General features: G+C 37.0%; 1 pseudogene; it reads right to left on the reverse strand.

The window, feature by feature from the left end:
• Positions 1–24,159: 24,159 nt before the first annotated feature.
• On the reverse strand, positions 24,160–47,380 carry LOC136176369 (dnaJ homolog subfamily A member 1-like; annotated as a pseudogene).
• Between the last annotated feature and the right edge of the window lie 24,709 nt (positions 47,381–72,089).

Genomic DNA, 72,089 nt, shown 5'->3' on the forward strand with positions numbered 1-72,089 from the left:
ATGGTTTCTATGACATTAGCCACGATGGCCATTAATTTAGGTAATAATAGCCCAGTGTATATTTGGATATTTCTGTTCTTCAGGACTAAAGAAATGGTGTTGGCTAGCTTTCTGCTTTATGAGCCTCTACAAGAACAAATGTGCTCATAAAATGCACATTAAAAGTTCTTCAATTACATTCCTACTTCCTTTAGCACCCCAGCCTCTTAATAAGCTTTTTTTTCAGGTGTTTCTGCTCCATATTCACTTAATTTCTTCAACTTTTCTCATAAGTTTTCATCATGATTTAAATGAAATCCTGTTACAAATTACAGCAGAATTATAACCGAGTTCATTCACTGAGTCCTTTTAGGCGCTTATTTCACTATATAGGAAGAAAAATAATTTGCATTTAATATCTTCACTTTTTTCAGTTTTAAGAAAATAGTTGAAATTTCATACACACATTTATATACAGGTATATTTAACAAATATACACAAATATTTTAATCACAAAGGAAGATTCCCAAGATTCTCCAGTCCAACCCTCTTTTTACATATTGCTCAAGCTAGGTAGTCATGTAGCTGAAATGAGATGAGAGCAGGAACAGCACCAGGATTCTGATCTCTTTACTCTAGGTCAAGTCCATCATCTGGTCAATTATCCTGCCTTCCTGACAACATGTGCAGTGAGCAATATAAAGCCTGACTGCACCTGATACTCCTGGGCTGGGGGCCCCATTGACTCTTTCTGGTACAGAACTTGACACTCCATCAAGTTCCTGCTGCAGCTGTCATCATGACCTGTCACTTGCCTGACACTTTGGTAGCATATGCCTCACACAGTATGAGTTCAGGCAGATTGTGATTTTAATTATATGTGTGTGTGTGTGTATTGTCTTCTTTATCCTTGCTAGATGATGTACCAGTGATGGATACAATAATGAATATGTATCAAATTGATTATGGTCAGAGTCTCTTGTGTTTGTTCATGTCTTCATGCTTGTTTATTTCTTTTTAAATGTCTGATCATTTCATCATTTGGATTTTGGTTATTGAGCCCGTCTTCTCCCAGTGTTGGAATTTTTTCACCAGTGTCTTTTGCCTTCTTGAAGGATTTTGTTCTTTATTATATTTTGGTATTTTTTTCTTGCTTTGTTCCATAATCATCTTTTTTGAGTTTCTCACCTTATGTTACGTATATGAATTTAAAGCTATAGTTTCAATATTTACTTTCTGAGCAAAATCTTTTTATTTTTATTAAGTAATAAGTGCTCATTGATTCATGAGCACTACAATTGGAACTAATAAAATAGCTCAAGTTTGGTGTATTGTAATATTTGAAATCAAGCAGACATGGGGTTTAAATGTCAGGTCTGTCACATGGTTGCAGCTATATGGTGTTGAAAAAATGACTTAGATTCTTGTAATTTAAATTTTGTTCTCTATACAGTGGAAATAATAGCAAGTAACTTAAAAAGAATACTGTGGAAATTACTGAGACATTCATTGATAAGATTCTGGAATGCATAACATCCTTACTGCAGAGTGGCTAAATTTCATTCACTAATTTGAAAATATAATTTATCAAACAAAACAGGGGATGGTCTGAGAAATCAGATACTGGTTAATAAGTTTAAAGGCCCAGGCCAATGGGAAAATTCTTTAAAAAATAATGTAAGCCCCTCTTCCCAAAATTTCCAAAATAATTTTCTTTCCCAGAATGTTTCAATCTTTTCTCAAAGGGAAGAATAGCCTCTGGACTTGGCCTCATCCATTTAATTAGCATATATCTTAGTAGGTTTCAGGTTCTTCTCCATAGATTGTGAAGAGATGCTAACTGTTTATTTGTGAAATTTGTGAGATCTTCAAAAAAAATAGCAACCGTTATTCTAGGGCTTTCTGGTTCTCATATCCTGATTGTAAAATATTGAAAACATCACTTGTGTATGTTATTTATTTACTTGTGAATTTGTTTAGGATTCACCTTGCCCCTTATATAAGTTGCATGAGGAAAGAGATATTGCAGATTTTATCAACCACACTGTCTCCATGGCTAAGAAGACGCATAGCATATGATAGACGCTTCATTAGTATATACTGGATGAGTGGGTAGATGGATGCACTTCAAATATTAGATATTCAGCTACAGAGATTTTAAAGACTAGTTTTCAGGCATTAATCTTTTTTCAATTATTTAAGTGAAACAAGATTTCCCAAACCCAAAACAATTCTTGAGATTTTGTTTTCAACACATTGTTAGTCATGAGTTTATATAACTTCAATAAAATATGAAGTTTGTTAAATATAAACAGAGAACTTAGCCCAGTTACTAACTACTGAATAAGTATTAAATATTAGTCATCAGTTAGTTTACTAAGAAACTTAAAATTATTAGGTCTTGAAATAAAAAATTTCAGTTTTTTGGTAGTCTACAAAAAAGAGGAGAATTTTTTTTTTAATCATAACAAGGTAAATAGGTAAGAACTGTCTCAAATTTCATGTGTGTCTAATATTGGACTCCATGGACAACTTTGCTTTTAAGATGCAGCAGAAGATATTTCAGCTTCGTTATTAAGGATGATTAGGGTTCCTTCTTATTTTGCAAAATACAGCATTATTAGAGAATTTTTATAACAACAGTGGTCAATAATGATGAGTTTAGATGGATCCAGAGTGAGTTCATTAAAATGACAGTAGAATTGCACTTATCATCTTGCTATAAATGAGCTACAAATATTCATTCTGAGCTTGAACATGTTACCTTTTAAACAGCCCATTGTACAACACAACAGAAATTAAACTGAAATAATTAATACTTTAAAAAATGTTAAAACGAGTTACTGCCATCTGTTTTCATCAGGGTAGTTAATGTACATGAAATGCATCTTATTATAAAGTAGGAACAGCTGGCAAAAGATTAGTGATTTCTTTGACTGTACTTTTTAAATAAAGATTACCTGGACACAATGATTTATTTTAATAGTAGATAGAGTGGTAATTACACAACTGATAAATGTGTTGGAAATAATGGCCTGTGAACAAATTTAAATTTTATTTGTAGTTATTTTACAGTTTTTATGTATATAATTCAGTTGATGACTTTAAATAAAATTTAAATGGATTAACCTGAAATATATATTTAAAAGAAAAATTCTTCACTCACTCTGAAATCTTTAGAGGAATGATAGTAACTTAAAGCTATAAATAATACTGTGCATGTTTCAAATAGTTTCAGTGATGTTTGAAGTAAAAACTCAATTTTTAAATTCACCAAAGGTATCTTTTTGGAGCTTACATTTTTGCAATGCATAGCAAATGGATCATTATGGAAAAATTTGAGAGTGCCATTAAAAATGTGTTCTCTACATTAAAATGAAATAAAATTTCTTACCAACACATTAGATGATGTTATTTTGCAGTTTAATATTAACTACGTTAGAGTATCAGATTCTTCAGTGACCTTGTTAAAAATAACTAAAATGTGAACATTATTTTTAAATGAAAATACTATTTAATCATTTTAAAAGCTACATCTTTTGACATAGTTATAATCATTTTCATTGAGAAAGAGATTTATTGTTCCTTTTAAGTCATTCTCATTAACTTGTATAAGGCATGCTTATATAACTTAACTAAAATGTAACAAGATTCTTCGCCTTTCACAAATGTAATTTACAGAAGAACAGAAGATAAGCCAGAACTCAGTATTACACTGAAATGAATCATCATTGATAACTGCACTTCTTCCCCTCTGCTTAGCTTTTTATCTTTTCCCTTCATAATGTACTTGTGGATGATGAGTAATTTGAAATGGATTCCATTCTAACAATTATACAAACTGCCCCACTCCTATTTCCTGACAAGCTAGATTTAGACTGAAAGGCGTGCAAGAATAGCACAGAATTAGAACTCCTTCTCAAGCAGAGTGTGAATATTAGGAAAGAACCTGCGCTGATGTTGGCTGGATAGTAATTTGGGGAGACAGGGAAAAGAATAAAGGCCTTGAAATATGTGGTATTGCACATTGTACATGCACGGTGGAGCCCCCATTCACATGCAAACGCTGGGAAGGAAAGTAAAATGTCTGTGGAGCCCAGCAGAGTGGCACACACACAGTAACTTATCATTTCATTAATGCTGTTGTTAATATTTTAATTGCTCTTGCTAATGTTTATCTTAACCTGAAACTACCTTTCTTTTACACCGATGAAATTTGCCAGTTGACTTTGGTGATGAAGACACTCAGCTGGAGTGGCACTTGTGTGTACAGATAGGGCTGCGTCAGATTCATCTCTCTAGCTGCTTTGCTTGCTGAGTTTCATCTATGTGTTCACTAAGAATTTATTGACAGGCACTGTTGTAGGTGACTTGGATGCAAATAGAGTGAAAGAATCTTGTCTGTTCAAGTCCAACATGTACAACATTCATTACAGCCATACAGTAAGGGCTTTGGTAATCAACATGTACGTGACTGTATGGAAACAGCAGGAAGTGCTTTATTGCCCGGAGAGATCAGTCAAGTCCATTTGGACTCCTTTGGGCTTGCAGTAGATATTTAGCCTTTGCGTGAAGGGAGAAGATGTTCTTAGCTGAGTAAGCATTTATGCGTAAAGACAGGATGAGAGAGCGTATGACTTGTTCAGGCATTAGAGTGACTGGAGAGTAAGTGACAAAGGAAATGTATTTACTTTTCTATTTCCCTGCTTTTAAATATTTATTTTTTTATCTCTTTAATTATTTACCTCTTATGTAGTTGATCTGTAACTAGCCCTGTTAGTAATTTGGGTATCGTTCATGCATTGTGTGCTGAGAAAGCTGGATCCTCTGACTCTGAATGGTCATAATACCTCAAGGATTTTAAGTTGTCTATGATAGTATTCTACCACTGAAAAAATAGGATGGTTGCTTCCTGTCAGAGTTATAAAATATATTATAAAAAAAGATGGAAATGTTGGGAAAGTGTTTATGATTAAAATTTGAAAGAGTGGTCTTTGCATTCTGCTTTTATAAGTAATCTTCAGCAATTTATTTATAGATTTCCTTGTTGCAGAGTTCATTGGGGTAAGCACTAATTTCTAAAGGTGCAGTTTATTTGGTCATGGCAAGGAAACAAATGATACTCCTGTCAGCAGTTCAGACGGGAAAAATGGATACCTTGAGACAAGGCAATTGTGTAATCCTCAGGCTTCCCCAGAAAAATATTGCCATGATGCCGTGGAAGCAGAGAACTTAATTTCTAACAGCTTTGATCTTGAATTTGTTACTGCATGTACAGTAGCAGTGTGATTGTAGGAGTCATTATGGGCCTGATTCTCTATTGATTTTCCACCCATATTGGGTATATGTTGAAAAATCTAAGGCTGCTTTGAACTTGCTGGAGAGTCATGTGCAAATGGCTTGTTTCTTGCATTGATCACAATGCAGAATTGACTCTTACCATCTTAAAAAAATACTCAAAATATTCAATCAGAGAAATAAGATGCATTGTTTATGAAGAAGCTTGTACAGAGAGCTTCAGTGTTTCTAGCATGAAGGTATGCTTCCAAAAGAGAGATCACATACATAAATAGTGATATTTAATACTCAAAAGGTTGCCTGTGCTCTCTAGTAGAAACAGAGTGTAGTGATGCTTCGTGTTTTTGTCTTGTTCTTAAATGGAAAGTGTAGATGGGAAAGTTTCTGATGGAAGAAGTGAGAGATCTGGAGGTTTAAATACTGGACTTAAGGGCAGAAGTTTAGAAACTACAACCTATAGGCCAAGTGTGGTCACTGCTTGTTTCTCTATGGCTTGCAATTTTTTTTTCTTAATTTTGAAAGGTTAAAAAATAGTTTGTTATCAGTGCAAATGAGTTAAAATTGCCAATTGACATTTCAGTGACTATAGCTAAAATTTTATTGAAACAGACTCACTTCATTTTTTCACATGTGTTCTGTGGCTGCCTTTGTTTGAAAAGCAGAGATAAGTAGTTGTGAAAGACTGTCAAGACTGAAATTCTAAAATATTTATTATATGGTTTTTGACAGAAAGTTTGCCAACCTCTGGGCTTCCTTGATGGCTTGGACAGCAAAGAGTTTGCTTACAAAGACCCGGGTTCAATGCCTGGGTTTGGAAGATTCCCTGGAGAAGGGAATGACTACTCACTCCAGTATTCTTGCTTGGAGAATTCCATGAACAGAGGAGCCTGGTGGGCTACAATCCAAGGGATCTCAAGGTTAGAAAAGACTGAGTGACTAACCCTTTCACACTTGCCAACCTCTGACTTAAGAATCAAGGGACTAAAAAAAAAAAGAATCAAGGGACTGAAATTCCCTACCAATCCAAGGGTTAAGACTGTGCTCTCACTGCTGAGGGTATGTGTTCAATCCCTAAACATGAGAATTTAAGATCTGACAAGCCAGGTGGTCAAAATACACACACACACACACACACACACACACACACACACATATGTATATATATATAAATATATATATAATGTGATATATATATCATGTAGAATATCTTGTAGTTAAAAAAAAAGAACTACACACAGTGATACTCAAGAGTATCAAGAGAGTTCAGAGCATCCAGTTATTTGTATAAATTCCTTTAAGTGAAAGTGAAGTCGCTCCGTCGTGTCCGACTCTTTGCGACCCTGTGGACTGTAGCCTACTAGGCTCCTCCGTCCATGGGATTCTCCAAGCAAGAATACTGGAGTGGATTGCCATTTCCTTCTCCAGGGGATCTTCCCGACCCAGGGATCAAACCCAAGGATTGAACCGGGTCTCCCACATTGGAGGCAAACGCTTTAACCTCTGAGCCACCAGGGAAGCCATAAATTCCTTTAGCTTTCAGTTAAATTGCAGAGAACAGTATCTGAAAGCGAAGATAGAAGATTTTCCTTCACTTCTCTTTTGTTAAAAACTGAATATATATATTTTTTGAGCCTGAAAGTCCATAGTTGATAGAAAGAGGTAGGTTCATGCCAATGGATTTTTCAGTGACTGGGTGGTTGGGATTCAGCACAAGGAGAAGTCATCTCCAGTGAGCAGATGGCCAGCATTAGCAGCAGTAAGAAGAGATGACTAGAGCTGCATGCATCACCTCTCCCCCACTGCTACTATCCAGAAAGTCAAGTAGCATGTACTTCAGAAATCGGGGTTGCAATTCACAACTCTGTAGTAGGTGTTCTATCCTTTATAAACAGATAAAAAAATAAAATAGGTTAAGCTCTAAATAACAGAACTAAATCTTAGGATAATAGATCCACTTTAACTCCAACTGAATGGCAATATACTTGTCATACTGGGAGAAAAAAAAAATGTAGTTCTCAACACTGAATACAAAACTGAGAGAAAAAGTCCTAAAGAAAACCACTGGACAGTGTATAATTTCAGGGTCTGCTAGCTAAACTCAAATAGCTGAATAAGTGAGTGAAAGTTGCTCAGTCGTGTCTGATTCTATACAGTCCATGGAATTCTCCAGGCCACAATACAGGAGTGGGTAACCTTTCCCTTCTCCAGGGGATCTTCCCAACCTAGGATTGAACCCAGATCTCCCGGCAGGCAAATTCTTTATCAGCTGAGCCACAAGGGAAGCCCCAAATAGCTGAGAGTAATGTAAGTCTCTAACTTACATTACATAACTTACATAAGTAACCAAGAATGTTAGTCTCATGGAATCTACTTAACTGTATTCAGAATATTCAGTTATATTTAGGTGAGCCGATTGGGGAAAAAAATACATCATAATAGATAGAGCCTTTGTTTTCTCAGAAAAGCAAATTATATTTTTCCTAAGGTTTTATTCTATGCAAAATATAAATAGAAAATTTACTCTTTCATAGGAAATTTATAGATTCTCAGTCTCTGAAAAATTTTCTAGGGAAGGTATTTATTGGTTCCATTTTACTTTTTCCATAAGCCCCATCCTTCCCTCAGTGGGCATAGGGGATTGATACAAAAGATCCTCCCAATTTACTGTCAACAGTTTTCCCTAGAAAATGGCACCCCATAAAAAAAACACTGTTTTTTCCCTCACTTTTCGCATTCAGGAACTGCTGAAATACCATTTTCTGATGCCTGGGTATCCAGTGTAGTTTGCGTTTTTTGTAATGCACGTTCCCTCCTTTCTCATCCCTGCTCTTCTACGTTCAAGTACATCCTATACTGATGCCTCTCTTCGCTGTCTCTGCTGCGGAAGATCTCTCAGCGGGACTCTTTCTTCTGCAGACCTGAGACTCTGGCACCTTCCTGTTGGTAACCTGGGCTTCGAGACAGCTGCATTAGCATTGCTTAGGGCCGCCTGCATTTCCCAGAATGGTCAGCAATTCAAAGAAAGCCAATGTGAAAATGTTAAGGAGGTTCCACTTTGGCTAAGTGTTCTTTAAGTAAGTGATGCCCTATCATTATCAAATTAAATACCAAGTGAGGGTTTTAAATGGCATGTTTTGAGCATTTCTCTGTGGGTTCGTCTTGTCCTTCAGCAAAGTTTTGCTCAGCCTGAAACAGATGCAAAGGTATCAGGAGGCAGGGCTGTTTCCAGCGTTTCTGACAGGAGGCTTCCTGGAGGTTCTCTGAAAGCAGTGTAAGAGCAGCTCATGAGCACGCATGACGCTTCTTTCTCTTTTCACTTGTATGTTTGTAACAGCTTTTTTCTATTTTTACTGAAGGACCTTAGTGCTGGCTTCAGGATAGGAGGTACATGCAATGGATTCTGCTGTTTTTGACATTACACATGTAGAACAAGGTCATGTTATATAAGCTTGTTCCTTGGAATGTATAAAACTGGATTTCTAACTGTCCAACTTTATGCTTTGGCGAATTAATTTCATTTTATTAGTAGTGCTCGTATTTCTATTTGAATTTAATTTATCCTCTTTAAGTTTCTGTTCACAAATTTTCTTTGATCATCAATAGTTTTTATACCTCAGACATGTCTATAAATGTTCTTTTAGTAGGGTTAAATTATTCTGTTAAACCCTCTCAAATTTTTTTTTTACCTGAATTTTTTTCACTGTCGATTTTATTAATACCAAATACATTCATATGTATACATTCTAGGTTAATACCACTTTTCCCCAGTGTTTTAAATGTGTATATATATACACACACATATGTGTATATATATTTAAATATATATTAATTTATATTATAAATTATATAAATTTATATATTTTATAAATATAATTATATATATAATTATATAAATATAATTATTTTATATAATTTATTATATATAATATATATAATTATATAAATATATGTAAAATATAATATATCAATACATATAATTAAATGTATATATATACACATATATATGTCTATATATTTAAATATATATATATTTAAATGTAAACACTCTAAATTCAGTTAAACTGTAGATATTTTCAGATATTTCCAATGTTTTCTTGCCTTTGAGATTATTGCTGAAAAGCCTAGCCAGTGCAATGTTTTCAAAGTTCTACCACTTATGTAATTAACCATCACAGAGGTGGCTTAGAGAACATTCTTTACATTGAATGTTTTCATTTGCAGTGTGAATTTAGGTCTCAAATCTATGTTGGGGTCAGCTTAGGTTTATCACTTCTCATAGAAGCTTTCTTTATTTTTAAAAAATAAATTATGGACAAGGTCAACACCAGGTTTCTCGACGTTGGTACTGTTGACAGCTGGACGATTTGTTGTGGGTCAGAACTGTCCTGAGCTTGAAAATATTGAGCAGGGTCCCTGACTCCTACCCACTCGATGCCAATTGCATGGCAGTAGCATCTCCCCTTAGTTTTCACAACCAAAAACGTCTGGAGGCACTGCCATCTGGCTGTTGGGCTGAGGGAAATGCAATCTCAGTGGAAAACCATTGATTAAGACCAAAACCAACATATTTCCCAGGTGCTCTTTGCAGGCAATGTGTATGTCTGTACTTTTTCTAATTAATATTTTTCTTTTTGCTCTTTTTTTTAATCATATTGCAAAAAGGAAACCAACGTATTTTGTGTATATCATGAAAATCTGTATAAATGTAACAACATTAAGAAATTCCAATAATTTGCTCTATAGAATCCCAAATAATTAAAAGAGAAAAATCACTGTTTAAGAGATGAAATACTTCAGTAAATTATGCCATGGTTTGAAGAAGTATTTATAGAGTATCTATTATGTAGCTGGCATTAATATTCTTAGACAAGTTTGTAAATTATTAAGTACATTGGTATTAATACTCCAAATAGTCAATCATATTGTCACTGTTGTAACAGTAAAACGCTTATTAGAACTATGTAAACAGATATATGTACAGGATGATTGTAAATAAATGAAGAATCAACTCAGCTACACATCCGAAGACCCTAACCGTCTATTACATACCTGCCTAGTAACACCAGATACACAGAAGTAAAACCAAAGTTCCTGAAAAGATGACAGTAATTACACAAAACCAACATATGCTTGCAATAAAAAATACTTACCCCTTTATAATTTAGGTCAGATACAGAAGAATATGTGAATATATACAGCAGTCAAGCCATGGAGTTAATGAATCCGATTTTGAAAACCTTTATTTCAGAATTCCTTTGGACCATAAGATTTCTATAGAGAATAGTTGAGACACAGTCTAGATTTTTTACTAAAAACATCTTATGCAATAAAGAGAACTAAATTTGGAGTTCCTCATGTTTGTCTCTAGTGTAGCAAACATATTGTAAATTCTGCCTCCCAGATACCATTTGCTGTCACCCTAGGTCACAAAGTCACCATCTCGCTTACATAGCTATCCCCTGCTGCCTGGGTCCCTCACTGACATCACACAAGTGCCTAAGAGAAGCTGACTGCTTCCAGCTGCAGGGACAGGACCTGGAGATGAAACCTGGTCAATTTGCTCAAGAGTGGGCATATCACCTGAAATGGTCCAGTCAGAGTGAAGCTTAGGAATTGTCTACTGTTTGTGGAAGGGACCCTTACACTGATTGTGTGATTATGAGAAGAGGGTGTCCCAACAAGGCAGGCAGCACTAAGTGTGCTAATTAGGGCAGTGCCTGATGATTCAAGCAGCCCGTTAGCAGAAGGAAGTGTTTCCCAGCCTTTATTTTGGGCTGTGTGGGTGAGCATTGCCTTCCTACCAGCAAAACCACATTAGGCTGGAACGACCCTGTTACTAATATTGCTGTCATTGAAAATCTGTGTAGGAGGGAAATAAAGGATTGTTGTTGTTTATTTGCTAAGTCATATCTAACTCTTTGAAACTCTATGGACTGTAGCCCACCAGGCTCCTCTAAGGACTTAATTTCTTCAAATGTTTCTTTAGGGATACAGTAACTTAGGACCCTGTGTGCCTGACAACTTGCAGAGGTAAATATGGTTGTGGGGTCCTGATAACTTAGGTCGAATCTTTTAATCTATGGTAAACCTTTTCTGACTTATATTGGTGATAGTTACTATGCTGCCCAAGTGCTCAGAAACAAAACCCAATCAGCTCTTGGCTTCTTATCTACACACTGTAATGACTGATGAAGACTTTTTAGTTCAGTTGAATTCAAATGCAGAAACATTTTCCACATTTAGTCATGAGGAGCAAAGATCTATAATGTTAAGTGGTCTGTTACTCAGGGTAAAGTGAAAGTCACTCAGTTGTGTCCAACTCTTTGCAACCCCATGAACTATACACTCCATGGACTTCTTCAGGCCAGAATACTGGAGTGGGTAGCCTTTCCCTTCTCCATGGGATCTTCCCAACCCAGGTATCAAACCAGGGTCTCCTGCATTGCAGGCAGATTCTTTACCAGCTGAGCTATGAGGGAAGCCATACTCAATATAGGAAACTCTTAAATCCTAATCATGCACCAGTCATAAAAGTATACTAACTTAAAAGGGTTCATACCATAGAGAAGAGTGTGCTTGTAGTCTTAGCTCGAACCTTGCTCCCTCCACTTACTTCAGTGACTTATATGATCTCAAGCCATCTACCAAATCTCATGGAGCCTTAGTCTATGTGGAATGAGTTAATCTCACCTCACTTATAATCCTTAAACATCATATAATATATATATGAAAAAACATCAAGTAATATATATATGAAATACCCAGTAGAGTTTTTTGCACACAGTGGGTGCTTAATACATTTTAGTTGCTCCCAGAGGGAAGCTCAGATGTCCCATTTTTTTGTTGGGGACAAAGCATGGAGACCCTTCAAGGATTAAAATGCTAAAACAATTGCACCAAATTCTGCATGCAATTCATTTAAGAGAGAGTCAACACCCCAGTGCTATTGAGTGACCCCTAATGTCTTTTGAGACTAAAAGAGGATATCTCTCATATACTTGTAGTATATGTAGCAGTCTCATATACTTTGCTCTTTGAACTTCCTAAATTAAAGTTAAAAATACAGTTACCTATTCAACTTTTTCCTCTTCTCAACAGAAGAAAATTGCATAACAGGGCTTTGTCAAGGAGTCAGCAAAACTACTTTTTTTTTTTTTCAAAACTACTTTTGAAATTTGTACCTTGTCATGTATGATCCCTTTTCAAGGTACTAGCAAAAAAAAAACAACAACAACCCTTCTTTTCTCCCACGGTGAAGGCCTGTTGATTACTCTTCTATATTCACCCACTTTCAATTGTACTTCATTGATAAGTTACCTTTTTTTTTTCTTTTTATTGAAAAGGTATTCTTAACATTTAAGTCTACAATATAAGAAAAAACATAGAAGGTAATTTTGAGAATTAGAAATAAGTATTTCCTTTATCCTTTTTAAAAGGATAAAGGTTCTACATAATGAATAATGGGATTTCACTTAAGCTAATCTTGGGAATAAAATAATTAGGAAAATAACTACAGAGATAAGTGAAATGACAGTCCTTTCTGCCTTCCATTCTTCTCTCATATTTCAAACATCCATCTTTTCACACTGAGTATTTCAAAAGCCTGTCAAGTTATGACCAGAATTATAACTTTCTTGGTATATATTCTATACCTAAGATAATTTTGTGCTTAGCCCTCAAATTATCATTTCAATTACAATGCAAATGGACACATGCATGCGATTTTATTTAAATGCATTACCTTTCTTTGACTGTTGCCAAGCATTGCCAAGGTGCTGTTCTCTTTGGTTCATTTTCTGTTGCTTTCAGGAACTAATATTTGCAATTACAGTGAATGAAAAATTGTGATTTGACCTATAGAAACTGGCTTCTTTGAATATTCTTTTTCCATTGTTAAACCCTAAATGATGTCATCAGTTTTGTTTCTATCATTTACATTTTTTTCATTACCTGTAAGCCATTCCAAGTATGATATGTTTTTTGAATTAAAGAGACTCATGGTTCTTTCATAGTTAGACATGTCAAAAATTTCACAGTTATGATTTTTACATTTTCTGTCACTGAAAGGAGGTGAATATATTTCCTGCAAAATTTATATTTTATCGTCTACCTAATTTTTTCCAGCTGTCTAGTTCAATTCTTCCTTTCCCCCTCTCAAAAACACCATGTACCAGCTAAACAATCACAATTTAGGGTTGAATGGTGAGGAAATTTCCATAGCTCCATTTCCCCAAGAAATTTTGACATTTAGAAGAATGTATAAATTCTCTTACTTGTGTGATTGTGTTTTTCTTTTCTCCTTTAAGTGACTTCTGCCTTTTAACCCAAAATTGGGAAAACAAGAGGAGTTGAGATGTATAATGGCTAAAATCTGTAAAGTGGCTCTTCTAGATGTTACAGTTAATCAGTAGTCAAGCTGGAAGCTGAACTAAAATCGAACTTTGAGCAAATATCTCCTCTCAGTCTACTATACAGATTATGGTTTGTACATCTGAATTTTTTGAAGCTATGAAAGAATGATTTGTTACCAGAGATAATAAACTTAATCTGTTAATTATATAGAAGAGGCAGTACTATGGATGACATTGTTTTTTCTTGTTATTTAAGGTTATTCATTGAAAATTTTCAACATGGAGAAGTCTCTGTGAGGCCTTTACAGAGAAATTAAAGGACTCCTGTCACTGAAATATTTAAATTTAATTACTTTTAGTTTCTGTGTATTTTCTATTAGATTTAACCCTAGATGCTAAATGCTTAAAGACCAATCACTGACTTCTAGAAAGGAGCTTATTATTGAAAGTTGTCTGTTCCAACATAAACCCTACTTTTTGATTTTGCTTCAATGATCGAGTCATTTAATATCTTCTTGTACCTCTCTATTGACTATGTGAAAGTAACAGCAGTTCTCACCTCTCTAATGTAAGCAATTTAATAAATTATTAATACTTATTGAGTATTTTAAACTACTGCCTTAAACTGTGTACACTAACAGATAATGGTATGTGAGAAAAATGCCTCAAGGGTGACCTCACCTGTGTTGTGATGTTGACCTCGGCACAAACCCAGATAACGGCCAATGGCTTTTCCCATGAAATAATTATTGATATGTTTTTTCAACCCACTACTTCTAACAGCCTCCTTCCTTTTCAAGGAAACCCACTGATATGCTTTAGAGGTACTTCATCATTATCTCTTTTACTTTTGTGAATAGTCATTAGGAATATTTGAGGGCTTCTGGAGCTATATTCATTTCCCACTTTCCTCTTAAATTGTCACTTGCAGTTCAGTAGAAGTAAATAAGTCAGCTAATTGTTTAGTTTGCATGCATTCAATCAAAAAATGGAATTTTGCACCACTCAAGATTATCCAGTTTGAGTAGGGGGAAATTCAGAGACATGATAGTCAGAGTCAGATAAGTGACAAAATGTAACTATATAGTATGTATACAATGGGACTTTTTATGTGTGTGAGGCATAGTTTATGTTAGTGAAAATGTCTCAATGTTTTCTATATAGTTAACCCTTATATAAAATAATGAAAGGACTGAATCAGAAAAAGTATATATGTGTATAGTATATAAAGATATTTTCAAATATGCAAAGAATACTGTGTAAGTATTTAGAGTGAGGTGCTCTTATATGATTCCAGAATTTACAGCTGTTCTCTTAAAAACCAAACACTATACTTTAGCTCTGCTGAGGTTGGTAAGTGTGAACACCTGAAACAATCAATCAATCAATCAAGCAATCGACTCGAATTCATTAAGTATTTATCGAACTCCCACCATAGTCTGATCACTGTGCTCAGAATTGGGTGTACAGAGATCAATGGAAAGCAATTCTTGCTCTCAAGAAGTCGCCCACATATCAATAATAAAGAACAAAGTACTAAGGGCTGTAAGAGAGCTGTTGAAGCCCATGAGAATTAGGAGAAAAATCATGAAAATGATGACAAGAGAGATGAATCTTGGAAAACGGGTAGGTTCTTTGTACGACAGAACACATGGTGTGTTCTGGAAATATCAAGATATTCTTCTTGACTTGAGGGAGAAGATAGGAAAGAAATAGAGCTGATAAAAATAATGAAGCAGGGGAAAGTAGAAAGATGTTGGATTTCAAGAAACTTGAATGTCATGATAAGTTTGGACTTTGGTCTCCTGGAAATGAAGAAACCTACAAGAACCGCAGGCATTAATGTGTGGATCAGTGATCCTCAGGGGGGCATGTGGAGGACAATATGGCCTCACGGGTATCAATTGATAATATTTCCAGACATTTCTGGGCTTCCCTGGTGACTCAGCTTGATCCCTGGGTCAGGAAGATCCCCTGGAGATGGGAATGGCTGCCCAGTCCAGTATTCTTGCCTGGAAAATTCCATGGACAGAGGAGCCTGTTGGGCTACAGTCCACAGGATCGCAAAGACTAGAACACAACTTAGCAAGTAACCAATAACAACCGACATTTCTCGTTGTCATGGTTGGTGATGTTCTAACTAGCATCTAGTGAATAGAGAGGCCTGGGGTGCTGCTAAGCACCCTGCAATATGAAGGATAACCTTACAACAAAGAGTACCTAGCCCCCCATAGCCGTAGTGCTGAGAAAACCCCGTGTAGCCTATGGGATGGTTAGAAAGAGTTGTCCATGGTGGACTGCTTTCTTAGGGGGCTAATGCTATAGTTCAGACAGAAAACAAAACCAGAACTAAGAGACTAAAGGAACTTCAGAAGGAGACTCAGTGGATATATGAAGAAGAATAATCTGTAAATTGGTAGCTTATTGAATGCAGATTGAGATAGAGACACTAACAATGACTGAAGTTTTTGAACGTGGGTAACTCGGGATGACTGTGGATCTAATAAAGTTGGGGAAGTTTCATGAGTTTAACTTCTAATATATTGAGCTTTGGGTTTCTGCAGCTCATCAGAGGGAACTGTATCATAGGTAGTTACAGACTTAAGCGTCAGGAAATTTTTATTTATTCAAACATTAGATCTTTATGTAATGCTTTAATCTAGGTGTATGGAATCATACAACTGTCAGTCAGACATAACAGATGCCCACATTGATCTCCACACTCCAGTCATAAAGATAGATCAGTGGTGTATGTAGATGGTGTTGGCTCTTTTTTCATGAGAAATTAGTTGTTTTTTGAAAATGTTAACATGAGGTGACAGTGGTGTAGGAAATAGATAATCTTATTTAGTTCTGATGGGTATATTACCCAGTAAAAGGTATTGAAGTGGTAATTTGTCAATGTGTTTAAGATCTTCCTATCTCTCAGCCAAGTTACTTAAGTTCTAGGAAATAATCAGAGATGAATTAAAACTTTTCAGGGAAAGAAGTTATCACAGCATTGTTGATAGAAGTGCATAGTTAAAAGTGATGCATGTGCCCCTAAAGTAGTATAGTGTAAGATAAATCATCACATTTTCATAGGAGTTAACTCTAAGTAGACATGAAACTCAGTGTATGGGAATGGCTAGTGGCATGTGGAAATATCCATGACTTAAGGCTAAATGAAAAAAGAAATGCAGTCATTTATGAACATCTTAGATGAGTAGATACACATTTAAATAAAAATATTTAACGTGATTCTTAAGATGATATAATTAAAAGTGATGTGCATATTCTTATTTTCTATGTTGCGTGAAGGGTGATCAGGGTGAAAGAGTCTCTAACTGGGGAACATAAAAGCCTTAAATTAAAAACTGTGGTGTTTGAACTCCATCCTGGAGATGCCAGAATTCAGTGAGAGATTTTAAAGGGAGGTATAATCACCGTATTACACAATTGTTAATTTTAGAGTGAAGTCTAACACATAGGGTTCTATGAATACACATATCCTAATAACGAGTAAATAGCTTTATAGATCCATATATACTGATTTTTTCCTTTTTCTACTGAGATCCTGACAAGTTAAAATGAGACAAGTGAAAGTGAAAAGTGAAAGTGTCAGTCACTCAGTCATGTCCCACTCTTTGCGACCCCATGAACTGGGCTCCTCGGTCCATAGAATTCTCCAGGCAAGAATCCCAGAGTGGGTGGGCCATCCCCTTCTCCAGGGGATCTTCCTGACCCAGGGACTGAACCTGGATCTACTGCATTGCAGGCAGATTCCTTACCATCTGAATCACCAGGGAAGCCCTAAGGAAACAAAGTACACGTGTTTTAAAAAAGCACAGAAGGAATTAGAAAATAGCAAATCTGTAAAGGGCAGCTGGCAGGCATGTAAGAGCTGACAGGTATTTGGCAAGGCACAGAGAAATGCCAGGATTGCAACTAGAGTTCTAAAACATTAGCAACTTTAAGTTCTGGAGAAATTATTATTATTATTTTTTAGAATTCATAGAACACTAAACTTAAATGAATAATCAAAACTTCCTTGTAGTCATGCTATTTTCTCTCATATTTACCTGTCCCACACTTTGAGATAACCAGTTTCATCCTTTCTCTAAAATCCTTGACAAAGTCTCCCATCCTTTTTACTCCAGGGTATCCTTTCCTCACACATGATGGAGAAATGGAAGTTACTGGCCAGCACTTTCCCGGTTGTTGATTGTTAAATGCAAGCATACATCTATACCAATCTTTTCACCTTCTTCCGATTAAGAATTCTTGAATATTGTGAATCTCATTTCCCCAGCCTTATTCAAGGAATTCTTCCCTTTGTTCTCCATCTCCTAACTTGTCTTCAAAAGTATATTCTAGATTTTCTGTATCCCTTTTTCCTCTTTGTATTAACCTCTCCATCCACCCTAAACGGAATTCTTTCCCTAACAATTCACTGAAGCTTTTCTCATCAGGAACAACAATGAATTTTGCTTTACCCTGAGATTTCTGATTATATTTGCATAGATTTTCCAGCAGGTTTCAACAGTCAGTAACTTCCTCTTCCTTGAAACACTTTCATGGAGCCAGGGCATCCTTTAGATTTTGCTGGCTGCTTACATTATTATTTTCTGTCTTTCCTCTACCCTTTCATTGCAGGCTGAAATTCTGGATTCACCATTTTGCTTACCACCTTTCTACCTTTATCTCAAAATGTACTATGTTGGGGGCCATCTACTTTCCTGGGGTTTTAAATACCACCTAATTGTTAATAATTCCTAATGTTTTTAGAGCCAGCCTAGACCGCTATTCTGATTTTCAGATGTGTATATACAACTCAGTTTCCTTGTTTGTTTTATGGACATCTCATATAAAGTGTGTCCAAGCCAAAATGTAAGCTATTTTCTCCCTCATCATGCTAAATGGAATCATGCATTAAAACACTAGTGCAAATCAGTTACTGAGAAGTTATTGCCGTTCCGCCACTGTTTACTGTCTTTACCAGCATCTTAATCTAATGCAGTTAGACTAATGCAATGTATCTACTTATTGTCTTTCTTGCTTCTCTTGTCTTTCTTGATCTCTAGAATATTATTGTCTTATGGCAGGAACATTATTTTGTGCAAAATTGTACATGGGTCACCTACAAAAATCCTGGATACCAGTGAGTTGTAATGTTGTATATTTTAATGTTCTTAAGGAGACATTGTGACTTAAAATATTTGAATAGGACATATTTGAACATGAAGAGTTACATACTGAATTTGATAGTGTTATCTTTAGTAGACCATATGGTACAGGTATTTTAAACATCTGCCAAATCAGGACATGAAACCTGGGTATCAAAAACTTACAAATATATCAGATTTGAAGTGATTCAGAATACTAGAATAACCTGGGAAGGTTTCTTATATGCTAACTATATACCCCTATGTATTAACTTAAATATTAAATCATATTGCAAATAATTGTATTTTGATAAAAATACAATAAATGGCCTTGAACATGGTACTGATTTTAAAGAATTGTTTTCAAAGCATAAGGAGAGTTTGCTTCCTATTCTTTTGATTTAAATTCAGGTAGCATTAAGAACTTACTTCTCACTTGCAGGATGTCTTCTGGGGAGCAGCTGGGACTGTGGTTTGCAGGGTCAACTGATGTTCATATTTCTGTCCCTTCACTTTGGAATCTATACTCTATGTTTTTTGCCTTTGAGTCATGTTCACTTCGATTCCTGCATGCCACATGATGCTGCCATCGCCTAGCAGTAAAGAGCATGTGCTGCCTTGTTTAAAATTGTATTTAAACCTTGTTTCTCCTCTACACTTTGGATGACCTTTGTTTTGCTCCTAACACTACAGTCTTTGAGTTATGAGAGTTTTAGAGGTATGATAATATAGATGATGATCATAGTGGTGGTAAAAAATTTGTGGTAAAACAAATCATTGTTGATGATAACGATAAAGCAATGTCTTCGAGTCTCTACACAGGATAGGACTTGGGTATAATGCTATGGGCTGACTTACATTAGCACCTACTTAATTAAACAAAGGAAGAGCTAGATGCTTCTTTAATTCAATAAGGATGTATTATAAAGGGGAATCAGAGCACATCTGGCTCTCAAATTGTGACTTTTCCTCAATCAGTAACCTCATCCCTAATGTACCTATATATTAAAATGCTTCACCCTCTAGTGGGTTATACAAAAATGAACTGATATTTTATTTCAAGAGGACATTTACTTTCCAATCACAAATTGTGAGTTAAATATTGGACACTATGACTAAAGTTGTCAATAGTGTACTAAATTTGTGTTCAATGGTTATATAGTATCATTAACTTTTAATTTATGTACATTGAGTTTACAATATAGAAAGTATATATTTTAATGTCTATTTATCTACCATAGTTACACATATGTGCTTATTCTATTTTTGCTAAATAAAATTCCATTATCACCAACTGCTATTTAAAAAGATTATCTTTTTCATTTAACTTTTACCTAGCTCAAAATTGTAAACAAAAATAATGAAACATAAACTTCAAGATGGTTAGTATTTAAGAATTAATTCTTCCTTGATGTATCACACATTTTCATCACTGAAATAAATCTATCCATTTATATTCCTGTTTTTTTAAATTAACTTATTTATTTTAATTGGAGGCTAATTACTTTACAATACTGTGGTGGTTTCTGCCATCCATCGACACAAATCAGCCACGGGTGTACATGTGTCCCCCATCCTGAACCCACTCCCACCTCCTTCTCCATCGCTTCCCTCTGGGTCGTCCCAGGGCACAGGCTTTGAGTGCCCTGTTTTATGCTTTGAACTTGGACTGGTGATCTATTTCACATATGGTAATATACATGTTTCAATGCTATTCTTTCAAATCATCCCACCCTCCCCTTCTCCCACAGAGTCCAAAAGTTTGTTCTTTATATTTGTGTCTCTTTTGCTGTCCCACATATAGGGTCATTGTTACCAACTTTCTAAATTCCATATATATGCATTAATATACTGTAGTGATGTTTCTCTTTCTGACTTACTTCACTCTGTATAATAGGCTCCAGTTTTATCTACCTCATTAGAACTGATTCAAGTGTGTTCTTTTTAATGGCAGAGTCATATTCCATGGTGTATATGTACCACAGCTTCCTTATCCATTCGTCTGCTGATGGGCATCTAGGTTGCTTCCATATCCTGGCTATTATAAACAGTGCTGCGATGAACACTGGGGTGCACGTGTCTCTTTCAGATCTGGTTTCCTTGTTGTGTATGCCCAGGAGTGGGATTGCTGGGTCATATGGCAGTTCTATTGTCACTTTTTTAAGGAATCTCCACACTGTTCTCCACAGCGGCTATACTAGTTTGCATTCCCACCAACAGTGTAAGAGTGTTCCCTTTTCTTCACACCCTCTCCAGCATTTATTGCTTGTAGACTTTTTGATAGCAGCCATTCTGACCAGCATGAGATGGTACCTCATTGTAGTTTTGATTTGCATTTCTCTAATAATGAGTGATGTTGAATATCTTTTCATGTGTTTGTAAGCCATCTGTATGTCTTCTTTGGAGAAATGTCTGTTTAGTTCTTTGGCTCATTTTTTGATTGGGTAGTTTATATTATTTTTCTGGTATTGAACTCCATGTACTGATTGTATATTTTCGAGATTAATTATTTGTCAGTTGCTTCATTTGCTATTATTTTCTCCCACTCTGAAGGCTGTCTTTTCACCTTGCTTATAGTTTCCTTCATTTTGCAACAGCTTTTAAGTTTAATTAGGTCCCATTTGTTCATTTTTGCTTTTATTTCCATTACTCTGGGAGATGGGTCATAGATGATCTTGCTGTGTTTTATGTCAGAGAGTGTTTTGCCTATGTTTTCCTCTAAGAGTTTTATAGTTTCTGGTCTTACATTTAGATCTTTAATCCATTTTGAGTTTATTTTTGTGTATGGTGTTAGAAAGTGTTTTAGTTTCATTCTTTTACAGGTGGTAGACCAGTTTTCCCAGCACCACTTGTTAAAGAGATTATCTTTTCTCCATTGTATATCCTTGCCTCCTTTGTCAAAGATAAGGTGTCCATAGGTGCGTGGATTTATCTCTGGGCTTTCTATTTTGTTCCATTGATCTATATTTCTGTCTTTGTGCCAGTACCATACTGTCTTGATGACTGTGGCTTTGTAGTAGAGTCTGAAATCAGGCAGGTTGATTCTTCCAGTTCCATTCTTCTTTCTCAAGATTCCTTGACTATTCGAAGTTTTTTGTTATTTTCATACAAATTGTGAAATTATTTGTTCTAGTTCTGTGAAAGATATTTCCATTTTTAATAATATACCGAGAAGTAGAATAATTGAATATAGTAATATGCTGACTAGTTGTGAGCCCTCCACCCAGCTAAATAACTTCCATTTACCTGTATGTTCTTTCTGTTTGCTGTCTGTTTGATTTACTGAATTGTTACAACAAGTAACTACATCAGGAGAAGTCATCTAAGTGTTTATGAAATTTTACTTCAGAGACTTCCATATAATCCGAAAATTTAAATTCAAAGATCAAATGATAATGACACGGAGAAGTTAGTAACGGAAAACATTGGAATTTACTTTTTTTTTCCTTGGTAAATGTCAACTGTTATTGTGTCCTCATTGTACTAGCCATGGCCAGTATCGTTTTCTGTTTGCTTCTAATAGAGAGGTATGGGTAATGACAATTACTATATTAGTTTTACTTGCATGATGAGTAATATGATTTAATTTGTGGGCTTAGCACATATCGATTTTATAAATTAGCTATTCATTGTTTAGGTTGGGCACATTACATGAAGATTGTTGCTTTATAAAATTATGTGAATTACACTCTGGCAGTTACTTGAGACTGAGTTTCATGAGTCTTGATCTTCACCATTTGTGGATGTGTGACTCTCTTAATATTAAATATATATAGTCAATTTGACATTTATTTGAGTAACTTAAAACTTTATATTATTTTGAATCAAATAACAGGACACTCAATAAATGGCAACAATTATAACCCTTTGTACTCAAAGGTAGAAAAATATGAAAAGTAATGCAATTAACATTTTCACTAAAATTCTACTTTGGAATTAGAATAAGGATAAAAGAATATATCACAGATGTAATGATAGTCTCATGTTTGAAGAGTTTTCTTTAAATTTTATGTATGTGTAACTAAATTTGAAAAGGATGAAATAAATTATTCAAGGTCACATTAGTTATTAGCAAAAGGCCAAGGGTGGGAACCATGGTAATCTGTAGTTCAATAGGGTCATGAAGCATTCACATTGGGTAAGAATTTCAAATATCTTCCATCTCAGTCTAAATGATTAAGAAACTTTTGTCATCTCAGTTTGCTACTTGGATTTCCTAGAATGAAGATTAGTGAGATACAATGAAAATAATAAAAACTTTTGAAATCCTGATAGATCACAGTTTGCATATCAACCCTGACACTGTGTCTTTGAACAAGTTCCAAAATATCTCTCATCTCAGAGTTCTTGTTCTCTCATCAGTAAAACAGATTTTGTACCTCAGAAATAGTCAAAGATATATAACTGAGGCCACTGTCTACAAATTTTTCAATAAATATTAATGCTTTGTTCTCCCAGTATGGTGTTTCCCAGCAGATTATGTTGCTGATCTAACCTGGGGTTTAAATAACAATTTGATCCAGCTATAAAACAATGTATAAAGAAGCTGGATTCAAGTGAAGGCATGACTTGCTTCCAAAATATGTGCAATCAAAACAAGGAGGGAGCTTCCTAATATCAGAAGAACTCATAATAAATAGTGATTTCTATAAATGAACAACAGTGGAATTAGTACGAGATGGAGCTGGCATGGTACCAGTGGAAGTGGGGCAAATAACTAATTCATAATCTCCTTCATTTACCTAGTTCTAAAATGTAAAGTTCTTGTGTAAAAAGCATTTTGATGCAACTCAATGTTTTTTGGAAGAAAGTTACTCTGTCTTCATAACAAGAAGTTATTTATAATACAATTAAATTGATAAATAATATCTTGAAGTTTTGTGTATTTTAAAATGTTGTTATTGTTCAGTCGCTAAGTCATGTCTGTCTCTTTGTGACCCTGTGGATTGACTGCAGCATGCCAGGCTCCTCTGTCCTCCATTATATCCTGGAGTTTGTTCAAATTCATGTCCACTGGGTCAGTGATGCTATCTAACCATCTCACCCTCTGCCCCCTCTTCTCCTTCTACCTTCAGTTTTTCTCAGCATCAGGGTGTTTTCCAATGAGTTGGCTTTTTGCATCAGGTGGCCAAAGTATTGGAGCTTCAGCAGTAGTCCTTCCAATGAATATTTAAGATAGTCTCCCCTATTTTGAGGTGGAACCACATCTTGTGCTGAGAAGTATGAGAACATAATAATGTTGGAAGAATAGAATATTCTACATTTCTTTTTTTTTTTTTTTTTGCATTTAAAGCCAATCAATTGAGTATTTTGAAATATCCAATATTTTGAGGTATTTTTAAACTTTTATATGCAAGTAAAATCTTCATCTAACTTTTCAAACACTGCTATGCTTGAATATTAAAATAATAGCAAGTAGTGAAAGTATGATGATTATAGTCCTTCACTCCGTTACTATTAAAAATAAAATGCCAGCAGTGAGTTTCACTCCTGGCCTTTGTAAGAAGTCTGACCCTGAGGACCACCTCAAGAATGATCATCATCCTCATATGCTTCTCCATTGAGTGGCACCATCTTTCCTGAGCTGAATCAAAGTCCACTAGTTTTACTTGGTCCATTTCATCAATCTCTTCTACTTCCTTCTTCTCAGGAGTTTTTCTAGCAAAGAGAGTTTATCAGGGGAGAGAAAGCCATTCCTGGCAAAGTGTAACCTCAATTCAGTGATTAGGCAGCCCTTTTCATTTAGTCTATGATAAATTGGCATGCCTTCATTTAGCACACAGTTGATGTCTTTATGCTTGACAATCTGACCTGGATGAGAAGCGATGACTATGGTTTGGTCATCAAGAGTAGACTGCCTTTTGGAAGCCACACAAAACTTCAGCCAGCTCCAAGTTCATACACACGAGATGGTATTCTCCGTCTTAGGTAAAAATATGGTCCTTCTGATCTAAAGCGGTGATAATATCCTCTGTCTCCAATCCTGGTTCTTGGTCTCCTTCACCATGGAGTATTATCTTCTGGCCATCTTTCATGCTTTTGTTAATATGAGATTCTACAGTTCTCTTCTGAAAATACTGATTGCTAACATTCTCATTTAACACTAGTGTCACAGTGAAGTCCAGTTCGGAAATATTAATGTCAAAATTAGGGATGGATATGATGGAGTGACAGTAAACAGTACTGTTTCACATCTATGCTCAACAATCAGGAAATTGTCATTGAATAGTTAAGAAAATTATAATCCATAATCTTAATCTTATGACTCTTTATTTCAAAAACAAATCATGCCAAAATCTGCTCAAATCTATAGATAGATAGCCAGGGAAAACTGTTCTGTATCAGCCTCTTAATCCTTTCTTTCAGTTAAACAACATAAAAGAGAATGTCACTTTTCTGAAGATTCCCAAGAAGTTGGAAGCAAGAAGATGGAAGCATTGCTTTTTGAGAAAAATCTATTCCAAAGAAGTTCTTTCATTTTCAAGATTGTCATTAGACAAACTGTTGAAAATCAGTCTTCCCACATAGCGCTGTCATCTGAAAGAGATGAATAAATTTAATCAATTCAAGCAATCAGTAGGATGTTTTGTCTACATGGTGAATCCAAATATCTGTGCATTTGAATGTTACTAAAATATCTGGAGAAAAAGTTGAGCTTTTACAATTTTGACAAGAACGTCTTTCCATTTGACAGAGTTAAGCTGTTCCACTTATCCCCCATTTAATTAAAAATCTGTCCTTACTTCATACTTCTTAGTAGTTTAAAGTTTGTGCATTTTCCCATATTTATAATTAATTTGCATATACTTTTACATAGAGCTATTTTAACTAACTTGATATATTCAGTCAATAGAGTCACATCAGATGTTTTAATACATAAACTAAGAAATTTAATTGATCCAGAAATAGTCAAATCAAATTATATTGATGTCACACAACATAAGTCTACAGTATCTCCCTTCTTAGAACTCCAAGTGAGGAGGAGATTTTGTCCCTGTATAGTTTAGTATGCCAAGAAATATTTTATAGTTTTTTAAAGATCCTGGAAATACTGATAAAGTACCAGAATACTTAATCAGGAACAGCCATGAACTCTATTGTGTTTTATGTGCCAGTTAGCTCTTAATGCATTTACATGTCTCAATACATTATTGAATAAATATATTGAAAAAAAATAAGACCATAGAGATATTCTTGAACAGTATGCCAGGTCCAGAATTATTTGGGTTGAGAGAGTTGGATTCTGAATAAATCCCATAAGAGATGGAATGCTCTAGCTCAAGTTTTTGTTTTTTTTCCCTCATTTTAGAGGGAGATGTGTATTGAATGGCTTCTTTCCATCAGAAACCTGGTGAACATTTTGGTTAAATGAGACACTCATTAATCAAGAACCTCGCCTGCCTTGGTATTAGGAATAGAGAATTTCCATTTACCCTTCGAGAAGCCCTTCATTATATAGTATTTGGTAAATGGTAAAGCTTGGTAAAGCTGATCTACAATATTTTGGCCACATGACACAAAGAGGGGGCTTACTGGAAAAGACCTGGATGCTGGGGATGATTGATGGAAGGATGAGCTGGTTGGATGGCATCATCGACTCGACATAGTTTGAGCAAACTCCCGGAAAGAGTGAAGGACAGGGAGCCTGGTCCCCCTGCTGTCCATGGGGTTGCAGAGTGGGACATGGCTAAAGTAACTAAGAAACAATAGCCTCTCCTGTCTAAAGGTAGGTTATTATTTTCTAAATGGCAAATAAATCTATATTAAGATTCAAGTCTTAAGGTAACCAACTGTCGTGGTGTGCCTGGAATAGAGTGACTTCTGAGAGGCAGGGATTTCAGTGGGAAGTCCGGGAAATCGCCAGACCAGCAAAGACGTGGGTCACCATATCTGTAGAAATGGTTCATTTTCTAAGGTTCTTTTTTTTTTTTTTTTTTTAATGATTTGCTAGTTGGTTAATAGCTTTGATAATTTTGTTGTTTTCCTTATAATATCAAGTTTAATCATGTTATCTCTGAATTTTTAAAATTCACTTTGCTTAGTAAAATCTTAGAGGGAGACCAATACAGGACAAAGAAGCTACCATTAAAGGATTTCCCTTAAAAAAAGCCCTTTGTGGTTCAGAAGTAAGCCTGGTTTTCATGCCATTGTTAGGTTCATCAGTTATAGTCTGTACTTAAGGATAAAAGATTTCCTAATGTCTTCTGTGGAAAAATAGGATTCTCTTTCTTTATACACAAGTAACCTTCCAAACCTTCATCCTTGGCTCTTTGAACAAAATAGGAGAGGAAGTTAGAAGCTTTTGCAGGAGCTGCAAGTTGGGTGAACATATCTAAGCTAAGGAAACCTTGATTTTAGGACCTCTAGTTTGGAATGAATAGATCATTTTGCTCTTTCTTCCTTTGGTACTTACTGAGTTGGAAATTTTCACCACGCATGATCTCTTGCAGCAGAAAGCAATATTAGTACCAATAAAAGGGGTATGAACGGAAATCAGTGACATGTGTCTGCCATTTTCTAGTCTAGATGGCCTACACTCAATCTTTGTGATTTTGGTATTAAATCTGTCTACAATTCCCATTTACAGGTAACAGCTTTTACAAAGATATTTTTTTTCACTTTCAAAACATTCATAGTAATATATAGATATCTATGTCTCTGTATACTTACTTCAGACTTATAGGCAATTCAAAAAAATAATAATAAAACTTTGTGAAAAAAAAAGTCATTTTGGTAATAATGGTAACTTGCTTGTTCACTTTTTAATTTATTGGAGGCCGAATGAAGTCTAACTTTTAGCCTTTTATCTCTTTGCTTCTTGTCTACTCTTGTTCTTTGTCCAGTTTTGTTTTGGTGTTAACATTTTTATCTCTCAGAATTTGTATACAGAAGATATTATTAACCCAGTTAGCATACTTGTTGCAAATAATTTTCCAAAAATGTCATTTGACTTTCATTTCATAATTATTTCTTATAAAATATTTAATTATATTTTCAAAGTTATTGATTTTTTTCCCCTTAGTTATTTGTTTTTACTGTCACTTTTCTGCTTAGGGAGGGATGTAGGCATATTTCTTAATCATATCTTCAGTTCACTGGCAAAGAAATAAAATGAAGCAATTTTTTTTCAATGTTTTCTTATTTCTCTTATATTTTCACTTATATGACTCTAGTCAAAGGATAAAACTTTTGAAGGACAGTCAAAATAGGCAAGAAATCAAAATTATTTACTAAATACAAAGTTGACTGTACCCTTCCTGACATCAATACCAAGCTATTAGATTTCTCTGGGAAATATGCCCTAAGGAGTATTTTGTTAATCTTTTTTTTAAAGAGATAAACTGAAGCTTTACATCATAAAATACTATTAACCTGACAGATTTAAGTAGATCATTTTAGTCCTTTTCCCCCCCTCTCCTTGGAAAGTGGCAATCACATCATCCTTATGCTTCTTTCTTGTCAAGCATATTTAACAACATACTCAGAAGCAGATGGACACAAACACTTGATGTGAAATCAAAAACTGTAAGTCTTCTCAACTGAGAAATTCAGGTTAGTCATCGCAGAGTATGAATACTTGAATCCAGTCTCTTCCCATCTTTTTGCATTAGACCTGGGCCACTTAGCCTTCTCCCTATAGATTTAGTTTCATTTCACAATTTAATTTCAGGCTTGGGGAGAAGGAAAAAAACACAAATTATAGAATTGATAAGAATGAGCATAAGATAAAAAAGATTGTAAACCATTTATAATGGTTTTCCTGCATCCAAAGTTAGTTACTGGATGTTTTACATATTCTCATGACAATCCTCAATGATAGATTAATTTGCATTGTACCCCTTTACAAGTGAAGAATTAGAGGTAAAAATGTGCCAAGGAGCATGGTAGCTTGTTTTCCAATTGGGGTATAACTGACATATAATATATTTGTTTTGAGTATACAACATGATTAGATATTGGTATACATTGTAAAGTGATCACCATAATATGTCTAGGTAACTTAACAGTCTGTTACTGTACTTAGTTGCAAAAATTCTCTGCCTTTTATTTTCTTGAGGAACTGCTATACCGATTTCCACTGTGGCTACACTAGTTTACATTCCCACTAACAGTTCACAGGCGTTTCCTTTTCTGAACATTCTCCCGGGCACTCATCTATTTAGTGTTAACTGTTCTAAGAGGTTTGAGATGATTGTTATAGTCTTGATTTACATTTCTTTGGTAGTGATGCTGAGCATCTTTTCTTGTGCCTGTTGACCATCTGTATGTTGTCTTCGGAAAAATGTCTTTCAGGTCTTCTGCCTATTTTTTAATTGGATTTTTTTCCCCCTACACTGAGATGTGTGAGTTCTTTGTCTATTTTGGATGTTAACTCCTTCTCAGATATGTGATTTGAAAATAATCTCTTATTCAGTAGATTGACTTCTCACTTTGTTCCTTTGCTGGGCAGAAGTGTTTTAGTTTGAACTTGTACTTGTTTTGCTTTTTATACTAGATTTAAAAAAAGTCACGAAGACCAATGTCAAAAAGTTTACTTCCTATGTCGTCTTCTCGGAGTTCTTTGGTTTCAGGGATGGTACTTGAATGTAAATTCAAGTCTCAGGACGGTTTTGAGTTAACTTTTGTGTATGTATGGTGGTCCATATTAATTCTTCTGCAGGTGGCTATCCAGTTATCTCAGTACCAGTTATTGAAGTCTGTCCTTTCCTCATTACATATTCTTGGCTCCTTTGTTATAAATTAATTGACCATGTATGTGTGCGTTTATTTCTGGTCTCTTGTTCTGTTCTATGGACCTATGTGTCTGTTTTCCTGCCAATACTTTACTGTTTTATCGACAAATCTTCTCACCTCCAGGCCAACCTTTGAAACCAGTTGCAGACATTAACCATTCTTACTGACATTGTTGTTGACACCATATTTCCTTAGCAATAAGACTAATGTCACATTTCTGACTCCTTGAGTCCCTGCTTTATGCTAGATTAATCTAGAACGATACTGTGCATGTGTGTTAAATCACTTTAGTCGTGTACGACTCTTTGCGACCCCATGGACTGTAGCCCATCAGGCTTCTCTGTCCGTGGGATTCTGCAGGCAAGAATACTGGAGTGGGTTGCTATGCCCTCCTCCAGGAGAATCTTCCTGACCCAGGGATTGAACCCGCGTCTCTTACATCTCCTGCATTGACAGTAGGGTTCCTTACCCCTCACATCACCTATTAAGCCCCAGAATGATACTCTCCTCCCTATATTTCTGTTCTGGAAAGTGTCTAGATTTCCTAAGAACTATCAAAATGTTCTTTGCAACTGAGTCCTCAGTATTCATCACTCAGCATCTTTTGAGGTTAATACTCTATTTGCAGACATAACCTCCATTGATAAACAGACAGCTCTTTGGACGATAAACACTCTGTACCTCAGATTCTCTACCCATTAGTTGAGACCTCATGAAGAACTGGCAGAAGGATTAAGAGAAACAGGATCCACAGAGCACAACTATGTGCTTGTCACATAGCAAACACTACATAAATGCTTACCAGATTTTTTTAAAGCTCTTTTAAATTCCTGTTTCATTTATAATCAAGATTTCTCTGTTGCACAGTGCCTGAAGGTTGCATTTGGAATCAGCCTTTAATTCATCTTCGGAATCTTAAATGTGGCTTTTCCAGAGTTTTCCATTTACAAAGAGAACACATAGCCTTTATAAATGGACCTTAGACCCCACTGAGTTCACATATCTTTAATGGAGTTGTAAAGATTTTTTTCATTTTTTAAGAACACTTTTGTAAAAATGAATAGCTTTGACTGGACTAAAATAGAAAATGTAGAATTAAAAATATTATATTTTGCACTTGGCAAGGGTATATATTGTTTCATAAAACTTTTATGGGATGTGTATGTGTTAGGTTGCAATGTACATTATATATTTCATTCTCACAGTCATTACAGTTTGAAATAAATGAGTCCATATTATTAAGTATTTAAATAGTATGTCTAGAGTGGCTTGAGAATCATTGGATTCTGTAATCTCACTGTCAAAAGAGACATAACAATCTATATATGTTCACAAAATTCAAAGCAATATTCAGTGCATAGTATTTTTCAGTTTTTGCTTTAAGAGTGCATAAGCTTCTTTCTGTATATTTACCCCTTTTTAAATGTCATATTTGAGATTTGTATGGGAAGGAAGAACTGTAAACTGTGCTCTTAAATATTAAGGGTAGAAAACCAACATCCCAAGTACTACGTTGTATAAAACTTTAGCTGATATATACATGGGCTTCCCTGGTGGCTCAGCTGGTAAAGAATCTGCCTGCAATGCAGGAGACCTGGGTTCCATCTCTGGGTTGGGGAGAGTCCCTGGAGAAGGGAACAGCTATCCACTCCAGTATTCTTGCCTGGAGAATCGCATGGTAGACCACAGTTCATGGGTGGCAAAGAGCCAGACATGACTGATTTAGTTCAATAAAATAAGCATTAGAGATCTTTGTTTTAAAAGCAAATTTAAAAAAATCTTAAAATTTACCTAGATTTTCTATGAATTACCTGTTCTTCAGCTAATTTAATTCTATTTGCCAGTTTCTCCTATAGAAGACATATTAATTACAATTCTGCTTTAAAATATTAACTTTCATAGTTTTCTTATTTTTCTTTCTTTTAAATTCCTTCTGTTTATATCTATCCCTCCCTTCCTTGCTTCCTTCCTTCTTTATTTTTAGGAGATGGAGTCTTTTCTAGAAAATTGATACAAATCTTGAATAGCTACGTGAAATGCAATTGGATATAGAGGATCAATGTTTTTAAGAGAGTCACATGTGACTGAACATATTCTTTAGGTTTTTCTAAGTATGGGAGATACCTCTGTTTTTAGAGATTATGATTTATAGAGAATAAGGAATCAAGTGAAACAATTTTGTACCTTTGAAATGGATGCAATTCCCATGAATTCCTTTCACAAAGCATAAAAAAGATGATTAACCAAGCAAAATAATTGGCCAGTTCCTTTAGCTATCTTGAATTGAAAAAAAAATTACTTGCAATTTAGCTCTATATTTTTATATGGATAAGTGTCTATTAGGAACTCAAGTACATTCATAAAAATAGTGTCCGTGAAGTCTCAAGATGCTAAAACACTGTTGTCAGATTTTATTCTCTCTGAGAGTCTTGCCATGAAAGGTAAATTAATTTTAGTTACATGTAACTTAGGTATAATATTGTTTTCCCCCTCTTAAGTTGTGGAAACTGTGCAGTTGTTATAATTGATCTTGCCTAATTGAAACCTCCATTGAGTGTAGACCTTGTTAATCTAATTTAGATTATAAACCCAGTTAGTCTGGAGGGATTTTACAGACCTTGTTACATTCTTTTCAGAGATTTTACTCCTCTCATTTCTTCTCTAGAGACATTTAGTCAATCGATGCTACCAAAAAAAAGGAAACAGTGACACTGGGTTTTTGATGCACCTGGTTTTTTGTATACATGCTCCTCAGCTGCAAGTAAGTTACCTGCAAGTGAATTTCTATCTTGCCTTTGTTATTGCATACTTAGTCTGATCCTATCCCTTTGAATATCTTGATGGCAGCTTGGAGAGGCAGTCACTTGCACATCCATTCAAGAGATTATTTTCCCTACTCTGATTAAATACTACAGACAAGTGGTTACTCCAGACATTACTTTTAACTCTTATTCTTCTTATTTAAATATGAAATATAAATTATGGCAATCTTCTATTATTGAAATAGCTTTACCTATTGTGGCCTTCCAATTGGCGAGATTATGTACCTTGCTCGATGGCTAATATCTAAGCCATATCTGAATTTTGCATTGCATTTTAAGTTGGCTTTGACTGTAGACATCTTGTTAGTAATTGATTGACTCATCTTCCTTGGGCAAATTCTCTCAGTCCTCACATAGCAGCATGGGGCATGAAACCTGGCTTTATGTAATTCGCAATTAAGTGTCGATAAGATTGTTACACAAATAGTCTAATAGAAGGAGGACTGTGATTGGACAAAGAGGTAGGTACCAAGAGTAACAGAACAACAAAAGACCTTCCATCTTTCTGGTTTTCTTTCCGGTCCTTCTCTGGCTCTGATACCTGTTACTGGGAATCAGGGGTCATGTGTGGCCATAATTGCAGTGTACCCGGGTTGCCGTCCTCATTGTTAGCCTATTTTGGCCTTTATCCAGTCTATTTGCATATCCTCATCCCCCAAAGAAATCAACTCATTCTTTGTGAAGACAGTGCTAGCCATGTGCTCCTACACTGGTGTTAAGTACAGATCTCATCTCAAGAAGTCTTGATAGAGTAATTGAGGCAAAAGCCATTCTTGTCAAATCCAAAGTTTACCTTGTTGAGGAAGACAGTGGCTTGTGAGCCTGTGGAATCATAAAGTACAGTTTATTCAATGTCAACTCTGTCTTCTCCATGAATCCCCTGTGAGTTTCATATTGACTTTGGAAATTTGGACACCAAGAGGTAAGGCTTATGAGATAGCCCAGCTGGGTTTGAAGAGCCAGATGCCCTAGATACTTCCATGCCTCTGAAGACATAGCTGATCATGCTGCAGCCCTGGAGTACTGCCAGCCACTTGTGGGCTATGAAACAAGTGAAACTCGGTAGAATGTGTTCTCAAAGTGTTAATTTTAAATATATAATAAGCTTATAATAAAAATGATAACAAACAAATGGAATTACTTATGGAGCCTTACTATGACTAGCAGTGCATCTCATTCTACTCATGCTTTATCTTATACCAATATCAGAGCAACCTATGAGGTAGAGATTACAGTTGACTCTACATTAGCACTGAGAAAAAAAAAAAGGCTCTGAACAAGGTTAAGTGATCTTCCCCCAAACTGCGCAGTAAGGAAGTCACGGAGCTAAAATTTAAACCCAGAAAAGGCTAACTGTAGAACCAGTGATCAAAACACTGCACTGGTTTTGAGGATTTGGGGGAAATTTCAACTCCTTTAACAATAACAGTCACGTTTTAAAACATTTATAAATGCTGAATCAAATATTTTAAAACTATGACAACCTTATACTCTGGTTTCTCTTCAGATCATATAAAACTATGACAACCTTTTTTCTATTGTGATGAATTGATGGATAAATTCTTTCAGAATGTTGTTAAGGGAGCAGAGGGTATGACATTAAAAAAAATCTCCAACAATATCATTTGAATTTAGAAATGAGACTCTACTTTATTCTTTTCAGCTCATTACAGTTGAGCTATTGTTTAAAAGTAACTTGTTCACTTTATTCAATATTAAACTTATGACCTGAATTTTTAAAAATAGTTATTATTGACACCTCTTTGAGAATTCAAAATTAGAGTCACTTCAGTTTCAGTCGCTCAGTCATGTCTGACTCTTTGCGACCCCATGGACTGCAGCACGCCAGGCTTCCCTGTCCATCACCAACTCCCAGAGCTTACTCAAACTCATGTGCATCGAGTCAGTGATGCCATCCCACCATCTCATCCTCTGTTGTCCCCTTCACCTCCCTCCTTCAATGTTTCCCAGCATCAGGGACTTTTCCAATGAGTCGGTTCTTTGCGTGAGGTGGCCAAAGTATTGGAGTTTCAGCTTCAGCATCAGTCCTTCCAAGGAATATTTAGGACTGATTTCCTTTAGGATGGACTGGTTGAATCTCCTTGCAGTCCAAAGGACTCTCAAGAGTCTTCTCCAACACCACAGTTCAAAAGCATCAATTCTTTGGTGCTCAGCTTTCTTTGTAGTCCAACTCTCACATCCATACATGACCACTGAAAAAACCATAGCTTTGACTAGAAGGACCTTCATTGCTAAAGTAATGTCTCTGCTTTTTAATATGCTGTCTAGGTTGGTCATAGCTTTTCTTCTAAGGAGCAAGCATCTTTTAATTTCATGGCTACAGTCACCATCTGCAGTGATTTTGGAGCCCCAAAATAAAGTCTCCCACTGTTTCCATTGTTTCCCCATCTATTTGCCATGAAGTAATAACCTGAGTTACTTAGGTAATAAACATATGGTTGGCTCCTCAGTGTGCGGGTTTTTCTTCTCTTTTGTAAAGTGTACTAAAGGCAAATTAAAGCAGTATTCATTTAATATTTATAATGTTAGTTTTGTTTTGTATTTTTTTAAGCAAAAGTGATTACTGAACACATACTACATGTCAGGCACTGTAGCAAACCCTGGGGAATACACTGATGATTGGTCACATCCCTTCCAGTAAGTGGAGAGAAGATACAGGTAAACGGAGCAATAAGCCCTGTCCTGCCTGTCCTGGGGATATATGGCTCCTAATACCAGTCTACGAGAGGCACAAAGGGCGTGGGATAGAAACAGCAGAGGAAGCTTCTGCCCAGAGATGTGCTGTGGAAAGTGAGTGGGAGCTAGATAGAAGAGCTGGGTGGCAAAAATCCCGGGCATATAAAAAAGATGATTCATGGTGTATACATTTTCCTTTTCCAAACTATCAAGGAGAAGAGAGGAAGCTGATAAAAACTGAAAAGGCGTGAGCTGGAGCAGATGGCACTTGGCATTGTGTATCGTGATATATAGTTTTGGTCTTGTCCTGTGAAAATGGAATGTATCAAGATTCCATTTGAGAGTCAGGGTGGGCCATAGTCAGATTTGTAACTTGGGATGATCATCCCTAGTGATGGAAATGTCAGGGGAGTGGGGGAGCCAGAATAGGCAGGAGAATACCCGCTAAGAGTCCGTGTGGGTAATAAGAAGCGTGATGCCGGGGGCCGGAGTTGAAATCCAGGCAGGGATGATGTGTTGACAGCTGTTTACCAGGCAGAACTGAAGACTTGGCAGGTAAGTGGATTGGGACTGGGAGGCGAAGTGGTAGGAGCATGTCTCAAATGTCTCCCAAGAATCTACTGAGACTATTTTGAAGTTGTTGCTCTTCTTAGAGACTGGGATAGAGGAGGGAGAACAAGCCAGTGGCTCTTTGGTGGGGCTAGGAATGTAGCATGGTTTCCTGGTTTTTTATTCCTGTGGTTAGTCAATGGTTAGGATGCCTTTAGAATTTCCATTGTTGACTTATTGGCCCATTTTAATTATTCTGCTAATGAATCAACTGTTTGCTTGTATACAGTATACAGAGAAAGCAAGTTTACATTAACATTTCAAAAAAAAATGACAGGAGCTTAATCTTTCCTTTACATATTCACTCTTTGCTGTGTATGGAGATATGGTGTGGTGATAGACAATAGGTCTCAAGTCAAATGCTGCCTGGGTTCAAACCCTGATTCCAGACTTAAAATTTCTGTGACTTTGCACAAATCAGTTAGTGTATCTGGGCATTGAAGGCTTCCCAGGCGGCACAGTGGCAAAGAATCCGCCTGCCAATGCAGGACACGTGGGTTCAGTCCCCGGGTCTGAATGATCCCCTGGAGGAGGAAATGGCAACCCATTCCAGTATTCTTGCCTGGGAAATCCATAAACAGAGGAGCCAGGTGGGCTCAGTCCATGGGTTGCCAAGAGTCAGATACGACTGAGCATACACACACATAATGAGGTCAGTAACTCCCACCAGGACTTGTTTTGAGGAACAAATTGGCCAGTGTCTGTAAGGTGTCTGGCACATGGTAATCACTAAAGGTCATTAATTAGCATCTTTTCTACTTCTGTGCTAAATCTTGTTTTTGGAGCTTTAAACACAAAGACAAATGGGACATAATTATATTAGGCTGTGGTAGTTTGTCTTTCATTAACTCACGGATCAGATGTGTTTAACACTGGAGAGTTCATGTCCTTTTCTTTTAGTTTAGTGACATTCTCTATTTTTAGAGTTTAAAAAGTAAAAAATGATTTCATTGTTTCCTGGAAAACCATGGTACTCTAATTTAATGGAAAAGGATGTTGAATTGTGAGCAACTTATCCTGAGTTTGACAGACAAGTTATCAAAAAAGAGAAACTCTGCTTTTTTCATGTAATTTGGAAACAATTCTCTGGAACGACTTATTTTCTGATTAAAATATTTTTAGTCTATTTTGCTTTGTATCATCAATTGAAGTGTAAAGTAGTTACAACACTGTTAGCCAAATATCTAAACAACATACTTTATGACAAGATTTTTTTTTTTCTCTTCTTCCTTCACATTTATTGTGAACTTATATACCCTGAGAGTGTTTCCTAGAAAACTAGGTGAATACAAACCTGAGTTTCCTCCATTTAATTTTAAACTTTGTGCTTTTAGATCTGGTTCCATGATCAACAATGAGTGAAGCAAGGCAAAGTTGACTTTCCAGAATGGCACAGCAGTTGTTAGGAAGAGAATGTTTCTTGTTCTAATGGGTAGAAAACTATCTTTTTTTTCCAAGGTAAACAATATCACATCCCCAGACCATGGAGAGTACAAAATTGGATATGTATTGAAATAATAAATTGGCAGTAGCCTTTAATGTTCAAGGCCCTGAGACTTATGCAGCCTCTTCCATTGTATTCCAGAGAATCACTGACTTGTATGCACCCCCATAAAGCATCACTTCTCTGTGTGTGCCCAGGGGCACCCACAGGCTTCTTCAGTCTCTTTTTAGGGTGTTTTTAAGCTCAAAACCACAAACCAAAACAATGCTAAAACATGATTTACCTTCTGCATCCACTGTTGAACAGTGAGTTTTCCAGAGACTACATGATGTGTGATATCACAAAGCAAAAGTCCCTTGAAAAAATTCAAAATAATAACATTTTCTTTACTTTTTTTGATGTGAATTGTAATGCTGTATTAGTTTGAGGTTGCTTTCAGTGTTAGTTGAAAATAATTCATTGAGATTACAAGCAAATCAATATTTAGATCCCATGTTAAAACTAATCCAGCTCAAGAGAGAGAAAATGGACAAGAATTTTTCTACCATTCACCCAAATATTTGTCCCTCCATGAAAATAAAAGTGGAAGATTTTCCATCTCTGATGATCATTTTCAAGTGGCATTATGTATTAGGTGGATCTAAGTGGAAGTTATTTTAACTGGGAACATACTTTTAACTGGAACAATCAACAGACTGATTAGAGAATACCCACTAATATTATTTGTCTCTTTTGACTCCATAGTTTGCAGTACATTTAGCCCCATAGAGCCACACAGGTCCCTTCTCTCAGGTAGGACCCTTTATGGACATCTGTGACAATTAAGCAGAGACAAAAGCAGTTATGTTATGTTCCTGAGCAGGGGATTCTTGAAAGATTGTCGTCTCTGAGGATTAATGTTGTGGTAGCAAAGGGTGAATTGGCGAGTCCAAGAAAATAGCTGGAAGCCTCTTATAGAAATTTGGGGTAAAGAATTCCACTGTTAAAATGGGGGCGGGGGGGGGGAAGAGAGAGAGAGAAGATGCAAAAGAGAAACAGGAGAAGGAGGACTCAAAAATGATGCTCTCGAATTAGGTCATGTTAGAAGCAGCAGAGTCACAAGCAAGTCGAAGGTTTTAGAGATTACTAGTGAGTCCAGTGGCTGGTAGATTGTGGTAAGGAAGACTTGGTCCATAGGGGGAAAAGAAGGAATTCAGTAGTGAGCAGAAGTTTGACTTCAAAGCAAGACCAACAAGTTAAATGTTTTGTACCAAGTGTGAATAAAAAAAACTTAGATAAAAATGAAGCAGTGGGTATGAAATCTCCTGTAGCAGAGGGGCAGTGATGAAGTCAGTCAAAAGGAGGGCTGCCCTGAGCTTGAATGAGTTGGAGGAGAGAGATGAACCTGGATCACTGTTGCAAATTGGGTTGTCTCATCTTTTCAGGCAACCTCTGTGCACCCTGAGTTTGCAGAGTACTGCGCCAGAGTTTAGCTGGAGCTTTATGAACTGTCATGTCTGGGGAGAAAAGAGTGTACAGGTCTATTAAACCTTGAGGCTATAATCACAAGAAATCAACACATATTTCAAATGAAGTGTGAGTTGCTCAGTTGTGTCTGGATCCTTAGAACCCCATGGACTGTACCCCGCCAGGTTCCTCTGTCCCTGGATTTCTTCAGGCAAAAATACTGGAGTGGGTTATCATGCCCCTCTCCAGGGAATCTTCCCGACCCAAGGACTGAACCCAGGACTCCGTCACTGCAGGCAGATTCTTTACCACCTAACCTTAATCATTTATGTCATTATCTTCATTAACTACTTGTGGAACTAACGTCACTGTAATGACAGCATGTTTTGGCGTATAAAAAGTTGCCCATCTCTTACAGAAATAACTAGCATGTCTCCTGTTTGGATAGGGGTAAGAATGGCAGCTTCTGACAGTGGGAACTGTACATAATGAGATTCACTGTTTATTTATTGAAATTGTCTGAGAAGAAAGACTGACAAGTAGGCTAATAACACACTAGTGTCAACAACGGGACGCTAGCGCTCTCCTCACATGGCCGACGTTTAACGATGCTATATATTTATGAGACATTTTAACCTTGGTTGTTTTTAACTGTGAAATACCTAGATCATATTATGTATAAAAAAGTATTGACTGGGAATCAAATTTATGGAGAAAAATATCACGCTTTGGGTTGAAAAATTGACCACTACTAGAATATAATTTCTGAAAATGCAGCCTGAAGGCAATTCACTAGAGGGTAATTTTTCAGTGCAGTAGGCAAGTTTTCACAGGCTTGTGACAGCCTCTCTCTCCCTTTCTCTCTTTCTCATAACCTTTAAGGCATATTTTTGTCCTAAATATGCTTCAACATTATTACTCCTTAAGACATCTTGTTTAATTCATATAGTCATATGACATATGAGGCATAATTAATGCCTAATATCAGAATCTGGGTTGTTAGTCAAGATTTTTGAATGACTAATTTGCAAAACAATATAAACATCCTAAGTCTAATTTTGATCAGTAATGATAGACACATGTACTATTTTGTGCATAACCTCCTATATAATTTCCCAGCTCCTAGGCTTTTTATTGTTTGTTTTATTTTCTCCCCTTTCCTGAAGAATCCAAACACAGTCTGACTTTTCTTTTCAAGCACATAACACTGACCATGTCACCCTGCTCCAGAACCTTTGGTGATTTCCTACAGTTTGATAAAAGTAGAAAATTCTTAAACGGGAAAGTAAGGATCCGCTAATCCAATTCCAGTATGTTGTTGTTCGGTCATGTCCTACTTCTTGTGACCCTGTGGGCTGCAGCACGCCAGGTTTCCCTGCCCTTCACCATCTCCCAGAGTTTGCTCAAACTCATGTCCATTGACTCGGTGATGCCGTCCAACCATCTCTCTTAATCTCCTCCTGCCATCAGTCTACCCCAGAATCAGGTTCTTTCCTCAGGAGTCAGCTGTTTGCATCACGTGGCCAAAATAATGGAGTTTCAGCTTCAGCAACAGTCCTTCAAATGAATATTCAGGGATGATCTCCTTTAGGATGGACTGGTTTGATCTTCTTCTAGTCCAAGGGACTCTCAAGAGTCTTCTCCAACACCTCAGTTAGAAAGCATCAGTTCTTTGGTGCTCAGCCTTCTTTATGGTACAACTCTCACATTCATACATGACTACTAGAAAAACCATAGATTTGACTATATGGACCTTTGTCAAAAAAGTAATGTCTTTGCTTTGTAATATGCTGTCTAAATTTGCCATAGCTTTTCTTACAAGGAGCAAGTTTCTTTTAATTTCATGACTGCAGTCACCATCCACAGTGATTTTGGAGCCCAAGATAATAAGGTCTGTCACTGTTTCCGTTGTTTCCCCACCTATTTGCCATGAAGTGATGGGACTGGATGACATGATCTTTGTTTTTTAATGCTGAGTTTTAAACCAGCTTTTTCACTCTTCTCTTTCACCTTAATCTAGAGGCTCTTTAGTTTCTCTTCACTTTCTGTTATAAGGGTAGTGTCTTCTGCATATCTGAGGTTATTGATCTTCTCCCAGTAATCTTGATTCCAGCTTGTTCTTCATCCAGTCTGGCATTTTGCATGATGTACTCTACATATGAGTTAAATAATCAGAGTGACAATATGCAACCTTGATGGACTCCTTTCCCAATTTGGATCCAAGCCCTTATAACATGTCTGTTTCTAATTTTTGCTTCCTGACCTGCATACAGGTTTCTCAGGAGGCAGGTAAGGTGGTCTGGTATTTGCATCTCTTGAAGAATTTTCCACACTTTGTTATGATCCACACAGTCAAAGGCTTTGGTATAGTCAATGAAGCAGAAGTAGATGTTTTTCTGGAATCTCTTGGTTTTTTGATGGTCCAATGGATGTTGGCAATTTGATCTCTGGTTCCTCTGTCTTTTCTAAATCCAGTTTGAACATCTGGAAGTTCTTGATTCACATACTGTTAAAGCCTAGCTTGAAAAATTTTGAGCATTACCTTGCTAGCATGTGAAATGAGTGTAATTTTGTGGTAGCTTGAACATTCTTTGTTGTTGCCCTTCTTTGGGATTGGAATGAAAACTGACCTTTTTTGGTCCTCTGGCCACTGCTGAGTTTTCGAAATTTGTTGGCATACCAAGGGTCGCACATTAACCCCATCTTTTAGGATTTGAAATACCTCAGGTGGAATTCCATCACCTCCACTAGCTTTTTCGCAGTAATGCTTCCTAACACCCACTTGACTTCACACTCCAGGATATCTGTCTCTAGATGAGTGATCACACCATTGTGGTTATCCGGGTCATTAAGATCTATCTTATGTAGTTCCAGTATGTGTACCTGATTATTTCCCTTACATGGCACACTCGTCACCCGCTCTATGCATTTGCTCATGGTGAGGACTTTAATACTAGCTTTTATAACATAGTAGTAGCCAAAGGTGGCATTTAATGTTTCCCTCAGGAGCAGTTTTAATATTAAGTAGTGCACAAAGTTTTAAATATTTCAGGCATTCTTTGTAGATTCCTTTAAGGTTTGCTTTCACGAGTAAAAGCAGTAATAGGACTGAAGGAAGAGAGAGACGGATGCAGGGAAAGAGAAAAATAAACACAGAAAGAAGAGAGAGAAATCTATCTATTTAGTTGCAAAGTAGTTATGTTACAAATCCAGTCAAATGAGACACTCTCCTTAAGAGTTATTTTGGACACAGATTTCATTCCACACTTGGATTTTCCTTTTTTCCTCTGGGCCATTTTGGCATAATAACTTACATTGGGATGTTAAATATTGATGGTTTTATATATTAATGATTGGCCTTTGCTATATTAAATTATAAAATCTATTCTATTAATGGTAAAAGTCCATATCTTATGAGGTGGTGTAGATCATCAGAACAACCAATACTTCAAATTAAGAAAAAAGAAGAAAAACCTCTTAAAGCTTAGTACTGACTTGGTTCCATGTTATATTCAAATGTTACCTTGAAAGTCTTGGTCTTTTCACTATGATCTATGTAGATAAGTGTTAGTTGCTCAGTCATGTCTGATTCTTTCCAACCCCATGAATTGTACCCCGCCAGGCTCCTCTGTCCATGGAATTGTCAAGGTAAGAATGCTGGAATTAAAAAAAAAAATACTAGAATGGGTTGCCATTCCCTTCCCCAGGGGATATTCCTGACCCAGGGACTGAACCTGAGTCTCCCCTATATAGGTTAATATAGTAGTTTTTACAAATTTGTTTTGTTTCAGATTAAATCTATTGAATGCTCCCATTTTTTATATTTTTGGACATATTATTTTAGTCTGTCTAAATTTCTTCTCCTGACTTGGAATATCCTTTATAGTGATTCTTCTGTCTAGCTGAGAAATTAGGTATTTTTTCTGCCTGTTTGTTTTATGCCCTATGCACAACTTCCTCAGTAGATGACCTTGGATAAGTTTCTCACCTGTCTGAGCCTACATTTTCTTGTCTGTATAATGGGATAATACTAATGCTGACTTCGGTGAGGTTATGCATGTAGAGAAGTTGAAGTGTGCTTAGGTTATAGTTAGCACCCAATAATAAGCATAATGTCAGAAACATGTGAAGCCTGTGTGGGTGAATGTTTAACTGAACATCTTACTGTAGCCCTTGTGTCAATCCTGAATGTCAGATTGGCTGAGAAGAAGAGGTATATTCTAGTGCCCAACAAGCCTTTTTTCATAGACTTGCTGTGAGTAAGCAGCACAATATTTTAGAATTAAGTACTTTTGAAACTCCTTTTGAAAGTATGGTTTCTAGGCATTAAATGGTGCTTTATTGCACTACACGCCACCAGTAAAAAGAGAAAAAAATGATGAAGAAATATTGAGTAATTCCTTGCTAAAAAATCCAGTTTTTAATTTATAGAGTTAGGCATGAAATAGTTTTATTTTAAATTAATTGCTAAGTTTGGCTATTTTGTGAAATATTTTGATCAGGCCTCATTTATTTAATTGACTTCACTCCTCTATGTATTCATTAAATCATTCCACAAATACTTATTAAACATATACTGTGTGTTTGGCACTATGCTAAGTGCTTAGAATACTATGGTAAACAAATAAGGCTCCTTGTCTCAGAGAGCTCGCCATCTCTAAATAACTTCTCAATGTATTTTGATCTTGACATTAAAATTGACATTGAACATTTCTTGGAAACCAATTAGGAAAACATCTACACTAAAATTATATTTTTTCCTGTGCTATGTAATTTTCAAAAACACTACCACTGTGTAACATATACAGATATATCCAAATAATGTCAATGTGATGAATTAAAAGAAACATTGCCTTTCCTTATTTACAAATTAGATTTTGAGCTGTTTACTTAGGTGCAGTTTAGCATAAAATATCTTTAATTTTCTCATCATTCTGGTAAAACTACTTCAATATTCATCTGCATTGTATGTAATGAAAGCATAGCTTGGATGTGACAGGAAGAAACATCGATTTTACATATAAATTCTGACCATTTGTGAGCTTACATGGGTTACTTTGCAATCAGACTTGGTAAGAATCAGAATATATGACGAGAATTGTACATAAATGTATAGGTACAAAACGTAAAAAAGTGCTTCTAGTTTTGTTGAATACTGTAGTAAACAACTGAGAAGTGGTTTTATGAACATATATCTGGCCTTTCAAAGATGCAACTTGCTGGCTTTTGTTTGTTTTTCTTTTCCAGTGATGTAGCAACAGCCCCTAATATATGGAGCAGATGCACACTTAAAATAAGCTTCTAAATATTTTGGTAAAAACCAGAAGCAAACTTTGCTTAATATCACATTGTTTAGAAGGTTGGTGGATTGAAGAAGGGATTTTTTTTTTCTAAGCCACTCATAATTTTGATGTATTTTTCTCAGTTCTAACCGAAAATGTGTTGAATACACAAAAAGCATTTTCCAGGGCTGAAGCTTAGGCTTCCCAAACATACATCTCTCAAATCTGCTTAAGATGTTACTATGCAACCTAGTTTTATTTTTTCATTCATTTGCATTTTTAGATGCGTTTCTCTCCCTCTCCGGTTATTAAAGTTGGCGGCTGCATGGGGTAGATAGCGAGCCCCACTGTATGTCGGTGTCTTCCTGGAAATCACCTGGGGCCGAGAGTTCCGTCTTTCTTACCTTATCGTATCTGGAACACAGATTTGCTCTGCTCGTCACATTTTGGCATCTGTGAATCACTGTCATGTTGTCATATTCGTAGTTACAAAGTAGCCGATGGGAAAGGAGCCAACTACTTGAGGCATTTTCAATGGAAAAAAAAAGTCTGATTTCAGCATTATTCATTGGAAATGCTACTTGTGAAAGCATTTACTTCAGTTTCTGAGATGCTGGCAATGACTTTAATAGGCAACGCATAATCTTGCTTTTTAGAAGTGCTCCTATGTGCTAGAGAGTTGAAGCAACCAGTAATTATTGAGAGCTACAGGTAAAATGGCAAGTTTAGGAACCCAGAATGAATACTTATCCATGATTTATTTACATGTTATCAATAGTTCCTGCTACTTAAATGGACAATGAGCAAGTCATGTCAATAGAGGTTATTTATGAGAATTAATTCTCTTAACCATGTACTAGTCCCTTATCATTTTACCTTTCTTCATGAATTAAAATGGGCAAAATTAAAACTAAATTTTAAAATTAAATGGATTCAGGGTAAATCTGGAAAAATAGTAGCAAACAAATTTGTAAAAAGAAAGGATTTAATGTTTTTAAGTGAAGTTAAAATCCATCATAAGGCAAAAATGCTAAAAATATTTTAAACATCATGTTTTGTTTTAGCTCTATATATTTAGTAAAGGTTTCTCAGTAAATTAAGTTCTCATCTCTGTATACCTATCCCTTTGTATATTATTTAAGTTAAGAGGATCCCTTTTGGTAACCTTTATGGAGATATAGGGTGTAAACACACACGCGCGTGCAAGTGCACACACACACACACACACACAGAATGACTCTACAACATCTAACTACATTAAGATTCTTCCAACTCAACTTAAACTTTGAATTTATGAATCTTCTCACACGGTCCCCTGGTAATTTTATATACATTTTGCTGTTGTTTGAATGACTGTGGTGACAAGATGGCAGTGCTAAGACAAATATCCAAGGAAAGCTATTCATTTACAATGGAGTGTATAGATATTTCCTTAAGCAAGCATTTATAAAACTTTTATTCTATGAATACTATCTGTGGTGGTATACTTTGAAAAATAAATCTCAAAGGACTGTAGTTCAATAATTTTGGAAACTCTACACATTCCAGTTTTACTTAGAGCTTCATAATGAGCATTAGCATTTAAAAGTGTCTGCAGAATCCTTCAATAAAAACACTTTACAAAAAACACTTCGAAATATATTTGGCCACCGATTATTTTTTTCTCCCTTAAAACACAGTTGTACCCCAGGGAACATATTTTGTTTGGAAAATCTATCTTAAGCAGAGAGACTCATGGCTGCTTAAAAAGATCGAAGCGTCCTTCAAAGCAGAATGGTGAGCTACATCTGTATTCTAGAAGAATCAGCTTATTTAGTTTTTTGGCAATTCTCTTCTAAACCCACATCTTAATCATTCCGACCACCACATCATTCAGACCACCACTCCTAACCCAGGAATGTTAGTCTTTCCTAGGGCCTGCATCCCCAAATCTTCACAGCAGAGTCATCTAAGTTTTCAGTCTTTCTGCAGATGGTATCAGGAGAAGGAAATGGCAACCCACTCCAGTCTTCTTGCCTAGAGAATCCCATGGACAGAGGAGCTGGGGGTGCTGCTGTCTGTAGGGTCGCACAGAGTTGGACACAACTGAAGTGACTTAGCAAGCGTGCATGCATCGGGGAAGGAAATGGCAACCCACTCCAGTATTCATACCTGGAGAATCCCAGGGACAGAGGAGCCTGATGGGCTGCCGTCTGTGGGGTTGCAGAGTCAGACACGACTGCAGCGACTTAGCAGCAACAGCAGCTGATGGTATGAGGCCCAGGCCCACATTGATGACATGTGAGAACATGTTGAAGTTGGGTGGCCTCAGCCTGCAGCGGCTTGGGGAGCAAGGTTGCCATTCCTGGGCAGAGATTAAATGGGGTCAGGGCAATGAGAGCACCAAACCCTAGCCACTAGACCAGTGGTCAGTGACCAGGGCCTGGCCCTTTGGCTTTGCAAAAAAGATTTCCCACAAAGATGGAAAGTGGTGAAACAAGTAAAGTGTTTATTAGGAGGAAAAGAGTGCAATGCCTGTGGATAGACACTCCTGCGGACTCAGAGTCGCAGTCTTGAGAATTGTTTTTATGGGGCATTTCTTCCAGGTTTCCTTTGGTCAGTCATTTTGACATGCCTCATTCTGAGCCCATATTTGGTTTATCTCTGTAACTTCTCATGTGTGCATACACATCTCTTAGCCAAGATTAGTTTTGCCAAAGAGGACTTTGGGTAGTTGGCATCACTTACTATGTATGGGGTGGTACTCCCTCCATTACTGACCTCCAAGGAGGCTTTCTGTGAATGTGTAGTCAGGAAGTTATCCTGACTTTGAGAATGAAAAATACGTGGTCTTTCATCTCTTATCTGGGCAGGGTTCAGCCTCCTCGCTCAATTGTCCTGCTATTCTTGTCTAGGAGTATCAGTCCACAAGGAATGAATCTCCAATTGCTTTACCCTCTGGGGGGTGGGGACATCTACTTCCTGCCTCAGTGTGAACCACTTTGCAGAAATACATGCATGTTAAATGAGATGATCTTCTGAAATATGACAAATGATTAATGCCTTTAATATAAAAAGAACTTCTACTAGTGAATATGAAATAGATCAAGAGTCTATCAGAAAAATAAGCGAAGTGTGTGAACAGGCAATTTCCAGGAAGGAGAATAAAAGTAAGCTTTAACTCTATATAAAAAGAAGTTTGCCTTCAATAGTGGACGTGAAATCCAAATTAGAGCAAAATGAGATTGTATTTTCTTTCACCCATCAGATTACCATACTGATTCACATCTACAGCTGGTGAAAATGTAAGGAAATTGGCACTATTAATTCATCAGTGGATTATGAATTATAACTTTATTTAAAATATAGTCTGTCAGTAGCTATTAAGATTATAAGTGTATCTCTTGATCCAGTATATTTAACTCTGGAGGGAAAAAAAAAAAGACATTATAAATTTCTTACTGGCTGAGTTCTTCAACCTCCCCTCCCTCTTACCTCCCAGCCTGCTGCATCCAGATATACAGATCCACCTCCTTATCCCATCCACTGTTAGCTCAAATACTACTGCTGGGTTAGTCAAGGTGGAGCTGGACATCTAGGTAGCACTGCCTATGTGAAATTTCTGCCACTGCTCTTGGCCACGTTCCCGGTTCACTAACCCCCAGCCACTGTCTCTAGAAGCTCCTTCTCCCACTGTCCTTGTGCTGTTGTTCAGTTGAGATGACTTCTTTTCGCGATGGATGAAGTCAGGCTTCTCAAATCTCGAGATTTCAGCTGTTTGGAAATATAGCTCATTCAGTTCATACACACATCGCTGGTCCTCCCCCAGTGCACCCAGGATTGACATGGCGAACGTGAAAGGTTTCAGTATCCGAAAGATGCTGGTCCAGGGTTAGTTGGTGGTTTTAGTCGCTAAGTCGTGTCTGACTCTTGCCACCCTGTGGACTGTAGCCTGCCAGGCTTCTCTGTCCATGGGATTCTCCTGGCAAGGATACTGGAATGGGGTGCCATTCCCTTCTCCAGAGAATCTTCCTGACTCAGGAATCGAACCCAGATCTCCTGCATTGCAGGAAGATGATTTACTGACTGAGCTATGTGGGATGCCCCCCCCAGGGTAGCAACCCCCTCTGACTCTTGGTCCTTAAAGACCAGTTGGCTGTCCTAGACTCCTTTCAACCTCAGCATAACTTCCCTCCCAGGAACACTTGGCCTTCTCGATCGGGCCTTGGTCACTAGAGGTTTAGACACTGGATGTTTTTTGTATAACGTTCTAATTCAGACAACAGTTAGGAGCTCAAAGTTCTCTGGAGGTGCCTCCATCTTTTATGCAGATACCTACGAGGAGCTTCGGCACCCAGCCTTAAACACAGCGAAATGCATTGAGGAAGTGCTGACGACCATCTCTCATCAGACCCTCACCCAAGCAGAATATCTTGCTAAAATAACTGAAGATGATGGAAATTCTCACACCGAGGCTGTCTCATGGCGTTTAGATGCCAGTTCTCTTAAGACAACAGTCTGGAAGCGATTATTTTTCTGCCCTTGTTTACCTAATCAAGCTCATTGTTATGAACCACACATGTTCACTCTCTCCTGCTGGCAAGAGCAGCCTCTCCAGGAGTCCAACCCACCACACTCCTCAGGTTTAATTTCTGCCTAATTGACTGCCTTGCCAGATCCTTCTCCTCTGTTCAGATTCTGATTTCAGAGTTCCTGGGGTGAGCCTTCTTCTCCCTCCCCAACCTCTTCTCATGAGATTATCCATATTCCCAGTGTCAAACTCAGCCTTTATTTTTATACCTAAATGTGTATCTCTAGCCCAGTGATTGTCAATCCAGAGAAATTTTGCCTTCCCACTATTTGGCAGTGTCTGGAAACATTTTCATCACAACCGTGTGATCGATATGCTGTCATCCAATAGAGAGGGACAAGAGACGCGTGTGGGCATTGTAGGGTAGTTCACAGCATAAGACAGAAGCATCTAGACTAAGAGTGAATAGTGTGGAGGTTGAAACTCCCTGTTGCTGAAACAAGCTGTGTTTTAGAATTATGTATGGAACATTACCACTTACATGTCAGTGTGGTTCACACACTTGATACTGATAAAATAGAAATATTTTCTTCCCTAATTCTGTGTTATTTTTCCTCTTTCAATCCCATCTTGGTAAATGGCAACATATCCTATTTTGCCTCCCTGAGACCTGGGAGTTAATGGTTCTTTCTCTCTGTCTCACATCCAGTCTCTCTCACATCAGCAAATCCTGGGAGCTCTATATCCCAACCTCCTTCTGCCACCATCCCTGTGTCTCTATCTCACTGGTAACTGCTGTGTCCAACCGCCATCATCTCTTGCTTGGTCATTGCAATAGCCTCTTAACTGCTTTCCTGGCTTCCACCCTTGACCCTTGCTAGCAATTGATACAACAACAGAATTTTAAAAATATAAATTCCATCAGTGCCACCCCTCCTTCCAAACCTCAGTGTTGTCGCTTGCCTTGAAGTCCAAGCCTGGTCCTATGCCCATCTTCTTGGCCGTGCTCAGAAGCCTTCCTACTCACAGGATTTCTGCTCAGAGATTGCAGCAGTTTTATCCCCATCCATGCCTTCCCTGTTGCACTTCTTTCTACCTGGAAGATCCTACTGCTGGATTCCTCCTAGACTGATGACTGCTTGCCATCCATTCCTATCTTCGATCAAGTATTACATCTTCTGAATGTACTTTCAATGTTCTGCAAAATGCAGAGGCCTCTCCCATCCACTGGCATGGTGTCACCTGTTCTCTTGTAGTATTTAAGCTGCTTTGTTCATTTTAATACCACTTTTAAATTTAGATATAATTGAAAAATAACATAGTTCTAGGTGTACAACCTAATGATTTGTATGTATCACAAAATGATTACCACAATAAGTCTGGTTGACATCCATCCCCATACATCCATCACCATATATTGTTACAATGTTTTCTTAGTAATGAAAAATTTTAAGATCGATCTCTTAGCCAAATTTCCAATACACGATTCACTGTCATTAACTATCGTCGCCATGCTATTCCATCCTCATGGTTTATTTCATTTATAGTTGGAAATTTGTGTTTGTTAACTCCTTCACCTACCCCCCCCCCACCCCTGCCAGTAATTAGCAGTGTTTTCTGTATCCACGAGCTTGGTTATTTATTGTAGTGATGGTGGTGGTGGATTTTTGGATTTCAATTGCAATTTGTCTTGCTCTGTCTGATTTATTTCACTTAGCATAAGGCCCTTAAGCCTATCCATGTTGTTGCAAATGGTAGATTTTCTTTCTTTCTCAAGACAGAATTGTATTCCACTGTATATACATTTCACATTTTTTTGATTTGTTCATCCATCAGCAGACCCATAGGTTGTTTCCATATCTTGACTGTTAAAAATAATGTTGCAGTGAACATCGGTATATAAATATCTCTTTGACATAGTGTTTTGTTTCCTTCACATATATTCCCAGGAGTGGAATTGCTGGATCATATGCTTATTCTACTTTTTAATTTTTGGAGGAACCTCCATATTGTTTTCCATAGTGGCTGCATCAATTTACATTCCCACCAACAAGCTACAAGGGTTTCCTTTTCTCTACATTCTCACCAACACTTGTTATTTTTTATCTTTTTATTATTGGCCATTTTGACAGGTGTGAATTGACATTTCATTTTGGTTTTGATTTGCATTTCTCTGGTCGTTGGTAATGCTGAACACCCTTGCATGTAACTGGCCATCTGTATGTCTTCTTTGGAAAAAATATTTATTCAGATCTTATTTTTTAATCAGATGCACTTTTTGCTGTTGTGGTGTGTGAGTTCTTTTTGTATTTTGGATATTAACACATTAACAGATACTATTTGCAAATATTTTATCTCGATCAATGGCTTGACTTTTAATTTTGTTGATGGTTTCCTTTGCCGTGCGCTGCTTTTTAATCTGGTTCAGTCCCACTTGTGTATTTTTGCTTTTGTTGCCTTTTGTCATCAGATTCAAAGAATCATTTCCAAGACCCGTGTCAAAGACAGTTTATGTTTTCTTCTCAGAGTTTTATGGCTTTAGGTTTGTATTCAAGTCTTGGATCCATTTTGAAGTGATTTTTATGTGTGGTTAGGGGTCTGTAAGTTAGGGATCCAGTTTTATTCTTTTGTATGTAGCTGTCCAGTTTCCTCTGCATCATTTATTCACAAGACTATTCTTTTCCCCACTGTGTATTCTTGGGTCCTTTGTTATAAATTAATTGACAGTGTTTGTATATGTCTAGTTCTGGGTTCTGTTTTGTTTCATCGATCCATGTCTGTTTGTACGCCAATGCTATACTGTTTAGATTACTATAACTTTTTAATATAATTTGAAATCAGGGAATGTGTTGCCTCCAGCTTTATTCTTTCTTACGATTGATTTTGCTATCCTGAGTCTTCTATGTTTTGTTCATTCTGTTCTCCTCAGCACACCCACATAAATACTCCTGTCTTCTGTGTTGGTTAGATTAATTATGGTTTTCATCAATGCAAATAATCAGATATAAAGCATTCACTGTTAGTCTGACACTAAAAACTTTGTAGAGAGGCTAGAGATCATAGTTCTAAGATTGAGTAAACTATTTCCAGACAGCAGTGTGGATCCACATAAGATGATATAGCTTGGACATCTTTCCCAAACTTTGCCTGCCTGCCAAAATTAACAATTTCCCTCAATTCTCTTCTGTTGTCATTTTCTCATAAAAAGAATCCTCTGTTACCTAACATTGTATTTATTCCTATTTCATTTTCAACTAGATTACGGATTTGCTTAAAGGCAAAGATTCTTTGTATATTTGTATCACTAGCAGCATGGTGCCCCACCTAAAAAAACAAACAAACACATAAAAACTCTTGAGACTCCTCTTTATAGCCAACATGTTTCAGATGTTGTGCAAAAAATTTGTGATATGTGTTTGTTACTCATATTTTTATTACTACTTGATTTTCTGCTGAGTTCAAGGTAATTGGGGCATTATAGTATTTCATATTCAGCAAAGCCTAACTTTATAATAAATATCACTTGGTAACTACTATACCAAGAAGTAGAGCAACAGAGTCACTGACACTCATATAAAAGCTAACATATTGAGGGTGAATTATGTGCCCAGCCATATTCTAAATACTTTTAATATGCTAACTCATTTAATCTTCACAATAGCCCTGTGAGATAGTGATTATTTTCCTCTTTTGACATTTGAAGAAACAGTGGCAGAGAGAAGTAATTTGCTGAAGGTCACACCATAATAAAGAAGTACTAAGTGCCCTTTCAACCTAGGCAGTATGATTCCCAAGTCAATATCCTTAACCTCTAACCAGTCACTTTTGATAAAAAATATAATTGACTTTGTACATGACTGTGTAGCTTTAAAGTAAAAGAGTTCTTTCCATCTAGATGTGACTTCTTAAAATTCCAGAATGGATTTATTGCTGTATACACTATACAATTACAGATGTCTCAGCCTTCCACTAATTTTGGTGATAAATAGTATTTCTGCTTTCTGATACACATGACAAATTCTTTTTTTATCCTCTATGAAAATGCAAGACTTTAGTTGAATACAGTAACATATCTCTGCATAGTTGGGTGGGGGAGGGTGGAATGCAGGAAAATAAATCACTCTACCAATGCATCTTGGCAGCATAATCATCTATTTCTAGCAAAGAACAAAATAGACATTACATGGCACACTCTTATTTGAGATAATCTTTTAGGTTTCACGATTAACAATCCAAATAAATCAATGTGAGCCAAGTTTAAGAATAAAAAGATAACCCCAAATCCCTTTAATTGTCCTTTCTATCAAAAAGAATACAGTTGTTATTTACAACCACAATGAACCATGCTAATTTTCGCAAGAGGCTAGAGAGGCAGCATATTCAGTAACAATAGATTTGCATAACAACGATGAAATGCACAAATAAAAATCTCCATTAAAAGCTTGTTAGAGGCCAGCCTGAAAAAGAGAAATTAAAAATATTCCACGGCCATCTCTCACTAGGTAGCCAACTCAACGCTAAGAGCCATCTGGTCTCTTTTCATGCTCCATATCCACTGTCCTCTCCGACGTAGACATGGACATGGTTTTTGGTCCTCTAATTAAGTGGAATCAATGTGGAATGGTAGGGCCGAGCTGCAAGACCATTTGCATCATTTTTTTGACAAGGTAATTGCCCGTCAGTAATTAGGTTTCAAAAGGATCTCACACCAAGGGAACGAAAACGTTCATCAGAGAGATGACTGCTTTCGTTTACTAAATCTTAACTTCACAGTATTTTAGATAAATCACAGGTCGAGACACCATCACTGCCTTACAGATGAAAAAACTTGGTATTTAGGTGTGCATTTAAAAGTCAGGAGCCAATTCTACAACAGAAACAGAATTTAGAGGAAATAAAATATTTTCTTTACCACCTAATAGCTCTATGCCTTTGAGATAGCAGATATGTCTTGGTTTCATTTTGCTCAATTAAAAAATTAGAGTGATGATCTGGTCCCATCACTTCATGGGAAATAGATGGGGAGACAGTGTAAACAGTGTCAGACTTTATTTTTTTGGGCTCCAAAATCACTGCAGATGGTGATTGCAGCCATGAAATTAAAAAGACGCTTACTCCTTGGAAGGAAAATTATGACCAAACTAGATAGTATATTAAAAAGCAGAGACATTACTTTGCCAACAAAGGTCTGTCTAGTCAAGGCTCTGGTTTTTCCAGTGGTCATGTATGGATATGAGAGTTGGACTGTGAAGAAAGCTGAGCCCTGGAGAATTGATGCTTTTGAACTGTGGTGTTGGGGAAGACGGTTAAGAGTCCCTTGGACTGCAAGGAGATCCAACCAGTTAATCCTAAAGGAGATCAGTCCTGAGTGTTCATTGGAAGGACTGATGCTGAAGCTGAAACTCCAGTACTTTGGCCACCTGATGTGAAGAGTTGACTCATTGGAAAAGATCCTGATGCTGGGAGGGATTGTGGGCAGGAGAAGGGGATGACAGAGGATGAGATGATTGGATGGCATCACCGACTCGATGGACATGAGTTTGAGTAAACTCGGGAGTTGGTGATGGACAGGGAGGCCTGACGTGCTGCGATTCATGGGGTCACAAATAGGCGGACACGACTGAGCGACTAAACTGAACTGAACTGAGCCAAGTCTGCCAAGTTTTCCCTGAACTTCAACAATTTGAAACCTTTAGTCTGTTAACCCATCATCTTCTCTTACCTCTCATTCTTCTTATTTCTTACATTATGTACTCAGTCGCTTCAGCAGTGTCTGACTCTTTGCAACCCCATAGACGGCAGCCCACCAGGCTCCCCCGTACCTGGGATTCTCCAGGCAAGAACACTGGAGTGGGTTGCCATTTCCTTCTCCATATGTTGCTTAGGTCTCCCTTTGTTCACTTCCTATTGCCTCCGTCTCAGTTAAGTTCTGTACCTCCTCAGCATGGATTACCTAAAAAGTCTTTCAATAGGCCTATTTCACCAACTTTAACCAGCCACCATACTGCTAACCTGATTATCAAAGTAAAAAATATGGGATCACTCTTCCTTTTTAGAATCCCCTGTATCCTTCAGTTAAACAAGTAGAAACATCTTAACAGAGCATAAGGATTTGGATCTCTCATCATTACTTCCTTTCCCCTCTAATTTAGTGATGTACTGAGTAAAACTACCCCCCGCCCCTTGTCTTTGACTTTGATCTACTCTTTTGCCACTGTATGATTAAATTCCACTGTCTTCAAGATTCACACTTGGACTTCAACCTTCAAAGAAAGGAAAAAGCATTACCTCACTCACCCCAATAGTATATCATACACACACACACACAAACACACACACGTGTGCACGCACGCATGAACTTAACGAGAGTACAAAATTCTGAAAGAAGAGGCCCATTTCAAGGACCTCAGTGTTCATATAGACAGCTCTTTATTTGCCCATCTTCATGGAGAATTCACTTGAAAACCGGTGGTCTCAGGGGGAAGTCTACTGCTCCCAGTTGTGCTAAGAGAGGATTTTGCATTGGCCTGATTACAAAGAGGGTGGCGAGCTCTTAGGAGTGTTGAATGGTTCCCTCTCTTCTATCCTCACATCCAAACCATCATCAGTACATTCACATGGAGGAGTGAACATCAGCGGCTGCAGCCCATGGTTGGGAATTAGCTGACAAATGTGAAAGAGTTTATGGCAGAGAGAGAAGCTGATAAGAGGCTGGGAAATGGCACTCTGGGCTTGCCCAGAAATGAGCCCAGGTTGCCTGTAAATGGCAGTGATTTGGGGTGTGGTCCAGCTGCTGAAAACCTTATAAGTTTATCTCACACTGTTCTGATTTTACTTAAGAATATTTAGGGAGGTTCTTTCTAGGATAGCTGCTTAGTACAGGAAAGGAACAGTGAGGACATTTTACACTTTATGTAACATAGAATGAGAGTAGCCATCAGCCCTTCAGGCGCATCAGCTTCTTCGATGTCTTCACTTAAAATCGGGCTTTCTTTCTGAGCATTCACATAAAGCTGATGCTTCCTCCATAGAATGTGTGCCATGTGGCCGGGCTTGTTCAGACCTGTCCTCAAGTACACGTAATGCATGGACACCTAGTCTGCTTAATGCATGGGCACCTAGCTTTCATTGGTCTGAGAAGATCCCCCAGTTAGATGGCAGACTGATGTTCACTCTACCTGTAGGGAACTAAGCAGAGCTCAAACTTTCCCTCTGCAGTGCTTGAAAAGAGAAAACTGAGCAAAACACAATTGCAGTTTTGCAAAAGAGACCCAGTTTAGGATTCTTGGGAATAATCTTGGGAAAAAAAAAAAAAGTTTGAAATTTGTAAGTGAAGTCAAGGGTCATAAAGGTGAAAGGATTTTCTCAGCTTTCACGCTGGCTAAGATCCTGACTTGAGACCAGGAAGAGGGTCACTGATGTGAGCAGAAAAACAGGCCAGTATCTGTAGTGTCATGAGAAGGTGCAATGTCATGAGAAGGTCTTGTGAGAAATTACAGTAGAAAAAGTCAGAAAATTTCAGAGCAACAAGCCTTAGAAGCCAGGTCAAGGGTTTTCAGATTCATTCTGAGTGATAACCAAAATATTTAAGTAGTGCTGAAACTTGATTGCATCTGTTCTTTCTTAAAAACAAAAACAAACAAATAAAAAAACAGTTCTCTGCCATGTGTATGGGTAATGGATCAGAGGTGGGGTTAGGTGTGTATAGAGCAGAGGAGTTATGGAGGCCCTCTAACAAGGCAGTCATCGTAAGAGATTGCGGAAGTTAATCTATTGTGGTGGTTTTGGGGAACATAAACTATTTATCTTCAAGGGCTTGAAGTTTTTGTTTTGTTTTGTTCTGTTTTTATTTGTTGTCCTGAATGCTTCCATTTATATCAAAGCAAAGAGACACCTAGAAGTCTTCCCTATGGGCAGGTGGATATTTTCATTGTATGATTTAATCAGTTTTGCCCTGAATGGCTGAGAAGGGCATCTTCAGAGAGGGAACGTGTCCTGACATTTGCAGGGGGCAGTCAAGGGCGATATGAAACAGTGGGGTACCAGGGGTAACAGAGGGTCTTCTGGGAGCGCAGCCCAGCCCCATAACCAGGAGCATCATCAGGTCACCTCTCCTTCCATCCCTGGGCGCCTCTTACCCTGTCTCTAAATCTTATTAGAGAGTCCATCTAGGACTAGAGTGAGAAGCGATTTTCCTGTCCTGACAATTTAACACTCAAGTGAACTCAGATGAATTTACACCAGGAGCCACTTCTGTTTGCAAATTAGTATCAGGACGTTATCAGTTTTGCAAGTCTTTGGCTCTTAATTTGTTTTGAGGATACAGTTAAACTCGGTTAAAATGATATTTTTCAATACCTACAGGTGCCTCTCAGGATTTGTGATACATTTAGACAGAAAAAAATGCATCTGTGTAGTCTTACATATGCAAATAGTGTTCATAAGAAAATTATTCTTGATTTTTTTTTTCTTTTTTGCCTCTGAGAAAATGAATTCAGGTCCTGTGGGAAAGGAAGTACCGTCCAAGGAGTTTCTTCTACGGCTATTATTTCTCCTACTATAGCCTAGCCTCTGATTAGGATTAAATGTTATATTGATTCAAGCCAGTGTTATTTCAAGTACAATCTTGGCTGCATATTGTGTGGGAACATGACTTTGTTTCATCTCAGTGACAGTTGTCAGGCATTGTAAATAAAAATCTCTCTGACTTTAATGTGTCCCAGTAAGAAGTATATGAGAAATTCAAATAACTAATGCAATATTTGAGAAGAGTACAACTTATGTTAATAACTTTTCTCCGGTACTTTATTTTTATTTAGTAGATATGAAAGTTGCTCTAACACCTAACTCTTAAAACTTCCAGCATAGACTTTAATTCACATGTGTCATGTTACAGTCATTGAGTGGAAGGTACTGAGATCTACAGTCATGACCTGGATAATATGCCCCATAATTTCTGTTTTTGCTCTCAAACATGAAACTCATTAGCTTCTGTGCTTTCAATGCACATGCACTGAACAGAAAGGCATTTAATTATTACAAGCAAGGAGGTGATTTTAATTTTTAGTGAAAAAAGAAGCTAAATGAGATCAGGAAAAGTTTTGAAAGTTGGCCTATAATTGCGCTGCAGATAACAATGAATCATCCTTCATATTATTTACTGGAGACCAATAAATGATATGTTTTATTTTAACAGGCAATTTGCTGCCAGAACTGTGCTTTTCCTCTAAAAAGTAAGTGCATTTTAAGAATTATTATATAAAATTATCATGGTTTCTGATTTATAGCTTCCAAGAGCCTATTAATTTTAAAGTCTTGTGGTTGACAGCTGTGTTGTTCAAAGGCAAGGATATATAGTATTAATTATCTTAAGCTCCAGATTATTGTTCATGGTGGAGACATTGCATATAAAGGACAGACTGGCACATTTTTCTCTTTTAGTAGGAATAATTAATTAACCTGGTGACTTTAAAAGAAATACCTGTTAAAGTAAAATACAAAGAATACAGTTTTAGTTTTGTTAATTTGCTTCAGTTCTGGATGGCTTTTGACAATTTTCATGGAAATTACCAGCCAATTGGAGCTTGCCTGCAGTTTTTGCTACTGATCTTTCTTGATTGGTTGCTTAAGGCTTAGTCATTTTGAGGGTGAAAAATGGTTGTATCTTCTTGGTAGTATTTAGCAATAACACTTCTATTGAATATATAGACTTTTAACATTTTGGTGTAATATATTGGGTTTAAGTATGGATCAAATTTTGTTGCTAATTCAATCTAGTATTTAAATTTTCAAGAATCCTATGAGGTTGAAAAGTAAACTAAATGCTTGAGTATAGCATATTCTATGTTTACTGTGTAACAGGAAGCAACCAGATCATGGTCTTCTGTCTCTGCTTGCCTGTCTTGAAGCATTCGGGCAGACAGTGAAATCATGACAGGTTATTAATTACCCTAGCAGTAATTACCCTAGCAGTATGCCTAGTCTAGCAGGCATAGAGTCTGCTTCTTGATTAAGGTGTGGTCTTTGTTTTCAAATGATGCCCTTCAACACCTTGCATAGCAAACATTGATCTCTATTACCGATCTTGATTCCATATCTCGTTGATTCTGTATGTTGGTTGCCGACCATCACATTTTTACCATTACATTTGTGGATGCTAGAAGGAGAGGTTCACTCTCTTTTGGCCATTGGGCCCTCATGTGGGTTGTAGTAACCAAGTAGCTGTATGTGTAGCTTTGTTAAAATGAGTAAATTCATAAATTATCACTCTTTTGCCACCTAATAGTTGTTTCTTCATATGCTTTGTATTTGTGTGGTCTGATGATCTCGGGCTATGAGCCCAGTTTATTGTGTTAGGACACTCATGCAAGGTTATTTAGTAAGCAGAGAAAAGCATTTTGGGAAAAAAACACTGCTGCTTTTCAAAGTCCTGCACTGTTATGATTGGAGCCCATGAATAAGTGACCAAGAGATATTTTTCAAAAGCATAGTTCAAATTCTACCTTCATAGTGGGTGTTAGCTAATAATAATTTCAACAGTCTTATTAATGTTTAATCTGAACTATATAAATGTGTGATATGGAAGTTACAGTCAGTGTTCAGATCACATTGCACGAAAACAAACAAAAGAAGTTAAAGTTTCAAGCATGTTCCAACACCCCACCCCCTCACATGCTGTGATGGAAAGAACACGGATTTTGGAGTCAATTAAAATTCATTTGTGCACCTAATCCCAGCTCTTACCCTGTGAACAACCTCAAATAAGCTCCTTAACCTCTCAGAAATAGTTTCACTGTTCTTCAAACTGGATATTATCATACCTACAACGCAAGGCTGCCATCAAGATGCCAGAAGGTGACTTGTCAGTTCCCTACTTTCTAAGAGTTAATTTCTTATTATGGACAAACTCCTTATTGCTCTATTTGATAAAGCAATAGTTTTACGGTGTGCTTTTTCCTTCTTGTGCATTTTTTGCCTTGGCTCTGCTGACTTGGTAAGATATTGAGATTTATAAACACGAGGGCACGGTCGGTATCTTGCTCACTGTTTGTAGAGATGTTGTTATATTCTGTTGGTGGTGTCTGTGTGTAGACTCAGGGGATTGTTCCCAGGCATTTGTGGACAGAGACAACTCTTATTTAATACTAGTTCTTTATATATCTTAAATATTTGTCTTTTCTTTGATGTTCCTACTTAAGGTCCCACATCTGCAGATTCAACCAGCTGCAGATCAAAAATGTTTGGAAAGGAAATTCCAGAAAACAAGCTTGAATTTGGCTTAGCTCCAGATAGCAAGCTTGAATGTAGCTAAGCTCTAGAAAGCTAAACTTGAATTTTCTGTGCACTAGCAACTATTGATATAGCAAGTGCATTGCACTAGGTAGTAAAAGCAATTTACAAATAATGCAGAGTATATAAGAGGGTATGCAGTAGGTTATAGGAAAATACTACACCATTTGACCTGAGACTTGAGCATTTGTGTGTTCTGGTGTTCCAGGAGGTTGTGGATCCAGTTCCCCACTTGGATACCAAGGAACAACTGCATGCTGATGCTTGGAACCAGGGCCATTGTCTTGCTTCTTTTATTGCATTATCTAGAAAAAAATCTCCTTTTTTGCAATGCTTTCTATTAAAACACTGCTGGGTAATTGGATAGTTAAATAGTTGAAAATAGCATTCCTAGGTAATATTTACATTTTAATGAGCTTTGTAATGGTCTAACCTAAATGCAAGGGGATATGATGACCTCTGTGGCAGTGGGAATCATTTGAGGCCATTAAGTCTTTGCCAGGCAGCCCTATAAACTATAAAAAGTAGGGTTGCTTCCTCTCCATCCTTACGGTAAAGCTTCTATGTGTGTACACCGTGTCTCATCCATATTCTTTCTTCCCCCTGTCTCACTGCCTGTAAAATACTTTAAACTGACAGAGATTGATATCCAAGACTCTTCTGAAAATTGTAAACACATTTTCCTCTGTATCCATTTTAAATATCCTCTGTTCTGTTCTCCAGCCCCTTAGCTTTATTAGTTTTGCCCAAACTTTAAGAATAATTTCCGTTTTTAATTGTGTTTACTTGTCAGAGATTTTCACATACCTTAGCCAAACAGTTCCTTTAAGGTTGGAAGGTGTTATCTAGTGTTGCTCATCGGGAAATGAGATGAGGTTGCTTGGCTCATAAGAGCAAAGATGGGTTAATGCTAGGGCTTTTGACATCCAATCCACTCCAGGTAGGCAGATATTATTCTATTACGTAAAAGCAATTTGTGTGCTATTTTTCTTCTACAGATTTATTCATATGTATGGAGATAGGGGGGAAAAAGAAAACCAGACAAAATGTACTGCATGTGGTAATGTGACTGAACTCTTCAATAAGTCAGACTTTCACCAGGCTACTTGCCAGGATAAACTAAGTGTTGACAGGGTGCTTGATTTTGGGGGGGAAAAAAAAAAAAATATATATATATATATATATATACACACACATATAGTAGAAAGCCTAAAATGAAAATACTTTACAAATGATAAGTAAGAAATTCATTTTAAAAATAGAGTTCTCTGCTTAAATAATGGAATATGTATATGATATTGCTAAGCTTTTTGAAAAATCCTGCTTGCTAGATTTTGCTGGACACAGTTAACGGATTCTGGCAAGAAAAGAAAAAAGAAAAAAAAGTGGATTCTCCAGAGAAAATTTTAATGTCATTCCAACTGCATTAGTAATAAAGACTTAAATTATTGATATTTGTTTTTATCTCAAAATTTTATGTGGATTTATTTTCTGTTATTGCTGAAAAGTGACTGCTGGGTTCCAGTGCTTGCAGAAAATACCTTTTTTTTTCATCTCAGTTCTTTCATCTGCTTGAGTGTAGTGGTTCGCTCTACTTGAGCCAAAGCTTACCAACTGTATCTGTCATAACATGATTTTTTCCCAGTTGGCCAAATGGATGCTTTATCTGTTTCTTGATTAATTTTAAAAAAATCTATGTTAATTTTAGTAAGTTCAGGTAGGTTAAATGATCATGAGAGGATTATTCTTGAGGTGATTATACATCCATGCATTTAGTTTATCTCAAATAGGTTGCAAGTGAGGTAGGACTATCTGTACATTATGAGGGATTGCAACTATATGAGAAACACTCAAAACTAAAGTTAACCTTTCTGAAAGAATTTCAATTTTGTCATCCACTCTTTTCCTAGAAGACTGAAAAATCTTTTTCTTTACAATTATAATGCCCTCTCTTAACATTAACATTGTGTTGGTATACTATTGGGTTTCTCACCCTGTTTGATGGTCTCTCTTTTATTTTTGATCATTACTCCCAGTCATTTTCAATAACCATTAAGATGTCTGAAAAACTGTAGCAAGTCCTCTTGGGTTATGAAAGTGAAAGTGAAAGTCACTCAGCCGTGTCCGACTCTCTGAGACCCAAAGGACTATAGAGTCCATGGAATTCTCCAGGCCAGAATACTGGAGTGGGCAGCCTTTCCCTTCTCCAGGGGATCTTCTCAACCCAGGGATTGAACCCGGGTCTCCCGCATTGTGGGCAGATTCTTTACCAGCTGTGCCACAAGGAAAGTCCAAGAATAGCCTATCCCTTCTCCAGTGAATCTTCCCAAACCAGGAATAGAACTGGGGTCTCCTACACTGCATGTGGATTCTTTACCAACTGAGCTATCAGGGAAGCCCTTGGCACTTCTTCATTTCTGAATCTACCTCTATGTTTTTTTTAATACCTTTCAACTTGTGACATATTTTCACTGGTGATTTGATTATTGGCATATATGTGAAACCTAACTTTGAATCACTATTTTGTGTAAATATTTAAAGTATAAAAGAACCCAAAAGTTGTTTGATTGCTCTTTAAGGGGTTTCTCTCTGTGTAGAAAAAACCCAAGATTCATTCCTTTTTTCTACATATTATTATTTGCCTTTATATGTTTATCTTGAAGTATAGGTTTGTCTCACTCCGTTTTAGAAAAGGATTTAGAGGCATCCCTGAACCACCTAGACTTCCCTGGTAACTCAGATGGTAAAGCATCTGCCTACAATGTGGGAGACCCAGATTCAATCCCTGGGTCGGGAAGATCTCCTGGAGAAGGAAATGGCAACCCACTCCAGTATTCTTGCCTAGAGAATCCCATGGATGGAGGAGCCTGGTAGGCAGTCCATGGGGTCACAAAGAGTCAGATATGACTGAGCAGCTTCACTTTCACTTTCTGGACCACCTATCTGTCCTCAGCATTCCCTGTGATTAATTTTTTTTTTTCATTACAACAAGTACTAGCAGCATAGAAACCTCATAGACAAGAAGTATAGATACTAAAGATTCTATAATTAAATGAACATAGGTAAACTTTTCTTTGAGCAATCGAAAAGTGTTTATTCTAGAAAGAGTACCAGCTGTAGCCAGTAGACTGGAAAATTTAAAGGAGAAAAAAATCAAACTGACCATAATCCAATCATACCACCCCTTGAGATATTTCTGGTGTTTTGACATTTCTGTGTGTTTTCCTACTTTTTGATGCATCTATTTAGACATAAAAATTTGATTACACCTGTGCAGGCATATTTCAGTCATTTTCTTAGATAGATTAATTTCCATCCATCTTTCTATCCCAAAAGGCACCAAGGGCCTCCCTTGCCCTCTGGCTTCTTTTGGTTCAGTGAGTGAGAGATGTCAAAAATGAGAAGGAGAGAGGGGAGGAAGAAGCAGGTTTTATTTCCCTGGTTCCCTTCTTCCAGGGTTGCCTCCAGCAACCTCAGCCAAAGCTCAGCTCCTCTCACTCAGCTTCCCTAGACAGTTCCCTGGGTTCTAGGAGCTGCTTGACAGGGATGCAGAGCTAACATTCTCCTGTGCATCCCTATGTTTTCTGTGAACAAAACACGTCTTTGTAAATAGTCCTTTCTTAAACTCAGAGTTGTTCTAATTTAAGCATGCCATCTGTTTCTAGTCGGAACATTGACTCATGCTATACTTTATAAATGATTTTATCACCTGCTTTTTATTGGGCTCTACAATATGTCTTTTTTTTTTCATTTATTTTTATTAGTTGGAGGCTAATTACTTTACAATATTGTAGTGGTTTTTGCCATACATTGACATGAATCAGCCATGGATTTACATGTATTCCCCATCCCGATCCCCCCTCCTGCCTCCCTCTCCATCCCATCCCTCTGGGTCTTCCCAGTGCACCAGGCCGGAGCACTTGTCTCATGCATCCAACCTGGGCTGGTGATTTGTTTCACCCTTGATAGTATACTTGTTTCAATGCTATTCTCTCAGAACATCCCACCTTCGCCTTCTTATTGGGTTCTACAATATGTCTTGAACATCCTGGCATGCCTTTCAGCATCATTTTACCACATTCTAATCATTCTTGGGCCATGCACATCATGAATGGACATTTACTTTGTTTTCAATATTTTGTTACTAGACAGCACCTCATTAGAACTGACTCATCGGAAAAGACCCTGATGCTGGGAAAGATTGAAGGTGGGAGGAGAAGGGGGCGACAGAGGATGAGATGGTTGGATGGCATCACCGACTCAACGACATGAGTTTGAGTAAACTCCGGGAGTTGGTGATGGACAGGGAGGCCTGGCATGCTGCCGTCCACGCGGTTGCAAAGAGTCAGACACGACTGAGGGACTGAACTGAGAAGGCACCTCTGTAGGGATATACATCCTTTTTATTCCCTTGGGATAAATTTCTGGAAGTGAACTACCAGAAGTAGTTTCCAAATATTTATATGTTATTATTGCTTCAGATCTGTAATTAAAGAATGCTCTCTATTGATCATCCTTTGACTGCACCAGCTCTGCACTACCTCAAGCCCTTCAGCAGTCACTTTTAAGTCCTACTGCTTGAGAATGAGACATCACATCTCCAGGGTCTAGGGTTACCTCTGTGTACATTCTAAGTTTTGTTTACTCAGAAGGCCATCAACCCACTCTTCTTAATTAGCAATAGGGGATCCATTATGGCTAGAAATCAGGTCAGGCAGAGAAGTAGGAGCCTCTGCTACCAGGGGGCTGTTCAGTGCTTTGGGAGGGCATTCGGCTAGAAAGTCCTCTCTTTACATCTGTCCAGGCTTCACTCATCCCAAACACCAGTTCTTCCCAGTTTGGAACAGAAAGTCTGTGTCTCCTGAAGAAGTAGCAGAGGAGCAGAGAGAACCCAGCAGAAGAACACTCGGGAATAAAGCTACTGACCGTGTTGGAGCATCTATAGATTTTGTTAATATACAGTGCCCTTTAGCAACCTCATGTTTAAGAGTCCAGCCACTCCGTTTTCTCATCCACCTGCAACATATAGGGCTGACCATCGTGGCCAGTCTTCAATCATACAAACGCCCAGCTTTATATTCTCAAGGAACTGAAGCAGTTGAAATACAAATAAAACAGAAATTCAGGCTTTTTTTTTTCTTCTTTTTGTTAAATAGAATTATAGATTGCACACAACTCAAGTACTTTATTTGTAGCTATAATAATGACCTAGGTGATACAAATTTTGTCACCAGAGTTATCAGTGTGTTTCTACATCTTGGCTAAAAGCCCAGAAAGAATAGATTTACAGACTGAAAATCTGGAGTGTTTTATAAATATTATAAGTACTCTTCTCACTGAGGAAAATGTGTATTTGGGGCAGCAACTCTTACAAGGAAAATGTAAGATTTTTATATATATCATTTTCTCAAATCTTTTCTCATCATTTCTGTGTTAGATTAACCAAAAAGAAATCGCTTTTCCTGGAAAACAAATAATAAGCAAATAAAAGCAATTAAAATACCTCTTCTCCTCATGACTTTCAGTGTTTCAGAGATGTTTTTCAAACTTGATCTCCTCAGAAACTACACATCCTCAGATCTATTTTCAGAGGTCCCTGGATTCCCAAGCCAGGCTTCAATAGTACATGAACCTAGAACTTCCAGATGTTCAAGTTGAATGTAGAAAAGGCAGAGAAACCAGAGATCAAAATGCCAATATCTGTTGGATCATAGAAAGAGGAAAAAAATTTTTTTAAAAATCTAATTCTGTTTCATTGACTACGCTAAAGCCTTTGACTGTGTGGATCACAACAAACTGGAAAATTCTCTGAGATGGGAATACCAGACTACCTGACCTGCCTCCTGAGAAACATGTATGCAGGTCAGGAAGCAACAGTTAGAACTGGACATGGAACAACAGACTGGTTCCAAATAGGAAAAGGAGTATGTCAAAGCTGTGTGTTGTCACCCTGCTTATTTAACTTATATGCAGAGTACATCATGAGAAACGCTAGGCTGGAAGAAGCACAAGCTAGAAACAGGATTGCCGGGAGAAATATCAATAACCTCAGATGTGCAGATGACACCACCCTTATGGCAGAAAGTGAAGAGGAACTAAAGAGCCTCTTTATGAAGGTGAAAGAGGAGAGTGAAAAAACTGGCTTAAACTCAACATTCATAAAATGAAGACCATGGCATCCAGTCCCATCACTTCATGGCAAAAAGATTGGGAAACTATGGAAACAGTGACAGATTTTATTTTCTTGGGCTCCAAAATCACTGCAGATGGTGACTGCAGCCATGAAATTAAAAGACTCTTGCTCCTTGGAAGAAAAGCTATGACCAACCTAGACAGCATATTAAAAAGCAGAGACATTACTTTGCCAACAAAGGTCTGACTATTCAAAGCTATGTTTTTTCCAGTAGTCATGTATGGATGTGAGAATTGAACCATAAAGCTGAGCACCAAAGAATTGATGCTTTTGAACTGTGGTGTTGTAGAAGACTCTTGAAAGTCCCTGGGACTGCAAGGAAATCCATCCAGTCCATCCTAACAGAAGTCAGGGCTGAATATTCATTGGAAGGACTGATGTTGAAGCTGAACCTCCAATACTTTGGCCACCTGATGCGAAGAACTAACTCATTTGAAAAGACCCTGATGCTGGGAAAGATTGAAGGCAGGAGAAGAGGATGATAGAGCATGAGATTGTTGGATGGCATCACTGACTCAATGGGCATGAGTTTGAGCAACCTCCGGGAGTTGATGATGGACAGGGAAGGCTGGTGTGCTGCAGTCCATGTGGTTACAAAGAATCGGACACTACTGAATGAACTGAACTGAACTGAATTTTCTAAGAGATGTTTATACATAAGTATATATCTTTAAAATATTGATAATATCAGTGAAATCCTAATTAATCACCTTATAATGTTGACTGGCTTGCTATTTCAAATTGTACTGCTGTGATTGATAAGAAGTCACAAAGATGGGGAGGAAAGAAAGAGAGAGAGATGATGCATTAATGTTAAAGCCCCTTGAAACCCAGAAAGCTTTACTAACCAAAATTTCAGTGTATTTAGAATGTAGCAAATTGTGAGGAGAATTCACATGTTATTACATTTCAAATATTAGCAGAGTCATGTGGAATTTGCAAAAATCCCTGTGCCAAAATTCAGCAATGTCATCACTTAGAAGTGCCAGTTTATTTTCAAATAAATGATATCACCTATTATATTCTTTTGTGATAATTCTTTTAGCCCTGTTATTTTGAATTGTATAGGCTATATAGTTTTATTTATAATAGTTTTTTTAAACCATCAGTGTTAATTTTCTGTTTATATGCTGATAAATAATATTAAAACAAAAGTAATTTAAGCTAAAATTTGGCATTTGTATCAAAATTTGTTTAATACGTGACATATTCATTGCTAAATTTTGAGACATATTTAATACTGGTTATTCTCCTACCACTCAGGATCAGAATTATATCCTTTATTGAAACATGCTTGTGCCTCACCACTAGTTTTTCCATGTATTCAGTTAGCCATTAAGTGTCAAGGTTAAATTGTAGTCTAGCTGCTGAAATTAGCTTAGGAATTTCTGTGGAGAGTATGGATATTAGTCGTGATACACATAAATATTTCTCAGTAAAACATACATCTCACTGAAATGTCTGGAAATGCAGAACTTACTTTACAGAAAGCATTAAGTAACCAAATGAATGTGTGCAATGCTTCACCATGAATCACACAGGGATATGGAAGATGATTACATTTCTAACCATTCTGAGACTAGGACTTGCTGAGGTGTGAAGAGCTCTTAAATTCATTGTTGAAAGATCTTCTTGAGTATTTCTAGGTCCTTCTCAGGCTCTGGCTTCACTGTGAGATTCGGATATTTTGCAACATTTTCCTTATTAATTAATATCGCATGTGATTCTTCATGACTGTATATGGTGCAATATTAGAAGTGTAATGTTAGAAATAAATATATTTCTAACCATTTTGCCTTCAGTCTGCCAATCTGCTCCATACCATCTTTCTTGACACTGCTAAAATAATCTCTGCAAATTTTTTTCACTTGTTTGAAAATCTTCAATATTTTTCATGTCCTAAGGTTTTACACTGACATTTAATGCCCCTCTTCCTTAACCTGTCTTTCTAAATGTCAGCTTCCTACCCCATATGATGACCCTCTGTTCCAGAAAGACTTCTGCCCCTGATGCTGAAACAAACCTTACTCACATCAGCCTGTCGTCTAAGAATCTTTTTGTGCCCCGTCTCTAACTTTGCTATCCACCTCTGAGCCTCATTTCAGATAGGATACAGATCATCACTCCTTCACTGATTTTTATTTCTGATATTGGAAGTTGTTTCATATTCCTCTAATTAGATAACACATTTGAGAAGAGTGTAACTTCATATCTTATGTAGCATGTAGAATAATTTTAGTCTTATCATAACATTCAATAACTTGTTGCTGCATTAAAGCCTTAATTTTGATTTTATATTTATTACATTAAAGCTATTTATACTTAAAGCTATATTTATGTTAAACGATATTACATTTTTTATGTGCTCTGCAGTAATAGTCTAGAATAATACCTCTCTGATTACATGGAAAATAGAAGACCACAAAATGAATATTTTGAAAGGAAGTAAGGAGACAATTATAAAATTTCTAAGGCATTCTGGAGTTTCAAATTAGCTGAAAAATACCAAAATATGGATGTTCGTTGTATGTAAGCAACTCCACTTAAAAATCTGCAAACTGCTCAGCTCCATACCTAATTTACCCAATGCTGAGTTTTACCTTAAGTACGAAATGCACAGGCATGGAAAAGGTATTTTGCAAAAGTAAAAATACCTGACTTCATAGATATTAAAACAACTAACTTTCTGGGTACTACTTACCTTCAGTACAGAGAATTGATTACTTATGGGTGTAAATCAGGATAATTTCACACATGTCATACATAATATATAATAAAATCTTAACATACTATATATTATTCACTTTGAGGGGAAACTGACAACTCCATGAAATTGGTTCAGGCCTCACCTCTGTGAATTATCTGAGAATGTGGAAAACATTAGGCAAGTTCATAGTTGTGGTTTAGTTAGTTAGCAAGGCAGCCCAAAATCTTGTGTTTGGTGACGTAGAAGGCACTTTTGTGTGAGAATACAGTTACCCGCTATGTCAGCCTTCATGACTCAGAAATTTGTTCCTTTAGCAAGACCACTGCCCAGTTCCAAAGAGCCTTCTATCTGCCTGGTGTTGGAGAATAGCAAGACAGATGGTATAACATATACGTGTTCTCAAATATGCTTTATTTCTTTTGAGTTGGTAGTTGTAGTGTCTCTTCTGATAAAAATACACATAGAAGCTTGGGCCGGAGAAGTTTTACTACTCACTGATAGTAAAACTGATTAAGAATTTTGTTCTGAAAATGGACTAAAATGAAAAATTTGTGTGTAGTTAGTTCAGAAGCTTTTGAAGAACGACAGGTTGAAACTTTCAAGTACACAATTTCAAGAAAGCGTTTAGGAATTTTTATAATAGCAATTTCAACAGATCATTTAAACAGATGTAAATAGACATTCAAAGGGATGTTGGCGTTATAATTAGAGTTTAGCCCTAGAAAATCTAGAGCATCGATATGATTACAATTTAACCATAGACTAATTAACATAGTCTTTGTTTTGACACTTTAGAGACCCTCTTAACTTATTTAGGCGACAAATTGTACAGTCTTAATTTCTTCTTCTTCAGGAGGAAACAAAGATAAAAGTGCTATTTCATTAGGTTCTGACCTCCATAATGGCATCTCTAAACAACATCCTTATTAGTAAAATATGATAGAAGTGCCTTTAGGGTAGAAATGGTGAATATTTATTTAGAAACTGGCTTTTGGCCAATTTTTCTGTACCCTGAAGGCATAAATATTACATAGCAGAGTATTTCCTTTCCTGTGCACTTAGGATTTCGTTCTCTACACTTTTGTGAAAGGAACTAGTATCTGCCTGGCGCTTTGGAGAGCTCATTTGTCAAAGGCTCACTTGTGGTTGGAAGCCATAACAGGCATTTCTGTTCAATCATGAAATGTTAAATAGGTAAAAATTTTGAGTAACCGTCTCCAGTAAATAGTTCAAATGTAGGGGAGAGAATGGTAACTAGTTACCAAGATTTTGAGTGAGTGGTTTTTAAAGGTGAGGGAAGTAGTTAAAGTGAAAATAACTTGTATCCCTGAAGTCAGTCTTTGAGACAGTGCAGAAAATTGGCAAGTGGTGTTTTGAGAACATTCTCTGTGTTGTCTTTCTGTTTTCCTGTGGAGAATGTTTGCCACACCTCTCAGCATAATCCCTATAATTGGTGGAACAGGTAAGTTGAATTATGGATGTTGATGCCACACCTTGCTAAAGGTAACCACTGGCATTATGTTCAAAGCCCTAACATCTCTTTGAAAAAAATGCTAGGGTGGTTTCCATGCAGCAGAATTTCCCGATTACTTTTTTATTTTTTTTTTCCTTTTGACTCTCAATTGCACTGGATTGTCTGCAGCATTCACATCTCTAAATCATTTGTGAGTAAGGAGGGAACAGCTTGAGAAATAATAAATTTTCATCACTTTCACTTCTCTACTACGACTCAACATTTACTTTGTATTTAATACTTACTGTGTTTTATCCCTTGTAAGTGAAAGTCACTCAGTTGTGTCAGACTCTTCCCGACCCCACAGACTATTGCCCAGCAGGCTGCTCTGTCCATGGGATTCTTCAGGCAAGTAATACTGGAGTGGGCTGCCATTCCCTTTTCCAGGGGAACTTCCTGACCCAGGGATCAAACCTGGGTCTCCTGTAATTTGGGCAGATGCTTTACAGTCTGAGCCACCGGGGAAGCCCCTTTATGCCTTAAGTATTATTATTAAAATATCATATGCTCGTAAAACACAGGATCTGAAGATTTTTTATTTTATTAATTGACTTTTCAATAAGTATTGTGCATGAGTTGAGACTTCATGAGTCATTTTGATTTTTATTAAACTTGACAGCATTGGTTATATGTACTTTCTTTCTTTGAACTTGAAAACACACACTGTCTTTAATGACATCATTCAATCTTCTTGGTATTATAGTTATTTTGGTATAACCATGCCTATAATATAGTTCCCCAAATCTAAACTCTGCACCAACCAGCTTGCTTGTTCTTTGTTTTCAAATACAGGGTACATGAAAAAATGATGATTGCTAAACCAAATTCACAGTCACCAACATAAACCATGGACTTAAACATTTCATAATAGCTTTTAAAATTAACTATATCTCAACAATGTAGATAAACATTTCCCAAAAAGCTGGTTCTATGGATGTGAATAAAGTATGTACAGTAAATACAAATGCGGGCTTAAAAAAAAAATAGAAAAAAGGTAATTCCCTGTTTTAGAAACTGGAAACTACAAATAAGTAGTAGTGGGGAATGAGGAAAGAGAGAAATCTTTCTGGGGTTCAGGCGCTATTTGATTATGCTAAGAAAGTTCTCTGGAGGAAAGAGCAACCCCGTGAAGCCCAGGGCCTAGATGACAGAAAGGCGGTCAGGTGGGAGAGAGTGAAGCCAGGCATCAAGAAGCAGAGATGGAGGGTCTGCCGCGTGCAGGGTGCGGTGCATGGGGAGCAGGCATGCATTTTGAAGATTAGAGAGAGTAGTCATAATCCTTCAGGAAGATAAAATCACAGAGAAAATCACAGAGATAAAATCACAAGATCTCAGAAAACCAACAGCATTAGTGGAAAATACAGTCAGTGCTTGAAATGACTGCTGAGAGAGCAGGGTGATAGAATCGTAGGAAGCAAGAGGCTTGTGAGCAATATATGACATCATGGATGTGAAAACTCCATGTCACCTCCCAGGCGATGTAAAGCTATGTGGCTCAGTAGAAAGGAGTCTGTAACTTTCGGCTAGCCCTTTCAAAATGATGTATGGGTAATACCAGGGAGGTTATAGATGCAGAAACCAGTTGCATAATAGCAGGCTAAGCTCATCTGGGATAACGGGAGCAAGAATCAAGGATTGTTAGTAAGAATTTACATTTTCTTCTCATTAGACCTTGAAACAGATTTCCTGATAGTCACATTAGCTAGTAACACAAATTCACATTTCAGTCATCATTCTAATGATTTATTTACAGTGTTCACACAATGACTTTAGTTATACTATAAATTGTAGTTAGGTATCTCAGCCTGACCATAAAGCTGGTTAGCACTGTATATTTAAACCAGAGTATATCTGTATATATGGCAACAGTGGAACTTTGTTAGTAAAAATATTTTAAGAATTCATACCCAATATAAACATAAATGTTTATAAGCCTATTGCATATATTTCATGTTAATATATCGTGTGCCTTATTAAGCATTCATAAAAATAGAAAGTAAAAAGAGATGAGACTAAAAACAGTTGTTAAGTTAAAATTCTACTTTGCATACCATCATCCATGGTGGATGGA

Source organism: Muntiacus reevesi, chromosome 10, assembly GCF_963930625.1.
Source record: "Muntiacus reevesi chromosome 10, mMunRee1.1, whole genome shotgun sequence".
NCBI lineage: Eukaryota > Metazoa > Chordata > Mammalia > Artiodactyla > Cervidae > Muntiacus > Muntiacus reevesi.